We start from the raw sequence: 59,535 nt of genomic DNA, 5'->3' as shown, positions 1-59,535 counted from the left end.
TATCTGTAGACTAAGACTCCAAGCAGCTAGCGTATGAACAAATTTATTTAACGGCCTACGGATACCTTTTAAAAAGGATAAGACCATGTGAGTCAGCCAAGATCCTCGCATCCACCACCAAGTGCCTAAATTACACCCTTAAGCTATGAAAAGTCATAAGTCTAGATTATTGACAACACGTTATTTTAACCAGAGGCCCCATTTGGCATCACTTTCTAGAAAATAATGAATTCTAGATTTTTTTGGTTTTAAAAAATTACTATATAGGTGTTTGGCATAAAGCTTTGCTTCTTATTTCTCATAATTAGAATGCCGTTTGGCATGATTTTTTTTTATTAATTCTCTAATAGCCTAACAAACAATGAATAGACTTCTTTAGTTTTTTTTTTTTATAAGAATAAACTTTGGGGCTTGCTCTTATCCAAAGTTCCAAACTTCTTCACCCATCAACATCAACACTTTCAATTGGTAGGATCCAAGGCAACTGGTAAGTAGTTCAAGTAATACACCATAGAAGACAATTTATGTAAACAATTTACTATCCCAATGATCTCTTAAGCATAGGATCATCACCATCATCACCTCCCTTTCATGTAAACCTGTAAATGGGTTAGTATGGAGTTGAAAGTTGAGTGATAAATGAACTTTTGAAGACAAACTGTGATTGGAGAGTAACAAGGTAGTAGAAAGCCGAGCATCTATAGACAAAGCACTTGAATCATTATCCATAGCATTTGGAAATATTCATCACATACAAAACAAAGTTATAATTCCACTTCGACTGATGATCAATTTAACAGAAAAAAAAAAGTATTAAAATGATTTTTTTAATAACAAAGGGACTACTAAATAAAATTAGGGTTCCATAAAACAAAAATGAACACGATAAAACTGTAAAAGGCAAAGGCTCAGGGATCAAAACTGACTCTACATACCCATTATTAGATGTGCGTTGTACAGCCAAAACTAGACAAGTTGGAAGCGATTGATGCAAAAAATTCACCATATTGCTTCTCATCCTTAGAAGCAATATTATTGGTACGGAGCTTGGTGCTAGGAGTGCGGGAGAAGCTAAAACTGATACTATTAAATTGGAAAAATGAGTGCAGTTGGCCAGAAGACCCAGAACTTGGAGACCGAATATGCTCCTCACACAGGGCGCCTAGGCACATCCCACCGTGAATAATAACATATATAAGTATGGGAGATATTCCCAATGCATGGTGAGATGTGAATGTGAGGTCGGTGTGAGATGCCCTGTATAAAGAGCAGATCCCAATTCCAAAACTTGGTGGTGGCAAGTTGAATGGTTGCCCAAGCAGAGGACAAACATGGTTTTGAGCCATTGAAGGGGAATAGTAGAAGAGAGACATTCAAATGATAGGGGTTTGGCCTTTTTTTTTTTTTCTGTGAATGTTTTAATTTCATGTGAAATTATAATAATACACATCTTATCATATGGAACACAACGAGAATTGGGATTCCAAGAATCCTCATACTTAGAAAAAGAAAACCACTTATGAGAAACACACTCCATGCCCATTTTTTCTCTATAGAATTGAATGAGATTTTGATAAATAAAACGATTAAACACCATTCTCATCCAGAGGATCGTAAGAATCAAAATAATTGATTGAAGTGATGTCAAACTTTGGTCATTGTAAAGCCACATCCAGCTCTCTAAACAAACCTCTTCTAGTAGAGGGTGGCCCCTTTGGGGAGCAGAAGGCTGGATTGGAGATTCAGCTAAACTGGTTCAGCTGCTTTGAGGTGTTTTAAATAAGCCATAAGAGATTTAAAACTTACGGTCATTCTAAGTTTCAAACTACTGACCGATAGCTGATTTGTGTTCTCTAGTTTATAGGCTATTTGTATGGGGAGCACCTCACAAAGGCAAAAGTTGCAACTAGGTTGCAATTGAATCAAACTCTAATTGAATAGCTTGGGTTCGAGTTCAATTAGGCTTAGTTTAAGTTTGATTTTAATCGAGTTTGAATCTTGAAGTAAAATCAATTAGTTATTCGAATATGAGCTTAATTAATAAAATGTTCAGCTTAAAAAGCTCATGAGCCTAGCTCAAATATAGTATATATCTATAAAATATAAAAATGTTTTCATTTTTAGAGCTTTTGAGCCAAATTTAAGCTCATCAAATATTTATTTGAGCCAAACTTGAACCAAGGACTAGAATTCGAATCAAGTTCAAAATCAAATTTGAGCTTAATAGTATTTTAGTCAAACCAAATCAAGACAGAGAGAAATTCGGCTCAGCTTAACTCGATTGCACCCCTAATTGCTGCACTTCAACCCTCCCAAACCGGCACTAATTGCAGCACTTCGACCCTCCCAAATTGGCACTAGTTTGTTCAAACCAGCAGAACCAAATAAGTTAAACCCTCACCTTTAATGGCAGTCAATAATATTATCTAATCTTATATGCTGGAGATCGGCTTCAGTACTTACAAGACCGTATACCATTCACACAACTTTTTTATGTCGTACATTAAGAATATCTCTGTATTAATATACATGAGAATATATTCTCAATACAAGGCTGCAATGAACTGTGCAAACTGTATGAACAAAGTATTGTGAGCACTGTAGCCGATCACCATATGCTGTGACCTTGGTTGCAGTACTTCTTAGTGAGCATTGAAGCCGATCATCATATGGGCAGGCCACTGAACTGATGATTGATGAAAATAAGAGAACACGTGATGTTTTGAGTTTATTTACTTCACCTACGTGTCAGCGTTTCATTGAGAGGTCGCAAGTCGCAGCAGATGGCCTGATCCACATACGGGATTCGGTATCTCTGGCACAGCCGTCGAATAAATTTGGGTCTCTTTCCGAACGATATTGATATTAGATCTAATGATCCTATGGAATCATGCTGCTGCCAACACATTTCTGGTTTAATCAAGTTTCCGGCTCCGACCAAATAAATAGATCAGAGATTATTTTGGTAGACACGTGCGTCAATCGTAGTTTTAACATACAGCCATACAGGCTCAAGTGTTGACTTGTTTACTAGTCGGATCGCGCATCTAGAATTTAGAAAGCTGCCTGGGGAGCAATTATTTATTTATTTTTTACTCAAAGGTGTGACGTACAGCGCAAAAACGTGGCTAATGAATCACTGGTTGCTGAAGTTGTCCCTCCACATGGCTCGTTATATGTCCATTAGATCAGGAAGCCTACACGACTCGTGTAGGAAATGCAGAGTTATTCATTCCTCTCTCTCTCTCTCTCTCATACAATAAGAATTTAAGCATTTGTTCATTCCCAATTTCTTCCCCCCGATCAAATCGGCATCACAGTGGAAAAGGAAAACGAAAAACGGAAATTCCGTCTACAATCAAATTTCCCTCCAAACCCTCGATTTTCCAAAATCCTAACTTTTTTGTTGCTTCGACAACGATTAATTTTTGTTGCTTTGTGGTAAGTTCGATCCTTTTTTTCGTTAATGCATTTTTAACCTTACTGCTTTAGCTTACGTAATTCATCTGCCAATTCATGCGGCTTATTTTCTTCGTTTTGGTCTCAGTTTCCTTGTTTATATGTGATTTAGTGTTGCTACGTTTCATGCGGGGATTTAGCTGTTATTCTATATTTCTGATACTAATCTTCCAGAATCTTAGACTGCTGGTTGTTCATCTGGATCCCTAGCTTTTCCTCATATTGTTTGCGATTTATGTGATCATTCATTTTATATTTATTCATGATTCACGTCAGCACGTAGTTAATTAAAATACTCCGTTAGTGAAGCAGAAAATTGATTTGCATGTATCTATGTCTTTTTGATGTTTATATACATTTGAACTGATTTGTGTACGATCTACATGCTTTTCATGTAGCCATGAAGGAAGTTTCTATCTATTTATTTATTTGAGGTTTTGTATTCATGGGCTTGTTGTTTTCAGGTCCAAGGGAGAAATAAGTCCAGTAGGTACGATACGAACTATAAATAGATGTTCCATTCCCAGATAATAATAATATATTGTGGATCATGGTGAATAATAGTGGCGATTGCCACATCAGAAGAAGTGGAAGAAGAAGAAGTAGTAGAATACTTAATAATGTTTTAAAGCAATTTGTAGATCCTCAGAATTTATTTTCTAATTATTCCTGATTTTCACAGTACGTAATGAATTTCATACATAATTACTGAAGAAAAAAAAGATTGCAATTTTACTTTAGTATACATTTGAACCGATTTTACATGGTTGGCATACTTTGCATGCAGCCATTAAGGAAGTATTATCTATTTATTCTTGGAGGTTTTTTAGTCATTGTTTTATTGTTTTCGGGTTTCAGGAAAATTTGGTATGGGAAAAAAAATTAATTAACACTTTTAAGGTTGCTTTTAGTTTAATGTCAAGAAGTTTGGTTTGAAGGCATGATTGAATGCTTCTTGAAGATGGGTGAAACCTCCCACTAGGGTGCAATTGGCTAAGCTACCCTTGTGACCCAACCAAGCTGGAACTAACCTTGCCTTGTAGAATTTGTATGTTTCCTAAACCGAAGCGCATCTTACACAGGAATGCCAAATCAAATGTAAATATGTTTAAGAGTTCAAACCAATGGAATTTTGTCTTAGGAGATTCAAACCAGTGATTTGGCTAGCCAACTCAGGGACATCATCACTTAAGGTGAAATCCCAAAAGAGAAAAACTAGTCCATAATCAACCTAAGGACATCACTAATGGTGAAAGTCCTAGAGGGAATGATGGAGATAATATGTACAATGGAAGTCTCAAAAGAAAAGTGAAGAAGAGTAGAGACAGCATGGAATATGAATATATGATTTATTTTCCTCAACATTGCATGCTCTTGTACTCGGATCTCACTTCAAAATGGTAGCATTTTGGTAGCATCTCTCACCAAACTCTTCTATATATAGAGGTGAGAAACTTATATCATGAGTAGAAACTAGTGCACAATAGCTTTCAAGCTAGAAGCTCATGGCCCAATTAACTGTGCTCACAAAGTCCCCCGAATCCAAGAAGCCCATACCATGGTACCCGCATATTTACCTTAAGTCGAGGGCACGAGAGGTAACAGGGACCATGCAACTCAAGGAAGGTGGCATTGCATGGAATGCACATGGCCATGAGGTGACATGATATCACTACACCACTCACCATGTGATTTGGGTCATAGAGGCGTACCACCATGGACATGCCACTTTAGTCTACATGGTATGCCATCTGAAGTTTGGTCCAACACACCACATGAATTCATGAGTGAAGTGCAAAGTGTGCCTTAAGTGTCCTTGCACCCAAGGTTCAAAGTATTGCTACACATTAGTGCGATTGTACGATATGTATTGATTTTCAGGGTCACTGATACACTTTGTACATAGAGTTAGGCTATTTCAGTGGTTTTAAACAATAAAGGAGATCATATTAAAACCTCTGACAAAATTGTCAAATTAAAAAAAAAAAATAGTTTTGATTGATCAAAACTCTTGATGTGCAATTTTATCAAGAATATCAGTACTTTGGGCCTTGCTTGAGCCCAAGCCCTTGCTCGCACTTGGCATTCAAGTGCATGTACATGTGCAGGCCTACACTCACATGTACAAGCACAAGCAAAGTTACAAGGTTGGTCTTCTTAATAGCTGGAAAAGCTGTTTCTTTAAGTAGTGTGTAACTCTAGTAAGGCAAGGATATTGTCTCATAGGAATTTATTTCCTTTAAAGCAAGAGGTCAAAGCTTCAACTCTCAAGACCAACAAAACCTTTTAAAAAATTTAAAACATTTGAAATTTGTAATACCTAAACAATGCTTTCCACAATTTCCATCAAATAATGGTATATACTTTCCTTTTCAAAAGACTACACATAAATTGGTTATCATTCTCAGCAAGCTTGTCTAGATTTAAGATTATTTATTGCCTTGATTAAGTAATGCAAGTTGGTGATGATTTGATATGAAAAAAAAAGGTTTTCTCTATAATTAGCTAATGCATGCATGCCCTATATTATTTGCTTACTTTTCTTGTTTGAAAACATCCATCTCTAATAACCAAGATCGAGAATCTTGAATCGGCCATTGTTTTTTGGGTACTTTCCAAGCTACAACCACTTTGTAAGGAAGCTCTCATTGAGCTGGAAGCCCCAAGCTCCCCAAACTTCAATTCCTCATTTGCTTTTGCATCTTAAATCCTATTTGTCCGTTGTCCAACTGCTAATTTTATTACATAGGCATCTAAGTTCTAACTTTTTCTTTTATTAATCCATAGGCTTCTAACTTATAAGGCCACATATCCTTGCAATTTTGTTTATATAGCTACATCAATATGAGACTAGTTGAGGTCAAACTTGTACATCCTAGGGCCATCAGGGGTTGGTGGTGTGTTCAGAACAGAGGCAGGTTCAGTTATAGCTCTTTTTTCTGGACCAATTAGAGTTGGAGACTCGTTGAGAGCAGAGATTCAGGCCCTCCTGGAGGGGCTAAAAAGGGCTAAGGAGTTGAATATGGATAAGTTGATTATTGAAGGTGATTCGCAAGTGGTAATTGGTTGGATAGAGAAGGCAAACGACGGGTTACGGGCTTACATTAATGAAAAAAGACATTTCAAGTGGCTAACCCAAGGAATGGATGTGCGTGTCCAGTGGGTTAAAAGATGTGCTAATTCATTTGCCGATACTTTGGCCAAACAGGGGGTGGGAAGAAGTCATTTGTTTTGGGCTACCATGTAATCTTATTGTTGGGGGGTGGTAAGAGGGTTTACCTCCCCCCACCTTTGTATTTTAATTTTCTTATAATTTAATGAAAGTTTCTTGTTACTGATAAAAAATATTTAATTAGAATTGCTTATTATTTGTGTAGAGAACACTGATGTGGGCCCCACATCAGTGGTCCCCACTGTGTTCGTAGGACAGCATGTGTAGTTATTTGTTTTCAGTTATAGTAGTGTCAGTTTGGGTCAGTTTGTTAATTCAGCTGTTATTTATTTCAGTTTTTTTTTTTTATTTACTTTATTTATCATGTAAGTACTAAGGGCAGATCTGTCCTTTCCATTATGTACTGAACATAACCTATAAATGCTAAGAGAGTGGCGGCGGCAGATGTGTTAGAATCTATCCCTCCTTCCAACTCCTTGTGTTCTCCTGTTTCTCTTCTCTTCCTTCTCCTTTCCTCTCACCTTTCTTCTACTTTTGTAAACCTAAAATCTATTAGGATTCAAGACTGATTATAGTCTTGATCTTCTACTTGGTATCAAAGCCTATGTAGGGCTTCTCATGTGTGTCTAGTCCAGCCGACCACATGAGGACTAGCTAGGGCTGGAAGCCTATGAAGAAGTATTCGACGGCTGATTCTTGGAGATTACCAGGAGAGGTTCGCAGCAGTTGAGGACTTGCCGCATCTTGCAGAGAGTTGGTAATCAGGAAGAAACAGCATAGGTTAGGGTTCAGGTAACCCTGGAAGGCCGTAAACCGAAATCCATAAGTAAGTTTTTTATTTAGTTTCAGAGACTGTAATCAGTTGAGATAGGTTGGACCTATCTAGAAGGAGAGGCCGAACTGTTTTAAGTTTGTTTCTAGGGTTTGACTGTTGGGCCGAACCCCTCTTCTCTCAGAGGTGATCAGTCTTAGGGTTTCATATTGACCCTACGACAGGTCCCACTTGTACGGACTGCTTGGAGAGTGCAACTGAGCACTTATTTCAGGCCTACAGTTGAAACCCTAATTCTGCTCTCGCAGCAGTGGGCCCCACAACAGTGGTTTCAGAAAATAGCATCTCAGATTGCTCTTCTAGAGGATAAAAACTTGACAGACTGCCTGGTACTGTGCTTGCCGATTGATTTCAGAACAAATTTGAGTTGGTTCCTTGCATATACTGTGATAGCCGATTAATTTCAGATCAGATTTGTGTTGGTTTCGGATCAGATCAGATTTCAGACCAGATTTGTGTTGGTTTCAGATCAGATTTTAGACCTGCATTGATTTTACTCTGTTTTCTGGTGTGTAGTGGCTCTAACAGTTTGTAGCCACTGGTTCTTAACCAAAGATGGAGTTTAAAGGTCAGGGAGAAAGTAGTTTTGGAAACAACAGTTATGGTAGTGTATCTGAAATCGGGTTTCAGATTACAACTATGAGATTTGATGGGTCAAATTACTTGGAATGGGCTCAATCAGCCATGATGGCTATTGGAGGAAGGGGAAAACTGGGTTACTTCTTGGGAGATGTGAAAGAACCTTCCAAGGAAGACCCAACATACACCAAGTGGGTTCAAGAGAACTATTTGGTTATGGCATGGCTGTGTAATTCTATGCAGCCACATATCAACCAAAATTACTTGTGGGCAAAGACAGCCAAAGAGATATGGGATGCTGTGAAAGAAACCTATTCCCAACCCCTTAATGTTGCTAGAGCCTATGAACTGAAGTGTGAGGTGAACAGCCTTAAACAAGGAGAGAAGCCAGTTTCTATCTACTTCTCTACCTTGAAATCCTTGTGGCATGAGATTGACCATCTAGAGACCCTTGAGTGGGAGAGTCCCAAAGATGCACAGACTCATAGAAAGCAAGTCGAGACAAATAGGGTATTTGAGTTTCTGGCTGATTTGAATTTAGAATATGACATTGTGCGACAATAGATATTGACAAGAGATAGTGTGACCCTTTCTCAAGCATACTCTCTGGTGCATAGTGAAGAGACCAGGAGGAAGGTCATGATGCAGCCTCAGCCCCCTTTCCCAGCCCTAACAGCTATTAAACCTAAGTCAGGGGGTGATCTAGAAAGGGACCGGAAGAAGGAAGATAAACGGGACCTGGTATGTGAACATTGCAAGAAACCCAAGCACACAAAAGACACTTGTTGGAAGCTACATCCTCACTTGGTCCCAACAGAACTAAGAAATAAGAAGGGTAATGCTCATGTGGCCGTGAACACTGATTCAACATCTTCATCAGGCACATCCCTAGAGACTTTAGCCGTTGTCCGGGCTGCTCTCATACAGTTGGAAAAGGAAGTTGGGAGTTCAGCTCAACCATCTCAGTCACCATTAGCTCCTGCCACATCAGCATTTGCACATTCAGGTACTCGAGCCTCAGTTTACCATGCTTCAGCTCCAGTTAATACTGACCACTGCTGAGTAATAGATTCAGGTGCATCTGACCATATGACCAGCTTGCCATCATTGTTCACTTCTTATCACTTGTCCTCTGGCCGAGATAGAGTATCCATTGCTGATGGCTCTCTTGTTCCCATTTCAGGCAAGGGTGACATCAGGCTATCGGATACTATCTCTTTATTTTCTGTCTTGCATGTCCCTAAGTTTGATACTAACCTGCTTTCAGTCAGTAGTATTACCAAACACATGAACTGTTCAGTAACCTTTTTCCCTGACCGATGTGTTTTTCAGGACTTGGAGAGGAGGAAGGTGATTGGGACTGGCCGTGAAACGAACGGGATCTATCTGCTTGGAGAGAGTTCTCGTCGGAAGGAGTCAGTGGATAAGAAGTCTTTTGTTTCTCAGTCTGTGAGTCCGGTTATGCTTTGGCATAATCGATTAGGTCATTTGTCTTTTAGGTCTTTGAAGAGTTTGTTTCCTACTTTATTTGAGTCTGTTGAGTTGTCAAAGTTGAGGTGTGAGAGTTGTGAGTTTGCCAAACATTGTAGAACCTCTTATTCTTTGAGTAATAAAATGAGTAATTCCTCTTTTGATATTGTGCATACTGATGTTTGGGGGCCATATCATATCTCTTCTATGGGTGGGTACAAATATTTTCTACTGTTTGTTGATGACCATACCCGCTTTTCTTGGGTCTATCTTATGCGTTCTCGGGATGAGGTTCCTGCTCTGACCCAAAACTTTCATCAGATGATTCTCACTCAGTTTGGGGCCAAAATCAAAGTCCTTAGATCTGATAATGCAAAGGAATACTTTGCTAAGCCATTGACCTTCTACCTTCTTAGCCATGGAGTTATTCACTAGAGCACTTGCTGAAGGAATGGTAGGATCCATCTGATGGACGCCAATAAGGTTGCGGAATGGGTGGGCGAATTTCAAAAATTTTCCTACCTTCTTCCAACTGGGAATCATATTCCCTAAATTTAGAATACCATATTCAAGGATCTTACTTGAACCACAATTGAACCAGATCTGAACCAAAAAGGTAAAAGGGAGGAATATACCTGATCCGGAGAAGCAGTATCTCCTAAAGTTGGTGTTCACGCCCAAAGAAGAAACCAAGATCCGCTCCTGCTAAAGATGACACAGCTGTGGATGGAACGGAGCCAGCAGGGTGCGTCCTACACACTGGATCCTTTGCAAGAATCCTCTGGAAACTTTGAACACCGAATCTTTTTCAGTCTTTCCTGCAAGACTGATGTCAAGAACTGATTTCTTGACTTCCTATTGCTGCAAAGATCGAATCTTGCAAGAGGGAATGGTGGCGGCAGGAGGAGAACTCCAGGGACGAAGATGGCTGAACTGCTTCTCTTCTCTCTGGAGTATGAATGAGATCTAATCTCAATTCGCAGGGAGTTTTCTTTCACACCAAACCCTAGTTCGAATTCTGATGTGTTTCTATCTTTTCTCCTCCTTTCTTCTTGATTAAGAAACCTCCTAATTAGGAGTTATCCCAATCCAAATCTGTATTTGGATAGGGGATTATCTTAATCCTTTCTGCAGATTAAGTTAGTTTACTCCTGATCTTATCAGGAGGTTACCAGATTCAAATCTAATTTGAATTTGGTCTCCTGGAGTGGATAAGGTTAAAGGCCCAATCCTTTTACTAACATTAATCTCAGATTCGCCCCATAGATGGGTGATCATATCAGCCCAGCTCAAAATGGGCTTTTGGCCCATTAGATGTTCAGTGTTTAATTAGTTTACAATCTGCTGCCCAGTTGGGCTTCTTTGTATGGCGTGGGACCCAAGCATTGATCTACACACCAACCACATGGGTTCGGCCCAGCCTTTAATACAAGGCCCAGCCGAATTCACTGAAAGACTCAGTAAACCCCTGAGCCCATCATATGGACCCTATGGGCCCAACACTTACATTAAGTGGTCCCTGGGCCAAGCCATCTTATAAAAACCCAGGGACTGTGGGCAGGTGCAAGATTAGCCCATCAGGTACTATCCTAAATGGTCTTACACTTAACCTCTCAACCCTTAATGATCAAGCACTGCCCGACAAGAGAGGACCTCTCCCTCGACTGCAAGGAACAGTGCCGCACTCTCCACTCACATGGATCCCGGGAATTAAAACCATTTGCAAACAATTCGAAACCGTACATATATATATATATAAATATATTAATTTTGCAAAACAAAATTCCAACGATTGAAATCAACTGCCGGCAGTTTGGTTTCCATCAGAGAGAGTGCATTCCCGATCATTACCCTTTGTCCGACAAAGGGGCTGATCCTGTCACTATGATCACCCACTCAGATGAATTCTCAGACTGCCCCAACATACCCAGGTTTTGATCCCCATCTAAGGATCTCACTGATTGGCATATCAAAGACAGCCCGATCCGACACCTAGTGAAATGTCATAATCGAGTCTAGGGGTCAGGTGTAACTTTCCAATTTTGCCCATCTGTCTCCAAGGTCCAGGGCAATACTGGAAATCTGGTCCGATTCAAGGATTCAAGTAATCCCATACTGCATGTGCCTCGAGTCTTACCCTGGTGGCTGAGACAGGCCATCCCAACACTTGGTGGCACACCAGTATCAGCCTTGGCAGGATAAATCTCCCCAGACTTATCCAACGGCTGTGAATATTTAAAACTAACACGAGTCTCTATAAGTGTCCAGTTTTAGGGTCTTACACAGAATTAAACCAAACAACATGAATCAAACATGCACTTTATTTATTTCCACTAAATAACAAAAGTACATCAAATCGGATTGAAGCTAAGGGCATACAAAACTGTTTAACAGCCCTTATACACCACAGCAGAACGGCGTTGTCGAAAGGAAGAATAGGCATATACTGGAGGTGGCTAGAAGCATTATGTTTACCTCCAGTGTACCTATTCGCTTCTGGGGTGATGCTATCCTCACGGCAGTATATCTCATTAATCGGGTTCTTTCCCGGGTTCTTGATATGAAAACCCCTTTTTCCCTTTTATACCCAGACGAGGAGTTGTTCATTGTTCCCCTTAAAACCTTTGGTTGTACCTGTTTCGTTCAGCTTCTCGGGCCTCATCATTCCAAGTTTGAACCTAAGGCCTCCAAATGCATTTTCCTCGGTTATGCACAAACTCAAAAGGGTTATTGCTGCTATGATCCGGTTTCAGGGAAAAGGTTTGTCTCCATGGATGTCACCTTCTTTGAGGAGACACCCTATTATCCTAGGGTTTCTCCTCAGGGGGAGAGCAGTGAAAGTGGGGCTGTTTTGAGTTGCTTTCCTCGGGGGGAGCGGAGTGAGAGTGGGGTTGTTCCTTTACCTATTCCGCTGGGTGATGAAGGCTGTAGTGGTGAGGGTGGTCAGAGGGATCAGGAGTTGAGAGTCTATCACAGGCGATGCAAGCAGGTTGATCCTAGTCATCGACAGTCCCAGCCAGCTCCAATTCCTTCTGCGGCTCCAGATCCAGAGCCTACTGAGACACCTTCCACTGTTGCCACTTCCCCTCCTGTGGATGACCTTGATCTCCCTATTGCCATTCGCAAAGGGAAACGCCATTGCACCACTTCTACAGCTCACAGCATCTCACAGTTCTTATCCTATGATCGCCTATCTCCCTCTTACCGGTCCTATCTCACTTCCATTGTCGATGTCCCTATTCCAAGAATAGTGCAAGAAGCCTTATCAGTTCCAGAATGGAAAGATGCAATGCAAGTCGAAATGGATGCCCTATTGAAGAATAATACTTGGGCACTGGTTGATCCACCGAAAGGAAAGAAACCAGTGGGATGAAGATGGGTGTTCATTGTGAAGCATAATGCTGATGGCTCTATTGAAAGGTACAAAGCCCGACAGGTCGCAAAGGGGTTCACCCAGACTTATGGTATAGACTACTTGGAGACCTTTGCCCCAGTAGCCAAGATGATCACCATCCGAGTTCTGTTATCCCTTGCAGCAAATCATTCTTGGCCCTTGTTCCAGATGGATGTTAAAAATGCCTTTCTGAATGGAGACTTACAGGAAGAGGTCTACATGTAGTTGCCTCCTGGATTCTATGATACAGAGACAGGTAAGAAGGTTTGCCGACTGAACAAGGCATTGTATGGTTTGAAGCAGTCACCTAGAGCCTGGTTTGATAGGTTCAGGTTAGCCCTTGGAAAGTTTGGTTATGTACAGGCCCAGTCAGATCATACACTATTCATCAAGAGGGTGGAGTCCTCTCTGACACTACTTGCAATATATGTTGATGATATTGTGGTGACAAGAAATGATAGCCATGGGATTGAGTCCCTCAAATAGCTCCTTCATCAAGAGTTTGAGGCGAAAGATCTTGGTGCACTACGGTACTTTCTGGGTATTGAGGTTGCTAGATCCAAGCAGGGGATTTTTATCTCTCAGAGAAAATATGTTCTAGATCTGTTGGCGAAAACTGGAAAGTTGGGTGTTAAGCCTGCTGATACACCCATTGAACAAAATCACAAGATTAGTGCAGAGGGCGGGGAGCCCCTTGAAGACAAAGTTATGTTCCAACGGTTGGTTGGAAAGCTCCTATATCTTTGCCTCACTCGGCCAGATATCAGTTATGCAGTGAATGTTGTTAGCCAGTATATGCATTCCCCTAGAACTTCTCATCTTCTTGCGGCAGAGAGAATATTAGCATACTTGAAGAGATGCCCGAGTAGAGGTATACTGCTCAAGAACAATAATCACATGAGGGTGGAGGTCTATACAGATGCCGATTGGGCTGGGAGTATTGATGACAGAAGGTCTACCTCTGGATATTGTGCTCTTGTGGGAGGTAACCTTGTCTCTTGGAGGAGTAAGAAGCAGAGTGTTGTTTCCCGCTCCAGTGCTGAAGCGGAATACAGGTCAATGGCTAACGGAGTGGCTGAAATCTTATGGCTGAGATCACTACTTGAAGAGTTGGGTATTGACTATGAAAAGCCCTTAATGCTGTATTGTGATAATCAGGCAGCTATTAATATAGTCCACAACCCAGTACAGCATGACCGAACTAAACATATCGAAGTTGATCGACATTTTGTGCGAGAGAGGGTCACATCACAAGAAGTGTGTCTTCCGTATATCACATCTAATATGCAGCTTGCGGATATCCTCACCAAGGCTGTACCAAGGAAGAAGTTAGAGACAGACCTATCCAAGTTGGGAATGATAGATATCTACTCCCAACTTGAGGGGGAGTGTAGAGAACACTGATGTGGGCCCCACATTAGTGGTCCCCACTGTGTTCGTAGGACAGCATGTGTAGTTATTTGTTTTCAGTTATAGTAGTGTCAGTTTGTTAATTCAACTGTTATTTATTTTAGTTTTTTTATTTACTTTATTTATCATGTAAGTACTAAGGGCAGATCTGTCCTTTCCATTATGTACTGAACATAACCTATAAATGCTAAGAGAGTGGCGGCGGCAGATGTGTTAGAATCTGTCCCTCCTTTCAACTCCTTGTGTTCTCCTGTTTATTTTCTCTTCCTTCTCCTTTCCTCTCACCTTTCTTCTACTTTTGTAAACCTAAAATCTATTAGGATTCAAGACTGATTATAGTCTTGATCTTCTACTATTTGAGTCTGCAAAATGATTTTATACTCATATAGGGTATATGTTGGAAAAATGATGTAGAATAGGATCATGATGTTGCATTGTAGGCTGATGTGTATGGATAATGCCAAATAAAATCTCAAATAGATTTGTAGAATAAAAAAAGCAAAAGAAATTAAATTGGATAGAATAGCTCAAGTTAACTCAAGTCAACACCTAGGTTTCTCTATGAGTTTGCTGTCAACACATACAGGGTTAAGGGTTTATTAGGAGGCAGCACCTAGAGGGTTTAAAGGATGACATCAACCATTGGGGTCAATGCTAGGGGTGGCAGTTTCAGACCCAGCATGTTGAACCCGCCCAAAACCCGACCCATTTACTTAATGGGTTGGGTTACATGTTGGGTCAACTTAAATGGGTTGGGTTGGGTCGGGCCAGGTTGTTAGTACCTAGTGGGTTAACCACATTGTTTTTGGTAGTAAATAAAAAAGAAAATTTATTGATAGAAAAAAGTACATCTGATAGTGATGAGATATCACTAGAGAGCAAAGCCACAGAGGGGAACAAAACAAGAGAAAGATACATTGAGAAGAAAAACATAGTCCATATGAAAGAAAGGAAAAAAACAATTAGGCCAGCTGCAAAGTGTTCCAAAATCAAATCCAGAACCAAGATCTTCCTTTGTAATTCCTACAGACTTTGGGAGAATGAGGATCCAGCCCATAATTCATTTGCTGCATAGAAGTGTTATATGTTCCCTTAAGCAAGCCTTCTCATCAAATATTCTTCTATTTCTTTTTTTCCAAAGTTCCAAGCAAACTGTGAAAGGAATGCAGCTCCAAGTGATCTTTTCCATGACATTTCCAGATATCTTAGGTCATTTGGAGAAGATTTCCTCCACAAAATTGGGAGACCACCCACCGCCGTTGAAGAGCCTGAAGATAAATCCCCGAATGAACTTGGAGAAGAGGCACTCAACAAGCAAATGAAAAACATTCTCCTCAGGATTCTCACAAAGATGGCATGTCTTAAAGGTGATTTAATGTCAATGTGCTATCCAATGCCACTAGCCAAGCAAAAGCTTCCGCCCTTGGGGGAACAGGGTTTCCCTAGATGCCTTTCGAACTTGAAATTTCTCCACTTGACCTTGGCAAGGACTTGTAGAAGGATTTGACTGAGAATAGACCATTTCTAGATTCTTTCCACCATCTTTAATCTTTCCTTTCCACCTGAGGCTCAGCTGACTGTAACTTTGCCAGTAGATTTACACACACTTGAATTTCCCAATCAAAGAGAGACCTCCTAAATTTTGGACACAAACTTCTCTTCCTTGATTAATCTCAAAATTCTCTGTAATGGAGCTATTCTTCATACCCAACCTATACAGGCGAGGGCAAAGATCACACAACTTTCCAGTACCTAGCCAATCATCTTCCCAAACTTTAATTGTTGAACCATCATCAACTCTGAAGGAAGCAAAATTAAGAGAAGCTGACTGGAAGCACATAATCCCTTTCATACACTTACCCTATAAGATGTCTTCACTTCTCTAGGGTCCTACCTGAATCCAATAACCCCATATTTGCAAGCCACCACCCTTCTCCAAAGCACCTCCCTCTCCAACCCAAATGTCCATAACCATTTCCCTAAAAGGGATTTATTGAACATCTTTAATTTTCTTATCCCCAAACCCCCATTTTTTCCCTTGCAAACTTTATCCCACTTAATTAAGTGGAATTTCTTCTCAATCCCTTTTAACTCCCCATAAGAACTCCTTTTGTATTTTTTCAATTGAGTTTATCGTAGTAAAGGGAGCCTTTAAAGTGAAAGGTAATAAACCGGGAGATTGGATAGCACACTCTTAATAAGAGAAATCCTTCTACCAAGAGAAAGATACCTTCCCTTCTAGCCTGCTAGTTTTTGATCAATCCTGCCAAGAACTGGTTGCCAAGTAGAGGAGACCGAAGCTTTTGCCCCTGTAGGGAGGCCCAAATAAGTAATGGGGAACTCCCCCACCAAACAGCCCAGAGATGAAGCACAATCCTCCAATAAAGCATCAAGAACATCATCCACCCCAATCATCACACTCTTCCTCGGATTGATCTTTTGCCCTGCCAACATTTTATACAATTTGAGAATCACTCTTAATTCAGCACTTGCTCAGTTGATGCACCCAGGAATACCAATGTGCCATCCACAAATTGAAGATGAGTGATGGAGATTTCGTGTCTTCCTTCTCTAAACCCTTCAAGCATCCCAACTTCTGCTCCTTTACAAAGTAAGTGACTTAGGATTTCTGCTACCAAGACAAACAACAATGGTGATAGCGGATCTCCTTGTCTTATGCCCCTATGAGCTTGGAAAAAAAGTGTATTCCATTAACAAGAACTGAAAAGGAGACCGAAGAAATATACACAAGCATCCAACTTCTCCACCTCTCCCCAAAACCCATCCTAGCCAAGATATCCTCCAAAAAATCCTAATCCACATGATCATAAGCCTTCTCAATGTCAAGCTTACAAACTAATCCTTGATGATCACTTCTCAGCCTTAAGTCAACACATTCACTTGTAATCATCACCCCATCAAGAATTTGCCTTCCTTCTACAAAAGCCATTTGGGTTGGGCCCACAACATCATGCAAGACTGATCTTAGTCTCCTAGAGAGAACTTTATCAATGATTTTGTAGGGCCTTGAGATCAAGCTATTTGGTCTAAAGTCTTTGGTTTTAGAGGCCCCTTCCACTTTTGTGATTAGATATGTGAAGGTTGCATTAGCACTTCTCTCAATGATCTTTTGATGCCAAAATTCATTAAACATCCTCAATAAATCCTCTTTTAGCACTTTCCAACAATTTTTGTAGAAAGATACATTAAACCCATCAGGACTTGGAGCCTTGTCACCTTTCATAGTATTTACTGCATCCCAAATTTCTTTTTCATCAAGCTCCCTTTCCAACCAATCCCTTAAGCCCTCCCCAATCCTTCCCAGTTCTAGGAAAACCTTTCTACTTGGGGTAGCCTTATACAAGTTGATATAGAATTTTCTAATTTCCTCCATCACTTCTTTTAGATCATCAATGATTCTAGAACCCTCTTCCAATCTAGAAATGAAACTATTTTTCCTCCTACCCCTTGTTTATGCATGAAATTCGTATCTCCTTTCAACCAAATTGTTCTTGACTTCTGCCTCCACATAACTTCTTCCATATGAATCACTTCCAATAATTCCCCTATCACACTCTCTTTCTCCCCTTTACCTTCCCTTGATAATATATCCCTTTCCTCTAATCTCTCCAGGTCTGCCATCTTTCTTAGCAATTCAGCTTTTTTATTTGAAATGTTCCCCTAAACCTCCTTGTTCCAAACTTTTAGGTCCTCCCATAGAGCCATCAATTTCCTCATCAAAATGAAACCTGTCCTCCCTTCAAAGTGATAACTCCTTCGACTCTCTATTAAAAAGAAATCTAGCCAGCCTCCTTAAAATAGGGGGATCTTGACCATTTGACCACGTGTAGCTTGACCCCAGTTTGTTGCAAGCAATCAGCTCATTTCTTCTTACAAACTCCCTAATACTCCTCGTAGCCCTGGTCACCCTATTATCCCTTCTGCCTTTTCTGTCACTTAACTTTAAACAAACATTGAAATTGCCCCCCAACAGCCAAGGAAAAGCCCCCCTACTATGAACTCCCTCCAACTCCTCGTTATCCCCTTCCCCTGTTGGACCATAAACATTTGACACCAACACCCTACAATTCAGGCCCACATGATCTAAAAGCACTGAAACAGAGAACACACCCTTGAAGAAACCCACCTTTGCCCACACCCAGTGGGTTAACCACATATGAATGATACAAGTTTAAGAAGCCATTTTCTCATTATTTCTCATTGTCCATTGTCCTTTAATTTAAATTCAAATAAGTGAATAACTCATTTGATAAAAAAATTCAAATAACTCATTGACATAATTCATAATCAACTCATTTTATTATTTCTCAATCCATAATTAATGTATTAACTTTTGATTAATTGCTGGAAATAATTATTAATTCAACCACTAATACCTAGCATTAACTCAGCTTGTAATCAATTGCTGTAATTAATTCAAAGTAGAGCATGGGTGGTAACAGTTGGGTTTGACACAAATATGCTTCAAATCATACAGGACTGGATTTAGCCCAAGCTTGACCAGTTAGAATGTTTCAGCTGTATGGACTGGTTCAACCAATCAATTTACTAAGGTATCGTCAAAGTCAACCAGTCCAGTTAAGGTTGGTTTTTCCAAACAGCTAACAGGTTCGAACCGGTCCAAACTCAGTTGAATGGTTTTGTAGTTTGAATCGGTTCAACAACCAATTTATATAGGTGTTGGCAGCGTCAACTGGTCCGATCTGGTCGGTTTTGTAGACCACTAACAGATCTGGTTAGCCAATTCAACCATGGGGCTGAAAATGCACCTCAACATACTATTTGTTTAGTTGAAAATTACACCTACAGTAATTTAGATAATGCAAGAAAAGAAGAAAAAAGAGAAAGAGAAAGAAGAAAAGAAGTTTCAGCAATAGGTTGTGGAAGAAGAAAAGAAGGGAAGAGAGAAAAGAAGAATTCAAACCTCTCTCTCTAGCCTCCTTTCATCACTTTTATTAATAATTCTAAGTCTGAATACAATTACTTGGATGCCCTTAGAAGAAAAACAGCCTTTTGAAATGAGGACTGTTCAAAATGTTGTAGAAAATTGATTGAGATCAGTAGAAATCAGGTTTCAAGAAGAGAGAAGAGGAAGAAGAAGGTGGCAGCAATAAGGGTTCAGAGAGATTTTTGAACATAATCTCCTCTTACACCCCTAATCCTATTTCATTAACTTAATTTTAGTAATTTACAGAGAGGCCCTTAGTTGGGCAGATAATTAAAAGACATAACATAAGAGAAAAGACCCAAGTTGAGGCCCATTACAACAAAGAACATAAAGAAACAAAATAAGACAAACAGTCTATGGGCCATTCGGCCCATCTTCTCTACACTCCCCGTCAAGCTGAGCATAGATGTCAATCATGCCAAGCTTGCCAGTATCATGCTGAAGTTTAGTCTTGGGGATGCCTTTGGTAAGGAAATCAACTAACTGTCCTTCAGAAGTGATGGAAGGTAGACAAACTTCTCCAGAAGCCACTCTTTCTCGAATGAAATGTCTGTCAACTTCAATATGTTCGGTTCTGTAATGTTGCACTGGATTGTGAGCATTGTTGATGGCAACCTGATTATCACAGTATAGCATCAATGGCTTATCATGCTTAATACCCAGTTCTTCCATCAAGGATCGAAGCCACAACAACTCAGAAACTCCATGAGCCATGGCTCTATATTTAGCTTTAGCTGAAGATCTGGCAACAACTGATTGTTTCTTGCTTCTCCAAGAAACAATAATACCTGCCACCAAGCTATAGTACCCAGAGGTAAATCTTCTGTCATCGATATTTCTAGCCCAATCAACATTTGTGTAGGCTTCAAGTTTCATATGACCATGCTTAGCAAATAGAATTCCCTTTCTAGGAGAACCCTTCAAATAACACAGAATTCGTTTTGCTACTGCCATGTGAGTGTCCCTGGGAGCATGCATGAACTGACTAATGCAACTGACAGCATATGCAATGTCTGGCTGAGTCATGCACAGGTCGAGCAGTTTTCCAAGTAGCCTCTAGAAGACTCCCTTATCTTTCAACAATACTCCATCTAAGGCAGAGAGTTTACGACTCATATTAATAGGAGTAGCAACTGGTGTAGTACTCATTTTCCCTGTTTCAGTGAGCAAGTTAAGTACATATTTTCATTGAGAGATAATGATCCCATCCTTAGATCAAGCAGCTTCTATGCCAAGAAAATATCTCAATTCCCCCAGATCTTTGATCTCAAACTCTATATGAAGGAAAGATTTAAGATCATTAATCCCTAATACATCATTACCAGTCACAACTATATCATTAACATACACAATCAAATATATTTCCAAAGTTCCGCTCCTCTTCACAAAGAGGGTATGATCAGACTGAGTCTGTACATAGCCAAAGTTAACAAGGACAGCCCTAAACCTTTCAAACCATGCTCTAGGGGACTGTTTAAGTCCATAAAGAGATTTCTTCAGCTTGCAGACTTTCCCTTCCTATCTGTTTCATACATCCCTGGAAGAAGAGACATATAGACCTCCTCATGTAACTCTCCATTCAAAAATGCATTCTTTACATCCAGCTGGTAAAGTGGCCAATCTGAGTGTGCAACCAGAGATAGCAGAGCTCTTACAGAAGTCATCTTTGCAACAGGAGCAAAGGTCTCCAGATAGTCAAGCCCATATGTCTATGTATAACCTTTTGCAACCAGCCTAGCTTTGTACCTTTCAATGGTGCCATCAACATGATATTTGATGGTAAAAACCCACTTACAACCTATTGGTTCCTTCCCTTTAGGCAAATCAACCACTTCCCAAGTGTCATTCTTATGCAGGGCATCAATTTCTATTCTCATAGCATCCCTTCATTCTGGAATAATAAGAGCTTCTGGCACAGACCTGGGTATTGGGTTAGAAGCAACAGAAGAAAGATAGCCAAAATATGAAGGAGAGAGCAAACTATAAGAAAGGTGTTTGGAAATGCAATGTGTAGTACACTTCCTTTTACCTTTCCTAATAGCAATAGGAACATTAAAGTCTGGGAAGGATGGCTCTAAAGGGGCTGTATCAATACCTATTGTCTTTTTTGTGACTGGAAGTGCAAGAGGCTCATGTGATGTAGAGGAAACAATCTGCTCACTTCTAGTTCTTTGCTGTTGGTACAACCTGGGATTAAAAAGAGGACGAGGAGGTAATGGAAGAGGAATAGGAACACTGGAATGAGAATGAGATGACTGATCCTCCCTTGACTCATTTGAAGGAGGAAGAGGCTCAAAAGAAGACTCAATTGAGACAGGAAGGGGGAGAGCAAACAACTGTGACAAATTCTCCCCCTTTGGACAATGCCTCTCTTGAGAAGGATCATAAAAAGAAGAAAGCTTATCAAAGGTGACATCCATTGAGACATACTGAGTTCCAATCTTTGGACCAAAACAACAATAACCCTTTTGTGTGGGGGAATAACCAAGGAAAATGCACTTGTGGGCTTTTGGTTCAAATTTATGTCTCTGGATACTTGGAATATGTACATAGCAAGTGCAGCCAAAGACACGGAGTGGAATAGGAAAAAGGTCCTTGCCCAGATGAAGAAGACTGAAAGGAGACTTAAACCCCAACACCCTGGATGGCATATGATTGATTAGGTAGGTTGTAGTGAGAACAATATCACCCTAAAATCTTGTAGGGACAGATGAGGCAAATAGGATACTTCTTGCAACTTCAACAATATGCCGGTTTTTTCTTTCAGTAACTACATTCTGTTCTAGGGTCCTAACGCAGGAGCTTTGGTGAATAACCCCCAAATCAGTGAGATAACGGGTTAGGTTTTTCTCAAAATATTCTTTTGCATTGTCAGATCTAAAAATTTTAATTCTGGTATCAAATTGGGTTAGAACAAATTCATGGAATTGCCTCACTAGTCTAGGAACTTTATCACGGGACTTCATAAAAAATATCCAAGTATATCGTGAAAAATCATCAATGAACAAGATAAAATATTTGTAGCCACCCATAGAGGGTAAGTGGCAAGGCCCCCACACATCAGAGTGCACAATATAGAATGGAGAAAAAGATCTTTTATTACTCAAAGGGTAACTGCTTCTACAATGTTTTGACAACTCACAAGATTCACAATGAAGACTTGACAAACTAATTCCCTTAAATAGTTCTGGGAATAAATGACTCAATGAAGTAAAAGAAAGATGACCCAAACGAAAATGACATAACATGACACGACTGACAAACTCTAAAGATGTAGATCCAAAGGCGGCTTTCCCAGGTTGTCCATGGCCCTGTCCAGGAGTGTCTAGTAGATATATTCCATTCGCCTCATGGCCATTCCCAACCACTTTCTAAGACTCCAGATCCTGAAAAACACAGTAGGAAGGAAAAAAAAAGGTTACACAGCAGTTCAAAGACTTAGTTAGGCTACTTACAGATAACAAATTTGTATTTAGTTTGGGTACATGAAGAGTAGGAGGAAGTACTAAAGAGTCTGTAGCCTTGATGGTTCCCTTGCCAGAGATAGGAGCAAGAGAGCCATCAGCTAGGGTGATTTTGTCACGGCTAGGAAGCAAATCATAAGAAATAAACAAGGTAGAAAGATTGGTCATATGATCAGAAGCACCGGAATCAATAATCGAAGGGGTCCTACGATTACCTGAGATAGTTGCATGGTTGGCAGAAGCCCGTATACTTGAATGAGCAAATGCAGAAGAGGTTGAATTTCTCGGAGGGTTGGAAAAAGAGGCCACACCCTCTAGGTGACTGATCATCCTTCCAAACTTCTCATACTCTGCCTTCATAGTTGCTAACTGTTCATTAGCAGTTCTCTCTTCAGTTAGGCATCTGTCACTATCTGGACCAGTAGCAATATTGGCACTCCCTGCCTTCATATTATCGAACTTCTTTTGAAAACAAAGGGGAAGAAGCTCCGGATGCAATTTCCAACACTTGCCTTTTTTGTGTTTTTGTTTCTTACAATACTCCCAAATAATTTTTTTCTTCCTTGAGCCAATTGGATTTCCTGTAATTCCCTTAGGTTTCACCCCCATATTAGCAAAGTGATCATTTAGACCAACCCCTTGAACCTAGATTGCTTTCCTGCTTTTTTCACTGCTTACTAAGGCATAGGCTTGAGACAATGAAACACTATCCTTGGATAAGATATTCTGCTTTGTGATGTCATATTCGGGATTCAGCCCTGTCAAAAACTCAAACACCCTGTTTCTCTCAACAAGTTTCCTGTAGGTCTCAGCATCATTAGTGCTTTCTTAGACTATAGTTTCCATCAAGTCAATTTCTTTCCATAGAGATTTCAGTATTGGGAAATAAACAACCAAAGGTTTCTCCCCCTGCCTTAAAATTTTCACATCACTCCTCAGCTTGCATGCTCTGGCTACATTTAATTTCTGGGAATAGGTTTCAGCAACACTGTCCCATATTTCCTTTGCTGAATTCATCAACAAATAGTGTTGACTAATTTGAGGTTGCATTGAGTTCACTAACCATCCGATTACAGTATAATTTTCTTGCATCCATTTTTCATAGGATGGATCATCTTTCGAGGGAGCCTTCTTCCTCCAGGAGATATAACCCCATTTGCCTCTACTGCAGATATGATTTTTTACTGATTGTGACCATGCCAAATAATTAGTTCCATCTAGCTTGACTGTGGTCATAGCCAGTAGAGAGTCAATAGAGGCTCCCGGAACCTGTTCGGATTCAACAACATGCTTGTTTTCAACTTCTAAATGGTCCATCTTCTTAAAACATTTCAAAAATAACCTCTAATAACTTCAAATCACAATCAACGAAGACAAAAAAAATATTGTGCTATGAATCAACCTCTATGCAATCGTACCTGTTAACTGCGTCACACCCGGAACCCAAGAGAAACAGAAAAAACTCAGCCGCACATTATAGACTTCACAGAACACCAAGCAACTTGAATCGATCTTCAGGATGAAGAACAAGAAGTCTTTCAATCACTGAGCGCCTAGGTCAAACTCCTTGTGGGGCCTGTAATAAGATTTCTCCAGTTAATTAGGGTTTCGGGCAACACACTTGATGCTGTCAAGAGGACGACAAAGACAATCTCCTCTCCAGAAACCACTAACAACTGGGCTGAAGAAAGTTTCTTTAACTATTCATCCGATTCAGTTCTCCATACACACTGTGTATGGGAAGAAAGAGGAGAAAAAGAGAAGAAGAGCCCACTCTGATACCAAGAAGAAAAACAACCTTTTGAAACGAGAACTGTTCAAAATGTTGCAGAAAATTGATTGAGAATAGCAGAAATCAGGTTTCAAGAAGAGAGAAGGGGAAGAAGAAGGTGGCGGCAATAAGGGTTCAGAGAGAGATTTTCAAACATAATCTCCTCTTACACCCCTAATCCTATTTCATTAACTTAATTTTAGTAATTTACAAAGAGGCCCTTAGTTGGGCAGATAATTAAAAGACATAGCATAAGAGAAAAGGCCCAAGTTGAGGCCCATTACAACAAAGAAAATAAAGAAACAAAATAAGACAAACAGTCTATGGGCCATTCGGCCCATCTTCTCTACACCCTTAATGGGGTGGCCAGCACTAAAGAAATAATTAAAGAAAATAAAAGAAGGCCATAAGGCCCATAACTAAGAAACATAACTTTTAAACACTACTTAAAAGAAATAAAGAACACTAGGGCCCATTCGGCCCATTCTCACTACATGTTTTATTGTCAATCTTCTCTCTTTGAATTTAATGATTTCTCATTCATTCCCATTGTCCCATAATTTAAATTCAAATGCATTAACTATGACCATTAACTTTCTTTAATTACTAATCCAAATGATCAACTCAATTCAAATTCCCCTTGTAAAAACTATGTGCAAGTGATGTCATTTGAACCTAGAAAACCTACGTGAAGGACAGGCATTCTTACCATTAGACCATGACTAACCATGCCATTATAAAAAGTTGGTTTTAACTCTTAAGTCATTTCATAAAATTAAAGTTGTTACAAGGTTAATGGGTTAGGTGGGTTGGGTTGAACCCAACCCATTTATTTTTATTTAAATGGGTCATTAATGGGTTGGCAGGTTAGATGGTTCGGGTGGAAGCTCAACTCAAATCCAAGTCGCCCAATTGCCACCTCTAGTTAATACCCTCTCAATGAGGTTCAAGTTGGTGGTTTATATAGAAGGTGTATATAAACTTGGTGGTTGAAAAAGAGGTTCAAGCTGGCAAGGTATTGGGGATTTTCTTTTTAGGTGGTCATTGGTGAAGAGCATGCAAGAAAAGTGTGTTTTTAGAATTGAAAAAGAGAGAAAGAACTGTATAATAAAACTATTAGGAAAGATTAAATTGAAGATGCTGCTGGAAATGTTCTTAATATTTCTTGGGTATATGGGTTGAAGTTGGAGGATTTGTTTTGAGTTTAGAATGGTTTTGCATGGACACAAAAGTGGAATCAGGATTCAACATGTATTTGGCTATTTGATTCACCAAGAAGAAAAAACAAGTACTTGTGGACAGTGTTTTAAAAGGCGTGCGCGCCTCCAGGTGAGGTGCTCCCAAAACGCTCTAAGGCGTATGCTAGAGGCGCTGACACCTCTAAGGCGTACGCCTCATGTGCTTTTTTCATGAGGTGTGCTAGAGGCGTACGCCTCATGCACATCTTATCCGCTGCCCCTTCGGCTGGGGGGCGAATTTCGATGCAAGCCCAATTTGTTTTTTTTTTTTTTTTGAGTTAGGGGGGGTCTTGCTTCGCTTCGACAAGATCCCCCCTTTCAACTAATCCTATGCATCTTTATTCTTCTTAATATAAAAGGTTTTTATTAAAAATAAAGAAAAAATGAGATCCCCCCTTCCTTTTCATCCTCCTCCCCTTCCTTCTCCTAACCCCCCTCCTCTTAAGGAGGCTTACGCCTCTTGCGTTCTGAACTACGCCTCACGCCTCTAGGTAGTGGAACGCCTCGCATCACGCCTCCGCGTTTTAAAACATTGCTTGTGGACACATCTATAGAGGATGATGAACTATTAAAATATTCCATACTTTTTTTTTGAATTCTAACATTATATTACCTATTTAAAAGGTCTAGAACTTTATCTTTGTTATTTAAAAATGATTTCTAAAGAAATAGCATTCATTGTGCATATTAGCTATTCATATGTCAAATAAGCAAGTAGATAGTGGGAAATTTGGCTATAGAGGATGCCAAAAGACAGGGACAAGTTGTAGGCAAAGGTGGTGGTAAGCATACATGGGCTGTTGGTCAATGGATGGGATGCTAGAGTGTTGGCTAGGGCAACCCGAGCTTCTGCTTGGAAAGTGATTGATGCAGTTCTACCATTATTCCTTCCTTTTGTAAGCTATCATCTTTAGTGTGGGACCATATGAAATTCTAGGAACATGTCTAGTTAGGAACCTCCTCTCTCAAGGACTAATATCCTTCTTTATTTGCACTGTCAAAAATGAGCTTATCTCCAATTTTCTTGTTCCAAACTCAAGGAAATGGATTTGATTGGGACTTTGGCTTTAGGGGGAATATAAGTGATTTTGAACTTTCCAGTGTACTAGCTTTACTTCAAACCCTTGAAGAAATTTATTCTGATCCCTCTAAGTTTGATGGCTGGATATGGACCCTCTCTTCTTTTGGATCATTTTCATGTGCTTCCTTTTTCAAGGTTCTAACCCAACCATCTTTTAGCTATATTCAACTCTTACCTGTGAAGGAGGTATGGTGCAAGCCTATCCCTCCTAGGATTGGAGCTTTTTGTTGGAAAGTTGTTCAGGAAAGAATTGTACTTCTGACCTACTCCAAAAGAAGAGACCAAAGTGGTGCTTATCTCCTCACCAGTAGTGTATCCTGTGTAAAGCCAATGGTGAGATTTGCTATCATTTAACAGCTGATCCCTGTGTAAAGCCAATGAGATTTGCTATGTGTCGAAGCGGATCTGGGAAAGTTCTTCAGTTGATCTTTGTAATGATGCTCATTGTGTTAGGGACCTTGTTGATTGGCTCTCTTTTTGGGTTAGGCTCCAATAGGCTGTCTTTATTAGTCCAACACTCTCTTATTCTCTAGCATCTTTGGAAGGCACATTGCAAGTTGGTTATGGTGGCATTTGACCCAGTTCAGGTGCTTCACTCCATTTCTGCTCATGTCATTGACATCCAAGCAGGTTTAGATGCTTAGACATCAGATGGGGGACCCCTCCCCCATGGATCCTCTACTCCCCAAACTCTTCATTGGTCCAGACTCCCACCTAACTAGTTAAAGCTCATTTTGGATGGATCTTCAAATGAGTACTCATCTGGAGCTGGAATAGTTCTTAGAGATCATAGGGGAGAATTCTTACTGGCTCAAGCCATCAAGTTACGCCCCTGCCCACCTGCTGAGTGTGAGGCTCTTGCTCTTTTGGAATCTTTGAGGCTTATTGTGAATCTCAACCCCTCTAATATACAGATTGAAGGGGACACACTCACCATCATCCAAACCCTGTTGGGAGAGAACTCCTCTCCTCCTTGGCAAGTCTATACCTTGGTGGCTGATTGCAGGGCATTTTTTTTATTCTATTGCCCACTGCTCCCTTAAGTTTGTACAGCATTCTTGCAATAGAGTTGCACGTATCTTAGCTAGGCATGCACTTTCTCTGCCTCACCACTTCACCTAGTCTTGTGCGCCTCGTGTCATTGTGCAAGCTTTACAAGCTGATCTTGCTTCAAGCAGTTAATGAATTTTGCCTTTTTGGCGTAAAAAAAGGTTTAATTGAGCATAATGAAATCAAGCCAAGCAGAGAAGGAGCATTTTGTGAAGGTCTAAAGGTCTAAAGATCTTTACCTTTAGAAAAGGTCCAAGGTTTTGTGTTATGTATTCAAGGTGTATGTAAAGGTGTTTAGTTTTGCTCATAGATGCTGTTAAATTGATTGAAGATGTTTTCTACAAGCAATCTTTGCTGGTATGTAAGGTCACATGGTCTTGCCATATATGGAGTATCTATAGCTTCATCAAGTTCTTATGTTGTCCTCCTTCCCCCACAAAAAGAAAAAGGAAAAGCCAAAAGAGAGGAACTAATACTACTATTTTTTCTAATTACATTTTTGGCTAGCACTGAAAAAATCCTATGCCATAGCCTTTGAGTAAAGAAGTTTTTTAAACCTATTTTAATTTTACCAGCTGAACCAACACTTCATCTCCATGAGTAGAATCTTGTCTTCTCATATAAATACATTTCGGATGATCCTTATTCTAATTACTGAAAAAAGAAGGTTCTCCTTTAGGAATCGCAAGACTGTTTCTTACATTTGCTCTTGTTTGTGTCCTATTTCTTCTATTCGGTATTTCTAATTCTTTCATGGACATTGAAGAGTTGCCTTCTAAATACCAATAGTGATTTGTTTGGTCAGCTTTCAGTTTTCGTTTGATTTTAGTCTCCAGTCATTCATTTATAATTCCTTGCAGGCAAGCCCCTTGCAGTTTGTGCTATCATTGTCATTAGGCTTCTAAATTTGACCATCATGTGCAGTTGCTCAATACTTTTGTCATCTATTGCTTTGTTTTCTGCTTGTGTAACTCAGAAAGCTTGGAGAAATTAATGCAATGGCATCCAATAGCAAATTTGATCTTTCTTCTATTAGCCCAGATAAGACAGCATATCCTTCTGGGCAGCGTGGAGCGTACAGTGCTTCTTCTTCATTGGATAGATCAGGAAGCTTCCATGAGGGCATGGATAATAATAGAATCCTGTCAGCACTTCCTAGCATGTCAAGAAGTGGTTCATCAGTCGCTCAAGTTGATGTGATGAAAAATTTCCAGTCCTTGCATTTTGATACAAAATTGATGGCTGTAGACCATAGGTTCCCTCGACAATTTGAACTAAAAAGAATCCTAGTTGCTGCTACTGCTGGTGATGATTCTTCATCTCTCTCAAGTAGCAAGCTCACTGCACTGGAGGATCTTAAACGGGCTAAGGTCATTTTACAGGAGAGCTTTGTGAGGGCAAGGTATTTGTTCCTTCCATTTGCACTGCAGTTTGGAGATATGATTGGTTTAACAAAGTATCTTTCTATGCAGAGATCGGGGGAGAAACCTGCATGAAGCCATGTTGAAACTAGGGAAAATTTTCCCTAGTGCTTTGGTGAGGAAGCGAACACGTGCAGATGCCTCATCAAGTGACCGGTCAAATGCCTCAGTACCAGTTCTTGGAGGAAACACTACTAAGTTGGGTCATCATGGTCATGCAATCTCAAATGCTATAGATATGGAGCCACACAAATTTGAAGAGAAGACTAAAAGTGGTATTCCCAACAAACGTGTTCGAACATCTATGGTGGATGTAAGGGTTTGTATCATGCATGTCTCATCTCAGCTTTCCAGCTATCTTTTCGGCTTTTGTTTGTGGCTCTTTATTGTCTTGCTACAACTGTATAATTATCTTAATTAAGTTGCTCGTTTCAGACAAAGCAGTTTCATTTAAACAATGAACAAGAAAGTTGTTTGGTTAACAATGATTTTAGTAGTCATAAATGTTCACAGATTTGGAATATGTTTTATGATGTTCATGATCTTCAACTTGCAGTGCAGTAGTGCATTTAGCTATTTATCTCTCTTCCCCGTTCCAACCATTTTCTGGCATTTAAATTCATAACTTTTGCTACCTTTCTAATATAAACTGATCAGTTTATAATTAAAAATAAATGATAATTGAATTGTTTTCTAATCTTAGCTTTATTGTTATGTGGTTTTGAACCATTTATATGTTTTCCATATAGATAATCTTACTTCTCTAGATTTTTCTGTACTTTCTCATTTAATTTTCAGGTGATCATTGAATCATATATATATATATTTATTTTAATTCATTTTCAATAAAAGAAAACTTCTGAGGCCTATAACACATCACTCCAAGGTTTATTCCTTGCAAATATAGAGGACACCTTAACTCACACCCTTCGCCTTTTAAATTACCTCCATGTGTGTTTCAGTTTTTTTTTTTTTTTTTTATAATTTTTTTATGACGTTTGTGTGTATGAATATATTAATGTTTCTCTTCCTAATTGTATCAACATCTCTAAATGCTGTTATTATTTGGACCCTTGCATGTTGGTTTTTTCTGGCATACCAAAGTTGATCCTTTTGTTCACTTGGAAATCCATCCCAGGTGTTCCTGATGCCATAATCATGTTTCTTTTCTTATTATATTTATTTTGGTTCTCCATTTCTGGTAATTTGACATTTCTTTCCCTCTCATTTAGTTCTATCCTTTTCTGTTGTTGACTACAATGTTAGACCAGTTTCAACTTTTTCATTTAAGACTGTTTCTGACTGATTTAGATGGATGCACAGGCTAATGCTCTTTCAGTGCCATCTGGAGTCATGGATAGGGACAGAGAAATGGTCAGAGTTGCAAATAGTGGTGCAGTTCAATCCGAGGAAAAGGATAGGGCATTATCCATTGGTATGGATGGTTGGGAAAGGTCAAAAATGAAGAAGAAGCGGTCTGGAATAAAGTCAGATGTTTCTTCTAGCACAATGTCGACAAGACCTCTTGAAGGTGATCGTGAATCTAAACGGGCTATGCAGCAAAGGCATGGGACTGATGCCCGATCAAGGATGAATATCGCTCATGGCTTCAGGTGTGAACTTCTACAATGCTACAATCATGCATCTGCATTTAGTGATTGATCTGGATTTTCATCTGAAGATAATTTATCAGTTCTATGTGGCATGGTGAATACAATAATCTGTGATTTTTTATGATGCCAAAGACACGAAAGGAATACAATAATCTGGATAGTCTGTTTTTTATTTGTATTTGAGTTGCTTTATTTGGAGTAGCTGGCATATAGGTGTTGCCTTAACACCTGGATATGTTGTAATATTTTATTTTTTAATAAATTTTATTTTTACTATAAAAAAACTCCAGCATTGTTAATCTAATTGATTTTCTTTTTAGGGAAAAACCTGATCTGTTTTAGTATGACTGGTACTACTGGTTGTTTAGTTACATTTCATTCTGCTAAGTTTTATTTTTTATTTAATTTGAATATTTTATTAAGCTCTTATAAAAGAAGGGTGTGCATTGTATTCCTAGAACCCCTTAGAGAATTTAAGCCAACTTCACTGTTCACTTTCTTTACATTCAATAGTCAGCTCTAGCGGAATTCCCCCAATAGAATTGATCCCTTTGCCCCCTTGTTTGGCTAATGCATCAGCTAGATTCTTAGCTGATGTTTGTACTCAACAAAATGCCATTCTCAATTGTCTAGCAAGTACTTGTTTTAGAATGTGCCCATACCTCCACGACTCGGAACTATTGTTTTGGAGCCATTCCACAAGGCCACAACTACACTGGAATATCTTTCACCATAAGGTTCTTGTGACTGTGATGTGAACAGAAAAACAAATCACATGCAACACTTAAAGTCAGCAATAATCGCAAGAAATACCAAGCTGAAAACAACAAAACAAGTTGGATTTTTAGGGATTTCAGACCTAAACCTAAAGTAGAACTCCTCCTGGAACAGTTCCGCCATAGTAACAATGGCATCAATCTGGCCTCCCACACAGACACGTAGCAATAGAGGGATTGGAAGGTGCCAAAATGGGTTGAGTCTTCAAAACCCAAGATCCCAATACTTGAAAACCCTAGCTGGGGCTGAGCTACAACTCAAACAAGAGAGAAAGAACCAAAAAAAGCCCTTTACAGAAACAACTTCCTTCTCTTTTATAAGACTCAATGGCTTACTGGAGAAGCCAATTAAAATATTTACAAATGAGCCCCTAGAATGTTACCCTTTCACAAACAACTCCTTAAAAACAAAGCTAACTTCAAACAAACCCCCAAAAGACAACTTTTGTTACAAAAAGACCCAAGAGACCAAAACCCAACAGATGTGCACCCAACTGCCCTTAACCAGAATCTGAATTATAAAATGATGAAAATACTCCTGGACCCAAAATATCAACAAAGCTACCCAAAAACAACAATTTGGGATCCTACTAAAAAATGCAAAACAGAATACACTCACAAATTCCCTATGTTGAGTTTCCATGCAGTATGGCCAATAATTCTGCCCTTGTTGAGTTTCCAAATCCAATGGGTCCAGGAAAGATTGTTTGGATATTTCCTTGGCTGTTACTGAAAACTCCGCCAATTCCTGAATTTCACAAAGTGCCTATGTTGCAACTTGTAAACATCAAAATTCAGTTTCATGGTATCAGGAGGATGGGGAAGGGATCATAGACAGTTCCTTACTGTTGATGAATTTGCAATGCATTGCCAACCTCTGATAATGTCACCAGTTGAGAAGGGAGAAAATATATTTAGTATCTTAGACCAATGGGCCAATTTAATATAAATGTTTTGCCAACCTCTGATAATGTCACCAGTTGAGAAGGGGGAAAATATATTTAGTGATCTTAGATCAATGGGTCAGTTTAATATAAATGTTTTTAATCACCTCCTCCCTGGAACGGGTTGTTTCTTTGAATATTCTTGCATTACCCTTTTCTCAGATTGGCCAAAGGATTGTTGCTCTGTTGCATCTCCAAAGGACATTCCCTCTCTTCATTGGTGGGGAAAAAAGAATTGTTTAATATAGCCTTGTTCTCAAAGATCCTAGTATTTCTTTCGCCTCATATACTTACTAAAAATGGATGCTCTAATTTGTTCTCTGCATTCTACTAAGCTTTATTGGAAGTTTTGTAGCTGACAGCATACATATTAAATAAGGCTGTTTATTTGAAGCCTTCTCAGACATTCCCCAAACTGTCTGAGGTTTAGGACTACAACTCGGTTGGGTTGACCCAGGCATTAAAACCTTAGTATAATCATAAACCAACCTGATCTTTAACCCAAGGTTTTTGATCCTAATCCAACTTGACCATGAAATCAGGTAGGTAAGGTTGGGTTTGGGTTGGAACTTTGCCTACCAAATTTACATTCACATGAACAAATAGAAACTATCATACTCATGCAAGCAGGGTAGGAGCCATGGGCTAGGAGGTGGGCCCTATCTTAATGGGGTATCCTCTCCAGATGTAGGAATCCCAACTTCACCCCCACATTCACACATTATTATATATGCAAATGATATGAAGGCATCATAGTTTATTAATATTTTACAGTGAAAAAACCCATCATTATCATTCCACCTTTCCTTCCCTCACATAAACATATTGTATACATAAATTTATACATGTATCCTAATTCATACATAATATAAAGAAATGATATGAAGGTATCATAGTATATTATTTATACATGCAGTTACAAGCGTGTAATATATGGGTTGGGCTGCCTAAGGTATCAAACCCTAACCTAGCGTGGCTCTATATGAGATTAGCATTTTCCAACCCTAATCTTCAACCTAGCCTAAAACCTAATTTTCAATCCAACCCAACCCTCACATATTGAAAATATTTGAATTTATAACTCAATACATATATCATAATTATTTTTGAAAAGTAACATAAATAACATAAAGAATTTACAACTACAAGGGTAATACATTAGGTTAAACTCAATCTTCAGCCTGACTCAAGTTGTACCCCTGCTAAGGTTGTACAATCGGCCCTCTTCCTGGTCACATGTCAAGCTATAATACCTGGATACCTGCATAACAATGAAACATACAAGCAGTGGTGAAGGTGGAGATGATGACAAGTAAATGTAGGCATACAACTTAAGGTACTGTCTTTAAGATAGTGAACTCCCTCATTACTGGAAATTTTCTCCATTATATGCAGGTGGCTCAGGAAAGTCTGTCCCTTGTAATACAATGCTCACATAACTTGTTCTGTGGAAACAAAGGCTATCCTTCTTAGATCTACATTGAATTGGATATCCAAAAAATTAGTATAATAATAAATAAATACTATTATAATGATGATGATGATGATAGTTTTTCTTTAGGGTTCTTCTCTAGTGTCCATCTCTACTCCCAATCTAATGGGAGCCTTTCTCTTAGTCTATTTATAGACGGTAAGTTGCCTTTATGCAATCTACTTCTGCCTCTTCTGTGCTCACTAATTTTAATAGCTATCTCTTAATTGTATCTTCAAAAAAAAAATGGTATTTCTTATGTCTTAATTGGACACTTGCATGGACATACTCTTGCTTGCTGTTATGAAAGGGGTACAGATTGTAGGCGAACTGGGTTTGATAAATTTGGAGGTTGATGGGGATTCAAAATTGGTGACTGGTTGGCTGAAAGATCCAGAGTTGATAATTTTTTTGGTAAGTAAAATAAAAGTTTCATTAAAAAGAAAAAACAAGTTACAAATGGGGTGACAAGTCATCACCCGAGTACAAAGACCAATTTTCAGATTAAAGAACAAGCTCCACATTATGTATCTGATAATCCAGGACCTCTCCTAACCTAAAACCAAAATCCTCCTTTTCTAGATGACTGAATTCTGGAAGAATCAGCAACCATTCTACCACTGATCTGCCCACAGCCGCAACCATCTTGTCCATGCTGCATGCTTTGTCTTCGAAGTCCTTCTGTTCCTCTCCTTCCAAATGTTCCAGGAAATTGCAAATGGTGTTTTAGGGATGAGATGAAGAGGTTTAAATGGCTAACTAGGAACATGAACCTGGGAATACTCTGGGTTAGGAGAATGGCTAATGCTATAGCAGATGGGTTAGCTAAACAAGGGGTAAACAGGGATAGTTTGTATTGGGCTTAGTTGTAAATGATTTTTTTATTTTGATGTTTGAGTGAGAGGTAATCCACTACTACTTCCAAAGCTATGATACAGGAAGTTTGGTCCCCACCGGCACAACAAAGGGTGAAACTGAACTTTGATGGAAGCTCTATAGGTAATCCAGGCCCATCTGGTATAGGTGTTTTCAGAGATAATGAAGGCAAGATAATGGCTTTGTTTTCAGGTCCAATAGGAGTTGGAGATTCCTTAAGAGCAGAAACCTTGGCACTACATCAAGGTGTAAAACTGGCCATACAATTGGGGCTACAGCAGATTGAGATAGAGGGAGACTCCAAGTTGGTAATTGGGTGGATGCAATCAGGGCAGCTGGGAATTTGGCAATATAGACAGCTGATAAGGGAAATTCTTAGCATAACAAGGAAGGTGGGTGTTTGGTTCAAGTGGGTAAGGAGATCAGCAAATGGTTTTGCTGACGCCCTAGCAAAACAAGGGACTGTAAGGGAGAGTCTTTATTGGGCAGTGCTGTAATGTTTGATGTTTATTGGATCAACCTTTTCTAATAAGGGTTGAATTCTGTATTTCAGTTTAATTTATCTCTAATGAAAGTTATCGTTTCTGATAAAAAAAAATGTTTGAGTGAGAGGTAGCATCTCGTGCCTCTCTGTTGGATGCTTGTAATGCTTACTTTTTTTTTGATCTTTAATATACAACCATTTTACTTATAAAAAAATTTAAATTTTAATCATTATTACAGTTCAGTGGTTGCCATGGTGACAGGTCATCAAATCAGTTAATTTTGGAAAATTCTCAAAAACGCTCTCTACAAGATTTGAATCCCTAACCTATTACTTGAAAACAACATTACTTAGCCACTGTTCTAGGAGGGATTAGTTGGTACCTTTTGCGAACAAATAGATATAATCAAGAAGAGATAGCAATGATCTTTGTTGAACACTTTAAATCATGCTTCAAGAAGGCTCCAAAAGGTAGGTTGGAAGTGGAAGGATTAGAGTGGCCCTCATTAGATGAACACAACAGAGTTGTTTTGGGGAGGAGATTTGAATTGGAAGAAATCAAGAGGGCAGTATTCTCCATGGATAGATGCAAATCTCCAGGGCTGGATGGATTTACACTAGCTTTTTATCAAGATTGTTGGGAGATAATCAAGCATGACCTACTTGAGGTTTTTTCAGAATTCTTTGATAGAGGTGTCATAAACCGAGGTCTTAATGCCACATTCTTGGTGTTGATTCCAAAAAAATCTTATGCCCTAACTCCTAGAGATTTCAGGCCAATTAGTTTGGTGACAAGTGTCTATACAATAGTGGCCAAAGTTTTATCCTTGAGACTAAAAGAGGTACTTCCCTTTATCATTACTCCTAACCAAGGAACATTTGTGCAGGATAGGCAGATTTTGGACCAGATCTTGATAGCCAATGAGTGTGTAATGGAGAAGAGAAGAGAAGGAAGTAAAGGATTTGTATGTAAATTGGATGTGGAGAAGGCCTATGACTTGGTGGACTGGGCTTTTCTACTCGAGGTATTAAAGAAATGTGGATTTGGGGGAAAATGGTGTAAATAGATCAACGACTGCTTATTAAAAAATCACTTCTCAGTGTTGGTTAACGGGTGGTTAGGGATTTTTTCCCAGTTTCTAGAGGCCTAAGACAAGGTGATCCACTTTCACCCTTCCTGTTCACCTTAATTGCAGATGTCCTCAGTAGATTAATATCCAAAGCTGATCGGGAAGGTCTTTTGAGGGGATGGAGAATGGGAAGGAATCCTGTGGTGGTCTCTCATCTACAGTTTGCAGATGATACAATGATTTTTTGCGAAGATTTTAATCTCCAACAGGTGAGAAGGTTAAGATTGGTGCTAAACCTCTTTGAAAAGATTTCCAGCTTGAAGATCAATCTTGAGAAAAGCTGTGTAGCAGGGATAAATCTATATGAGGGGGAGGTAGAAGCAATCATGGAGACCCTAGGTTGTCATACTAGTGAATGGCCGTTGAAGTACCTAGGTTTTCCTTTGGGGGGAAATCCAAGTAGTGTGAACTTTTGGACGCTGGTGGTAGAAAGGTTTGAAAAAAGATTAGCTGCATGGAAGCAGAACTACATCTCCTAGGTGGTAGGTTAACTTTGATTAAGTCCAACCTAGCAAACCTTCCGGTGTACTACCTCTCTGTCTTTAAAATCCCCAAAAAAGTGGTCATCTAGCTGGAAAAGATAATGAGGAACTTTCTTTGGGAACCTGGAGAGGAAAGAGGGATCATCTGGTAAAGTGGGAAGTAGTGTGTAGGAGCAAGGAAAAAGGTGGGCTAGGGGTGGGAAACGTGATTTGCAAGAATCAAGCACTTCTAGGTAAATGGTTGTGGAGATTCCCATTGGAGAGTGAGAAATTGTTGCACAAAGTAATTGCTAGCCTTCATGGACTGTTGCAAAGCGGCTGGGATGCTGGAGTTTCAAACAGAGCTACTCTCCTATTGGAAAGCAATTCATGCAATTCTTCCATGTTTCCTCAAGCAAGTCAGGTATGATTCCTATTCAGTGTCTAAAATCCGGTTTTGGGAGGACCTTTGGGTGGGTGACTCAACTCTTATGGATGCTTTCCCCTCCCTTTATTCACTGTCTTTATTTAAAAATGAGTGTCTTGGAATTTGGGTTTTAGAAGAGGTCTAAGAGAAGCTGAATGTGAATCAGTCTCTGCTTTGCTGCTCATTCTTGACTCAGTTGCAGTGTCCCCTTCTATTCCAGATGAAAGAATTTGGATTCCGAACCCTAAAGGCTCCTTCTCATGTGCTTCCTTCTTCCGTTCTCTGATTGATCAAGAGTCTTTAGGGTCTGCCTTTCCAGTAAGTGAGGTTTGGTGCAAACCAATTCCTTTAAAAGTAGAGGCTTTTTGTTGGGAGGTTTGTCATGGTAAAATCAACACTCTAGGCAGAATTTTATGGAGATGCACTAGGGCTGCTATTGTTGGATAGTTTGGGAAGAAAGAAATGCAAAACTCTTCAAAGATGAGGATAGAAATCTGGAGGTAATTTTAGACTATTTTCTTCTAAGGGTGATCCATTGGGTTAAGTCCCTGGAAGTGTTCTCTCTATTTTCCTTTGATGACATCAAAAGGAATTGGAGGGAAGTGGCCTAGTCCTCTACAAGAAAGAATAGAATAGTTCAGGTCTGGGAGCCACAACTGGAAAGCTTCATAAAACTCAATTTTGATGGGACCTGCTTCAGTAACCCAGGCTCTTCAGGCATAGGAGGGGTTTTCAGGGATAAAGAGGGGACTATCTTAGCTCTATTTTTGGACCCTATTGCCCAAGGATATTCAACCAGGGCTGAATTGTCTGCTGTACTGTTTGGGGTCCAACTAGCAGAAAAAAATAAATTTCAGAAGGCTTTTAATAGAAGGAGATTCCCAAGTAGTAGTAAGCTGGCTAAAGAACGACAAGAAGGCAGCTTGGATCTACCGAGACTTGGTAAAGAAAATCAGATGGCACCTGAGAGGAGTGACAGTATTCTTTCAATGGGTTCCAAGGGTGGCTAATGGGATGGAAGACTCTCTAGCAAGGCAAGGGGTTGCAAGGGAGCAGGTATTTTGGGCTCAACTGTTTTAAGGAGAAAAGATTAATCTGATCCTGAGGGTAAGGGTTGGGTAGGGACTGATTGTATAGGACTCAATTGTTACACATGCTTTAAGGGGTACTCACTCCCTGGTTGTATTATCTCCTGTACATTCCTGTTTATATTTTGAAATATTTTCTATTACCTATAAAAAAACAAATAGATATAGTATAGAATTTTGAAAATTTCCCTCAACAGATACAGCACCGGATATTCCATTGGTGCTAATAGGATACCAGTACCCATCCAGGATCTTAGGAAATGGAGTCATGTTCCTGTTTCTTGTAGTCTGTGTTATATCTGTATCTGGCATTCTAGATGCTAAAACAATGTTTAGTTGTGATAGGATGCAAATTTGTTTTGTTGAGACTTTCTCAGGCATCTGATACTGGTCTGTGTTTTATGTGTGACCTTTCTAGGTCAATTGTTATAGAGACTCAAGACTTCTAAGCAGAGCCTTTGCTTTTACCATATCCTATTGTTGGAATTTCTTGCTTGGGTTGTTGAATAATATCTTCATTTCATTAAATGTCAATGGAGTAAGTCTCAGCAAGTACCATTTCAACAACAAAATATCCAGGCCTAGGCAATTTTGGATGACTATCACCTAGGCAACCAACTAAGCAGGTGGCATTGGATGGGAACATTTTAGTGGGGAACTAATTACCCCCTACCCCTTTTATATGTAGATATCTATGTATGTAACTTGGGAAGATAAAAAATTAAAGAGTGTATATTAAAGTAAAAATTAAGGCTCTTGATCCCTGTATTTTTATGTATGTTCAGGGATGTTATCTTGTGATTTTCTTTTTTCTGAAAATCAGGATTAACCTGGCATTTAATGATTTAATTTCTAGTTTAATAGTCCATATTAACATGTAACTTCATAATAATTGCATAAAGTTATATCTATACATTATATAACACATCTTTATTTGTTTATTTTTGTCCTACATGCAACAATGTTGCCCATGCATTAGTTTGCTGCCTTAACCATACTGGTTATTACTAAATGCATCTTACTGTGGATAGTTAGGTCCTTGTTTTATCTGATTTATGCATCTCATTTCCTGAGTTTTTTTCTTTTTCTTTTTTTGACTACCAACTTATTTTCTTTAGAGTGACCTGCCTTCTCAATTTCTCCTATTTGTTGTATTCTATTTACGTGAACACCTTAATACAGACCGGGCCCTTCTGGAGTTGGAAAAGCAGATGTGATATCTCAACAAAATGGCCTTGGCATGCGCTTTTCCACCCCTAGGACTGACCAAGACAATGGCTCTGTTCTTAGTGATAGAAGAGATCGCCCTGTTGGTTCAGATAAGGAATGTGTCAATCTGAAGGCTGTTAATAGGTATGAAAAAATATCCTTAACTAGGCTTCTCTTTCCTTCGATTCTTCATTTCTTTTTCCCTTTCTTTGTGTTACAAAATTTTATTTATATAGATCTCATATTCTGCAGCAGGTAGTTAACTCTTCTGTAACTTCTCTTTCTTTTATGAAACTCCATTTTCCTCATTCTTTCATGATTCAATTCTTTACTTATAAAAATTCTCATAAAAAAATATCCAGGCCAAATAGCCGTGAAGATGCCTTTAGCTTAGCAAGTACTACTTCAACAACAAAAATAAATGCATCTGCTCGGGCACCAAGATCGAGTTCATCAATAGTACCCAAATCATCTCCAAGTGCTAATAGGGCAGGGCCTTCTGATGATTGGGAGCTTTCTCAATGCACAAACAAGGTCCAGCCTATTGCTGGGACTAACAATCGCAAGCGTATGCCATCAATACGGTCTTCATCACCACCAATGGCACAATGGGCTGGTCAAAGGCCACAAAAGATATCCCGTATGGCGAGAAGGACAAATTTTGTTCCTCCCATGTTAAGCCAGGATGAAGCTCCGGCCTCAGATACAGTATCTCATGTTGCAGGAAATGAAAATGGATCAGGCTTGCCAAGACGCTTGTCCAGTAATGCTCTGCAGCAGGTTAAATTAAAAAGTGACCATTTTTCTTCAGCTGCATTGTCAGAAAGTGAGGAGTCAGGAGCTGCAGAAATCAAGTCTAAAGACAAAGGAAAGAAGTCTGGTGATATAGATGAGAAAGGTGGACAGAGTATTCAAAAGGTTGCCACTCTAGTATTGCCTTTGAGAAAGAACAAAATGTCTACTGATGAAGATCTTGGAGATGGTGTTCGGAGACCAGGAAGGTCTGGACGTGGTTTCACTACCACAAGGTCTGGAATGCCAACAACTGTTCAGAAGATCAACAATGTTATTACAGCAAAACAGCTCAGAAGTGCAAGACTTGGTTTAGATAAGGGTGAAAGGTGAAATGTTTTAGCCTACATTATGCAATACATCTATTTTATCATTCTGGTTAACACTTGAAGTCCTCTTAAGTCTTAACTTCTTACTGGATTTATTTCTTCTACTCAGCAAAGCTGGTCGTCCACCAAGTAGGAAGCTATCTGACCGTAAGGCTTATACGCGTCCTAGACATGCAGCAAGTAGTGTGACTCCAGATTTTCTTGGTATATGGCTGCCTTGCAATTGGGAATCTACAGAGTACTGTGCTTATTTGCTCATTTAATTATATAACTTGCATTGTTTCATTTTCTTCCCTAGGAGAACCAGATGATGGTCATGAAGAGCTATTGTCTGCTGCAAAAGCTGCTATTAATCCCGGTATAATTCTGACTTAAACCATATTATTTGTTTCTTTCTCAAAAACAAAAAAAAGTCTACAATGGACTAATTGATGCAAGTGTTTTTGCAGCTCATGCATGTTCTGGCTTGTTCTGGAGGCAAATAGAACCACTCTTTGGTTTTGTTTCAGCTGAAGACATAGCCTATTTGAAGCAACAGGTAATTGCCTTTTATTTTACTATTTCCTTTGCAGGAATCCTTTATTGCGCATGCATGTGCCAGTGCACATGCACACGCATACACATATATAGTCCATAAGGTCTATTTTACCCACTTAACGTTTTTCCTTTGTACTGAAAATGATGTAGCAGATCTGTCTTGTGGATGAATCTGTGGAGAATATTCAACTTATATGTGGCAGTGGTCCTGTTCTGGAGGTATGAACATATTGCTATGGCCTTTTTTGTTTTGATAAATTATTGCTATGGCCTAGAAAAACATTACCACTGGGTGTCAAACTGGTTGGCTGTTTCATATGATTTAGTCTGAGAGCCATTTACTCTTATGGATCACTTTTCTCATGGATATGACTTGATGTTTTTTTGTTCCCTTCAGGGAAATTTTGGCTTAACTTCATCAGCACCAATGGTAGATGCTGTTTGCAGAGATAGTTGCAACACTGTGCTTGTTGAAACTGGGTTGAATGATTGTGATGGAAATGTGGAAATTTCCAGTAAAACAAAACCCGTAGACCTTTTCTCTGAGAATTTGGTACCAGGATCAAGGTTTAATTATGTAGTGCCATTATCCCAAACACTTATTGCAGCTATAATTTCAGTGGATGAGTGTGAAGATTACTTGTCTGAAGGAGATGAAGACATGAAGTTTGATATTTGTAAAACTGGTTTTGACCTGGATTCAGGATTGAAGTCCAACAGTTTGAATCACCTCAGAGTTGGACAAGCTGCTTCAAATGGCTATAGGACAATTCCCTGTCAGAGACTCATTGATGGGATGGAACATTATGAGTTGGAAAATGATGATCTAGTAACAGATATAAATACTGGGGCAAATTTGAACTTTGGATGTTCCCTAAATGGATTTCAGCCAGACCAAGCAGTGGTTACTAAGATGGCTTGCACCGAGTTTCAATATGATAAGATGTCCTTAGAGGAAAGGGTTCTCCTGGAGATTCAGAGTATTGGGATTTTCCCAGAACAAGTGGTAGGTTACCTTTTGTAAAAGTTCAAAGTAGATGGTATGCTGTTTTCCAGAGTATACTTCCTTGTCTAATTGGAAAATCTTTCCTCTTAGATGCAAATTATGGATTGTACAAATGTACTTCCTTTGGTTTACTTCAATGTTGCAGCTTGACAAATGCAAAGTGATTTTTCTTCTTTCTTTTTTTTTTTTTCTCTTGAAAGTGCATCTCTTGATTGGAGATGCTTCATTTCAAATATTTTACTTCATGTCTTGCTTCCTATCTTTTTTTTGTAATGAATGTCTTGCATACTATCTTGAGATTATGTGTCCTCGTTTTTTTGGGGTCTGAGTTTACATTTCTCCTTAACCCATGCCTAAAACTCACGCTTTCTTTTCAGCCTGACTTGGCACAGAGAGAAGATGAAGAAATCAGTGGAGAAATTAGCAGACTCAAGGAGAAGCTTTGTGAACAGGTCATTTATAATTGATCATTATGAATGACTTCTTATGTCAAATCAAGAAGTTTCTCATACCTCCATTAACTAGATATTTACTCTTATTATTCACTGAAAACAACATTATAGTTCAGGAATCATGTAACGCTGATTTGTATAAAAATATCTGGTTCATCAAGCATGACTTGGTAGTGGCACACAAATACAATTAGTTGTGTTGTTACCAGTGTGTTAATGGACCCTTGACAATTGTTCCAACACATCAGTGCAAGAGTTCCTTTAGTAAGGAAAACTACAATTTTGCCCTTTCTTTTTCTGGATTTGGTTTATGTTATTTGCCCATGTCTCCAGCTCTCTCTGTCTTTGTGCAAGATGGAACTATGCCTTGATATGCTACGCATGCATGTACCATAGGCATGTTGATTTGCTAGTGCATGCATAGACTTATTTATCATGTCCTTATGAAAATGCCTCTGTTTTTGTTCTCTTTCTATCACGGATATGATATCTAAGTTCCAGTAAGTCTATGCTAGTAACAAGAATAGGGTGCAACTTGGGCAGGCCCAACTTGAGCCATGACTGACCCAAACTGAAATTGTAGTTGGAATTGGATTTTCAGTCCTTAGGAACCCCAGGGTTTTCCATTTTTCAGGCTTGGCCTGGCCCTAGCTGTTGGGTAACTCAATCCTGGCCTGATCCTAGCTCAAACTTGACCCTACATGAAGCTGGCCTGACTATACCTATCCCGACTGACCTACCTGAGTCTGTCTGGGACTGGACCCCAAGCCCATCCTGAGTGTGTCAGATTTTAGTTTGGGTTGGGAAGTTTGGGCTTGACATTTTTTTTTGATAAAAAGGTGACTATTATATTCAGAAGAGGGAGAGCAAATACAAGAGAGGATATACAAAAAAGGGGGGCTTGGGTACCAAAAAAAAGGCTAAAAGCCTGCTCAAGACAAATTTAAGCTGTTAGCACTATAGAAAAAAATTTCTCTTCCAACCTGAATTAGTTGAGTGGTCAACTATTTGATTCAGAGATCTTGGAATTTCTCTCCCGACCAGCTTGGGCTTGTTATTAGGCTCAGGCCTTAGGCTCAAGTATTAGGTCTGGACCTAGGTTGACCTTAAACCCAGCCCAACGCACCCAAGTTGCACCCTAAACAAGAAAATGATCTTTCTCTCAATATGACAGTTTGTCTTGAATACAACTATAGACTACTCTTGATGAACCAGGCTCACATTTGGTCTCATTTGTTCATAGGTTCTTAAGAAGAGGAGCTTGTTATGTAAACTGGAGAAGTCTATCACAGAGGCAAGAGAGTCTCAAGAAAGGTAATATATTTTATATCTCGTGGTAAAATTAGTTACAAGTTGAAGGGGTTAGAAGGGCTAAGGGCAGACTAAAAAGGGCATAGGTCAAAGTGGTAAGAAATGATTTAAGTGCTTATAATTTAACAATGGAATGAATAGATATGGCATTAAACCACAAGGAGTGGCAAAATAGGATTCATGTAGCCAACCCCATAGAGTTGAGATAAGGCTTAGAGTAAAAAAAAAAAAAAAAAAATTAGGGGGATGTGCTAGACCCATTTTCTTGTGAGCTGATTTTCTTTAGTTCATGCTTTGGGTAAGAATTTAATTGCATGCCATCTTTTCAAAAGCAGAATCTCATCCGTTCAGATATGTCCCTTGTTCTTTATTTCCACGATTCATATCATATTATTAATAGTATGATATGGTTTAGGGAAAGAGGAAAATCCATTGTGGAGGAGGGTGCTGGTTGGAAGTACGGGGTGGTGAGGTTCAGCTGGGAATCTAGAGAGGTGAGGGATATATATAGAGTGAGTGTGTGGAAGGGGATTATGAGTTTTAACAGGGAGTTCAGAAGTCTAATAAGCTTTGCAGTAGGGGAGGGATCAAGAACAAGGTTTTGGGAGGACGATTGGTGTGGAATAGGCAAGCTGAGTGATTATGTCCAAGATTATATAAGCTGACTGAGGCTGAGGTATCCATCAATCAATGTTATAAAGAAGGGGGGACCAATTGGTATGGGGCCCAAAATTTAGGAGGCCTCTGCTGGATAGAGAAGTGGAAGAATGTATCTCCCTGCTAGGAGAACTGGAAAAAGTGAAAATCTCAGGGCAACAGAGGGATGGAAAGAATGGGAATTTTTCAGTCAAATCATGCTATTTGGCACTCAGCAGGTCCAACACAGACTCAGGACAAATCAAAGGCATTTGGGGAAACCCGGTGCCCCTGAGAGTTGAAGCTTTGGCATGGTTGGTGGCAATGGATAGCATCTTGACAGTGGATCACCTGAAATCAAGAGGATTCTATTTGGCTAACAGGTGCTGTCTATGCGAAGAGCAGGAGGAAAATGCCAGGCACCTATTTATCACCTGCAAGTTTGCTAGTTTCATGTGGAGATTATTCACTACCATGTTCAGGGTCCATGGTTTCCACCCAGTTTTAGCTGCAGAAATCTTTTCTTTGTTTGTGGCCTAAACTGGGAGGGAGCAAGAAAGTGAATCTGATTTGGAGCTGCATCCCTTTTGCTATAGTCTGGAACATACGGAAGGAGAGGAGCAGAACTTTCGAGGACAGAGGTTGCAGTATGGATAGGTTGATAGCTGCTGTTAGCAGATCTGCGGCAGACTGGGTCTTGGTTCTCCCAGAGTTCAGGCAATTAGATAAGGAGGACCTGAGGAGTAAGTTAGGGGAGGTTCTGGGTATTCAAATCTGTAATGTGGAAAACTCTTTCTGATTTTCAGATGTATTGTATTCGGGTGATGACTTGTCACCCATCAGATTGTACTACTCCTTTTTTGTTTTTAATGAAATTTTACTTATAAAAAATCATATTATTAATTTTGTACTACTTAAAAAATGGCTCTATGTCCATATTTTATTATGTCCATTTTATATGCATATTTAAATGCAAAGTTGTGCTACTATGCAGGGAAATCAACATCAATGCACTTGACAAACTTGTTGGAATGGCTTATGAAAAATATATGGTAACTCAATATCAAACACCTGATTCTTCTCATCTTACTCTACTGCGTAGAATATTTTACTAGTCATTTTGATTTTATATCCCCTTTTTGAAATGTTCAAGGTTTCAATTGAATAATCGAACCCATTTGCAGATGTATATTACATTCTTTTCCACAATTGATTTTTTGGAAATAATAATATGGGTGTTGGGTTTTTTTTATAAGAAATAAAACATTTATTGCTCATTTTACAATGACATATATAAGGGGAACAGTATGACAGAAAAGCAGATATGTCAGCTCTGTAACTTCATTATCCACAACTTCATAATCCTCCAAACAACTACTATAACAAACAGGAAAAATTTCATGGTTCTCAAAAGCGTTGTGAATCAAATTCCAATCCAAAACCAATGTTCTGATGTCACAACATAGCTATTACTGTGACCAGCACTTTCTGTATTTTTTTTTTTAAGTAACTGAAAATCTTTATTAGTATTATTGGTGTAAAGAGATTAGGCCGAATGGGCCCTAGTATCTTTTCTTGTAGTATGTTTTTTTATTCATCTGTTAGCTAATGGCTAATGGGCCTGTTATTTCTTTTTTGCTAGTTCTCTGTATGTTACTGCCTAGCTGGCCGCCCACTTAAGGGTATACTTGTAATTATGCTAAGATTGAAGTTTAGTAAAAGGATTTGAGAAGGGAGGGAAGAGATATTCGAACTCTTCTTCTTCTTCCTCTTCTTTTCTCCATCTTCTTTCTTTTGTGCTGCTGTTCTCTTCTTTTCTTCCTCTTTTCTCTCTAATTTTTCCAAGTTTACATCAGTTTTAGAGGACTGATTTACATCTATTTGACTGTAGATTGTGTATTTACACAATAGTGTATATATGCTGTATATGGTACAAAACTACACATTGAGCAAGTCCATGCTACTCCCTGGCTGCTCTTAGTAGAGCCCCTCAAAGTACGAATGCAGATTGTTCTTACTGCAGAGGATATTCACCCCACACTGCTGTGCTACGTGTCTGCTAGTTCCTCCATGGGATAATGAGTCAGCAAATGTGACCAAGGTACCATGAGAAAGATGCATCTTAGCCCAACTGCTAATATCTTGCTTCCTTGATTGGGTGTCTAAAGCTCCATGGCCCAACCCTTTCACCTTTCAGCTATGATATAATAGTCATTGAGTCACCCTCTACGATCACTCCCAGGAACCCAGAAGAGTGATTTGGTGTCTAAGACTCCGTAACCCAATTGCCAATATCTTGCTTCCCTGATTTTTCAATTTCAATCCCTGAAGTGCACCTTGTAGCTTTACTTATATGGAATTGTCTTTTCCATCTTAGTTTTGAAAATTGAAAAAAAAAACTGAATATTCCTGTTGGTTTCTCTGAAAGCACCACCTATTCCTGATTCATGAAGATTCCCCATCCCTAAATTCCTAATAAACTGAATATAGCCCAGGGAATCCCTGCATCAGTTGCGACTATCACCAATGGTCCTCCCAGAATCTGAAGAAGCTACCTTTCCCTGGTTATATTTAATGAATTTATGAATGGGTCTAGACTCCAAAGTGGAGTGAATAGCTTTCCACAATGATGCCAAAGTGGCTTTGGGTGTCAGATTTGCATCACATTCATTAGGATGAGAGTCATGAATTATACTGCATCTAGTTTTGTCTCTATCACTACCCTCCAGTTGTCCACCTTGAAAAAGGTAATACTTCTTCAACTGAACCAGCATAACCTATATCCAATTAGATGATTAAGCAACATTTGTTAATACTCTGCCGGAATGTTTCTAATATTCCTGGAAGCAAAAGAACAGTTTTGTTTTTTTGTTCCCAGAACATCAGAAACATTTCATTGGAACATTACCAAATGCCACCCAACTTTTCATTTTAATGTGAAAAACAATTTGTTCTATTCTATAAAACAAATATTTTTTAATCAGTAACACATGAAAATATTATTAATCATTAAAATGGAAGTTCAGTAAATAGCAATTATTATTCCCAATATAGCATCTTACTACTCCCCCTCCCCCAACAATACCAAACCCCAATACAACTGGTTTCTAGAGCCCCTTGTTTAACATGTAGCATGCAGTGTTTTAAAAGGCGTATGTTAGAGGCGCTGACACCTCTGAGGCGTACGCCTCAGGTGCAAGAGGTGTACACCTCATGCGCTTTTTTCATGAGGCATGCTAGAGGCGTACGCCTCATGCACATCTTATATAAAAAGACAAAAAAAAAGAAAAAAGAAAAAAAAAGGAAGGGAAAAGAAAGGAAAAGAAAGGGAAGGGAAAGAAAAAGAAAGAGAAGCAAAAAAGAGAAAAGCAAAGGGAAGGGAAGAAAAGATAAGGGGAAAGAAAGTGGTTTGACCCCTGTCCCTTCGGTTGGGGGGCGAACAGACCCCCCGCCCCCTTTTCGATGCATCCCAATTTGTTTTTTTGAGTTAGGGGGGTCTTGCTCTGCTTCGACAAGATCCCCCCTTTCAACTAATGGTATGCATCTTTATTTTTCTTAATATAAAAGTTTTTTATTAAGAATAAAGAAAAAATGAGATCCCCCCTTCCTCTTCATCCTCCTCCTAACCCCCCTTCTCTTAAGGAGGCTTATGGCATCCTTGTGTTCGAGAGGCTTATGCCTCTTGCGTTATGAACTATGCCTCACGCCTCTAGGTAGTGGAATGCCTCGCATCATGCCTCCGCGTTTTAAAACATTGGTAACATGCTTACCAAGAATATTAATTACAGGTGTTGTCTATATGCCTTTATCCTCTCTTCCATAGCTCTATTGATGTCAATTCTATGCTATTTCATATTTCCTTATATTGTCTTGTATGCTTGACTACATCTTCTATATATAGTTCTTCACAACTATCAATTAAAATGCATCATTTTACTGTTAACAGTAAAACACCCATAGTGTTCATGTTATCTTGTTTACCTGAATTGTTACACCATAAAGATGCTATTGTGAGTGTGGGACTTCTGTTTTAGTGATTCTTCTTGTTTTATAGCACAGGGTGGATATAATGATATTAAATTGATACTTGACAGACATACTACGGTCCTAATACATCTGGTGGAAAAAGTGCAAACAGCAAATTGGCCAAGCATAATACCTTAGCTTTTGTAGAGCGAACACTAGAACGGTGTCATAGGTTTGAAGATACAGGAGAGAGCTGCTTTAATGAGCCAGTGTTCAGGGATTTGTTTCTTTCCGTCTCTTCCCGCCTCAATGATGCAGAATGTATGGATACTGCAACCCTTACTGAGGGGGAATCAGCCAATCCATGTGCTGATACTCCCACCCATTCTTCAGAAGTTAAGGTTTCAGGTACTTTCTATATTGTCCTTTGTGAAAATTATTTTTCGACTGCATATACAGTATAATTCATTTGTTTTTAATTTACATTTAAATCTCATATAGTTTATTGGTTTTAAAGTGTTCTACTGCTTGTTTTATGAATTTGTTTCTTTCTGGCTGTAGTGACATGTTTTATTTTTTGGTGGCTGTCTGGTTAAAAATTGTCATTTTGTCTTGGTTACAGCTTCCATTGGTTCACAACAAACTGCCTCTATAACTTCATTCTTGGGGAAGAGCTTGGACACACAAGAGAAGCATTCGTCCGATGCTGTTCAGTTGGTAAATCACTTATCTGAGCCAACTAATGGTAAAGAGGAGACTTGGTTTAATAGAGTAAAAAGGAAGGAGTTGTTGCTCGACGATGTTGGTGGTACAGTTGGTACATTGAGAAACCCATCAGGATTTGGAAGTTCTCTTGTAAGTGGTACAAAAGGAAAGAGGAGTGAAAGAGATCGAGAAGGAAAAGGGCACAGCAGAGATGTACTTTCTAGAAATAGCAATGCTAAAATTGGTCGGCCAGCTTTAGGCAATGTCAAGGGTGAAAGGAAATCTAAAACAAAGCCTAAGCAGAAGACAACACAGTTATCTGCTTCTGTGAATAGCCTCCTTGGTAAGGTTTCAGAGCTACCAAAAGCAGTGCTGCCTCCAGTTCCCAAGCCACACAAAGTGGCTAGTGATAGTAATATCAATGAGAAAGATGTATTGAATTTGGAGATGTTGAATGATCCTGAGGCCATTGACTTGTCCAACCTGCCACTACCTGGAATGGATGTACTAGGTGTTCCAGATGATCTTGATGCACAAGGCCAAGACCTTGGTTCATGGTTGAACATTGATGACGATGGATTGCAAGACCATGATTTTGTGGGCCTTGGAATTCCAATGGATGACCTTTCCTTTTTAACATGATGGTTTAAGATTGCCGTCTATGTATATTTGTGCATTATACAAGTTAAACTATGCAAAGCAAAGTGTAGATGCTTTTTTCATGAAAAACTGATTGCATGGATTAGTAGGTTATGGATCTGAGGACTCGGTGGAAGTTCATTTTGGAGCAAAAGTTTTTGGTCTGTGGATGTGCTCCTCCTGTAACTAGTTGACAACTTTGGTTGTAAAGATCTTTTTTTATCTGTGTACAAGCTAGTTAAGTCCTAGCTCCAACATTTTTAGGTACTGTCTCCCAATGTAGTATTGAACAATTTGGGAACAGTCAATTGTACATATATTTTATATCTCTAATAATAGAGCATCAATTTGATGCATTAATTTCTTGCAGGTGAAATCTCATATTGTGGTTATTTGTTTTCCATTCCTTATGGAAATGTTTTCCCAACTATTTATTTGTTACCATTAGGAGGTCTTCCTTACTTGATGATACAAGAAGGGCAAAATTCTATAAAGAATTATGGTTTGAGTTCCATTATTTCAGAATTTCACAGTATACCAAGGAGCATTCACTTAGATTTTTTTGGGAGGCATTTTTTAAGTAGCTGATTTAGGGTTTAGGGTGTTGCCCAAAAGCAACATGTCAAAACTCAGAACAATGCCCGGTTGTGGTGTTAAAACAAGATTCATGTAATCAACCCCATACAGTTGGGACAAGGCTTAGATGATGATTTTTCAAGTAGCTGATTTAATACTTTTTTGGTGGGGTTAATGTTATGCCCCTTAACCCTGAGTACTTTATATCCTGTGGTTGCAGGTGCAATATTTTCATTGGCTTTTACTGTGATGTTAATGTTTCTTTTTACAGATACCAGGTAAAAATCCATCATGATTCCCAGAAACAAAATAAGGTAAAGCAATAGATAAAAATGCTCCAGGTAATGTTCCATTATTGAATTCCCATGCTTCTGGTATTGAGCCTTGGTGCTGAGGTGTTTTTGCAGGATGAACATTGAACTTCTACCATAGCTTTTCAAGGGATGTCTCATATTCTTAATGGATTGCTCCATGGAATAAAATCCTATCCTCCCGTTCCCTGAAGGTCAATAACTAACCTAAATTTTGAATGGATGTGGTAAAGTGCTTGACACCCTTCATTTGATCCTGATTTTCAAGTATTAACCTGATGGTTCAAACTTCAGCATTTTCGTTGCCCATTTTCTGATTATAATTTTGCAATTAAAGTAACAGTATTTGTGATAGTTAGAGCGGTTATCTTTTAGTTATTGTCTGGAAGTAACTGTAGAAGCAAATGACCTAGATGAGATATTTTCACTTGGTGTCCTTGCTGGGCTTAAAGGAAAGATGCTTCTATTACACAACTTGACTGGTAAGAGGAGCTTCAACAAGAACTGAAGATTCTTATATTTATTTGCAACCTTTTCTTCTCCCAGTTGACTGTTGTACAGGGAGAGAACAGTGGCAATTTTCTTTAGAATTCTCAAGTGGTTAGTTTCGGCTAGTGGTTCACAGACAGGCAAGAAAGTTTATTATTTGTGGGGTAATATTTAGAGCCTAATCAATTAAGTGGTTAACTTCGGAAATGGAATGGAAGCTGCTGTTTGGCAATAGATGCTGTGTGACAGCACCGTTGATGATGAGACTTGGTGGATGCTTGAGAATTAGCTTAGCCTTGCATAATAGGCTCTTGGTGAAAATTTTACTATTATGCAAATGTGGCTTCCTAATTTTTGAATTCACCCACAGGGTTTGGCTTTCAAACCTTGTTTTGGAGGGTGAGTGTATGAACCCTGAATGGTAATTCTTGACAGTAAATCTGATTGAAGGTTACATCAAAAGAGAAGAGAAGGAAGAAAGAAGAAGTGTCGAGGCAATGGAACAGTGCTGGCGGCGCCAACTTCATTATAATATATAGGGCGAAAAAAATAAGAAGGGAAATGACCCTTGTGCCCCTACTAAGTGATGGTACAATAATTGATTAAAATAAAAAGGCTGATTAAAAACATAAATCAATTATTTCAACACTCCCCCTCAAGTTGGAACATAGATGTCAATCATGCCCAACTTGTCACACAAATCATTATGCTGCACATGATGAAGACCTTTGGTAAAGATATCTGCAAGTTGTTCTTCTGAGCGGACATATGGGGTGCACACTTCTCCACTTACAAGTTTCTCTCTAATAAAATGATTGTCCACTTCAATGTGTTCCGTCCTATCATGGGGGACTAGATTAGCTGCAATGTTGATAGCAGCCTTATTGTCGCAATAAAGTGATATAGGGTTGCTAACTGTAAAACCCAGTTCTCCTAACAGATTTCTTATCCACATGATTTCAGCAACCCCATGAGACATAGCTCTATATTCTGCTTCAACACTAGACCTAGCCACCACACTTTACTTCTTACTTCTCCATGTGACTAGGTTTCCCCCTACAAAGGCACAATATCCACTGGTAGACTTTCGGTCATCAACTGCCCCTACCCAATTAGCATCAGTATATACCTCCACCTTTAAATGTCCATGTTTCTGGAACAGCAAATCAGCTCTAGGAAACTTCTTGAGGTATCTGAGGATCTTCTCTACAGTTTCAAGGTGAGTTGGGATTGTGCATGAACTGACTAAGGACACCCACTGCATAAACAATATCAGGCCTGGTCATAGACAAATACAAGAGTCTCCCTACAAGTCTCTAAAACTTCTTCACATCTTTCAAGAACTCTCCCTGACTGTCTCCCAAGATGATGGTTAGGTTCAATTGTGAGTCAATTGGTCTCACCCCCAGTTTGCCTATATCTTCTAGTAGATCTAGTACATATTTCCGTTGGGAAATAAAGATGCCCTTGTAAGAGCGGACAACTTCAATTCCAAGGAAATAACGTAAGGGGCCTAGATCTTTCAACTCAAATTGAGTGGCTAAGAACTTTTTTAGTCTTTGTATTTCAGCCTTCCAATCTCCTGTGATCACTATATCATCCACATACACAATTAGAGCTGCAATTTTCCTTTTACCTTTCTTTACAAATAATGTGTGATCTGACTGGCATTGTTTGAACCCCATCTGTTGAATTGCTAAGTGGAACTTACTAAACCAGGCCCGGGGAGATTGTTTCAACACATATAAAGATTTTTTTAACTTGCACACTTTCTATTCATTGCCTTTAGCACAAAAACCTAGAGGTTGGGTCATGTACACTTCCTCTTCTAAGTCACCGTTCAAGAAAGCATTTTTTATGTCCAATTGGTGAAGTTCCCAGTCAAGATTTGCCGCCAGTGAAAGGAGATTTCTGATAGAGTTCATATTGGCTATTGGGGCAAAAGTCTCTGCATAGTCCACTCCATATACTTGTGTAAAACCTTTTGCCACCAGTCTGGCCTTGTACCTTTCAACAGTTCCATTAGCCTTGTGTTTCACTATGAACACCCACTTGCACCCCACTGGTTCCTTCCCTTCAGGAAGATCCACCAACTCCCAAGTGCTATTTTTGTGTAATGCATCAACCTCTCCCTTCATTGCATCTGTCCATTCAGGTTTGGATAAAGTTTCTGCCACATTCTTAGGAACAGGGATACTGTCAACAGAGGAGAGGAATGTACGATATGAAGATGAAATATGATCGTATAACACAAAGTGAGATAGGATGGTTGGTGGTACAAGATATAACACCCTTTCTCTTAGCAATAGGAACATCAAGATCATTAATGATAGGGGAATCAACATTGAGAGGAGCAGGCATATAAATAGAAGCAAGTGTACCTGGCTGATGGGAAGGATCAACCTCCGGTGAAGCCGATGATGTTGGTTGCATAGTGTCAGGTTCCACGGCTCTTGAACTTTGCTGACTTTTGTGGCGGCGAAGAAAGACACGAAATGGAGGAGGGTCAGGTAGAGGAGGTAGTTGAGTCTGAGCCTGAGCCTGTTTCTCCTCAACCCTACTCTCCCCTTGAGGAGAAACCGAGAAGAAATGTTGATTCTCAAAGGACACATCTATTGAGACATAGTACTTATGAGAGACGGGATCATAGCAACGGTACCCCTTTTGAGATAGAGGGTAACCAAGGAAGACACAAGGAATAGCACGAGGATCAAGTTTACCCCAAGTAGGTGGCAAGTTATGAACAAAGCAACGACACCCAAAAACATGCATTGGAATGGGAACAATGGAGTTGTAGGAAACAAAAGCTGATGTGGGGCCTTATACTCTAGTAGCCGCGAAGGCATACGGTTGATGATGTACGTAGCACACAGAACAACATCCATCCAAAAGTGTTTCAGAACATTCATATGGATTAACAAGCCACAAGCTACTTCAAGAAGATGATGGTTTTTTCTTTCAACAACACCGTTTTGTTGAGGTGTCCTAGCACAAGAGCTTCGTTGAAGAGATCCACTCGAAGCAAAGAATTCCGTGAGATCACTGTGGAAGTATTCCTTTGCATTGTCCAACTGGAAAATATGGATTTCAGTTCGGAACTGAGTGAACACCATGCATTGAAAGTCTTTCACAACTTTAGGCACTTCCTCTCTAGATCGCATAGGGTAAACTCAGGTGTATCTAGAGTAATCATCGATCAAGGTAATGAAGTCCTTATATCCAGACTCATTAGGTAGAGTAATAGGGCCCCAAACATCAAAATAAACAATATGAAACAGAAATTCAGATCTTTTATTTCTCAAAGGAAAAGTGCTCCTACAATGTTTACTCAATTGACATGTCTGACACTGCAACTGACTCACTGACAAAGACTCAAACAACTTTGGAAACATAACTTTTAACGACTCAAAAGAAAGATGACCAAGATGATTATGCCATAATAGGCTTGATTCTCACTGGACGAACTCAAGGACTCTGTAGCCACAACACTAGCTTTATTCTCTAACACGTAGAGGCCATCCACCATGCTTCCTCTACCCATCGTCTTCCCCGAGGCCAAATCCTGAAACACACATGAAGACGGATAGAAAGTAACTGAACAGTTCAAGGAGTGAGTAATACTACTAATAGAAAGCAAATTTATAGGTAATTTAGGAGCATGTAGTACGTTAGAAAGGGTAAGGCCGAGTGGGAGAGATATGGTTCCTTGGTTGGCTATGGTGGAGAAAGAACCATCAGCTAGTCTCACCTTATCTCTCCCAGAGAGAAGATTGTATGCCTGAAATAAATTTGACTTACCGGTCATGTAGTTTGAGGCTCCGGAGTCGGTTACCCAAGGGGAATCAGAGGTACGAGATGACACATGGAAGGCAGTGGCAGTGTTACCTGAAGCAGATGCAAAAGAGGTAGAAGGATTAGGACCAGTATCCATCTGGCGAAGAGTCCTACCATATAACTCCAAATGGTCACTGAAGGAGTTGATGATCTCTTCCTTAGGGTCAGAACTGGGATGCCTTTCCTGAGTTACCATGGAACCAGTATCTTGAGATGCCATATTAACTGAGTTATACCTTTTCTGATTCTGATGACTTGGTTTCTTGCCTTGATCAATTGTTGACTTCTTATCCAAATCCTGTGCCCATTTAGGTTTTCCATGGAGATCCTAACAGGTATCTCTGGTCTGTTTTGCCTTTTGGCAGCGAGTGCACCAAAGCTTACTCTTATCATCTGTTCTCTTCTGAGAGTCACCCTTCTTAGAACCACCTCCGACATTAGTATTTGAACTTCCTCGGACAGCTAGAGCAATTAGCTCCCCCTCTGTAGAATTCATCACATTTCTTCTACTTTCTTCTGACTGAACCAAGGCATAAACCTCCTGAACTGATGGCAAGTCTTTACTTCCCAAGACCTGCACCCTGATGGACTCGTTTGAAGGATTCAGCCCCAAGAGGAAGGCAAATACCCATTGCTGAAATACAAGTGATTTGTATGCCTTTGCATCCTCATCACACTTCCAGTTAACATTCTGATAGTGATCAAGTTCTTTCCATATTGATATCAGATCTGAATAGTACACCGAGAGACTCCTTTCTCCCTGTTTGCAAGTGGACGATTAAGCTTGCAGTTGGTATATCTTGGCATAGTGTCTCTGCTCTGAATAGGTGGACTTTGCTTGTTCCCATATTTCACAAGCAGTTTCAGCCCCCACAAAAGTTTTTCTCACCTGTGGCAGCATGGAAACCAAGAGCCAAGACATCACCATACTATTTTCTTGGTTCCATCTATCATATTCAGCACTTCCGCTCTTCAGTTCCTTCACTTTCCCATTAGATGTATCATATTTTTCCCCTAGCAATGATGTAGAGTTTTATTCCCCTAGACCATTTAAGGTAATTCAGACCATCAAAGGGAATAACAGCCATGGGGAAACTCATATCCATTCCCCCACTTACCCCATTTTGATTTCCAGAAATCCCTAAAGTAGCAGAATTCTCAGAGGACATGGTCAACACAATTTTTTTATCAAAAAACTTCAACTTAGTATCCCTCCTTATATCAGAACAAAAAACTCCACACACAACAAGTGATTAGTCCACCCACATTGCAGTTTTTGGACTTAATCTGAGCATAAGACCAGCACCAATTTCCAGAAAAAACAAGATGACAGATCTGATTTTCAGACCTGTTCGGAGTAGCAGTCCCAGCCTACTTTCTCAGCAGGTCTACAAGCAATAATCACAAGGGGAGATCCTTACACACAAGGCATCAAGCCAACAAGTAGAGAAAACAGGTCATACATGACCTACAGCAACCTTTCACAGGTACAGGATCACACGATCCAAAACAAATAGAGGAAAAACCTTACAATGGTGTGCCGACATTCAGTGGTTCAGGTCCATTTGTTTTTCTCTTGGTACACAACCAAGGGAAGAGAAAAGGAAAAAAATGGGGCGGTAGGTCTGATCCGATCAATCCAGATGTACTCCTCTGTTCCGCCCAGATTCAGCAGCTTGGAGAAGACACTTGATCGCCCAGATTCAATGGCCACGCTCTGATACCATCTTGACACTAAATCTGATTGAAGGTTACAGCAAAAGAGAACAGAAGAGAAGGAAGAAAGAAGTGTTGAGGCAATGGAACAGTGCTGGCGGCGCCAGCTTCATTATAATATATAGGGCGAAAAAATAAGAAGGGAAATGACCCTTATGCCCCTACTAAGTGATGGTACAATAATAGATTAAAATAAAAAGGCTTTAATCAGCCAAACAGACCCTAACAAACATAAAATCAATTATTTCAACAGTATTCAAGTGCTTCGACTTTTGAAATCGAAAAATAACTTGGGATCACAATCTGGAAACTGGTTTTTCTGGTGACATTTCCAATTGCTCATTAAATGTGTTTTTTTTTTTTTTATGGATCATTTAATGAATTGATTTTCCTAGAAGATTGTTTTATTGTCTTTAGTTATCTGGTTTGGCCTTCTGAGATTTCAGGGAGGAATTGTTTTAGGAAATAAAGCTATTACTTTTAGAGGGACAATCCTATTTCCATCCCACCTTTTGCTATTGCCCTGCCTTTCTTCACATTCATGTGGAATGGATCTTGTTCAATGAGAATTCATGGCCAATAGTGGAATGGCAATAACCTGTCTGACCCTTTCGTATTCAATTTTGTTTTACTTCTTGTTAACATTCTCTTTTTTGCTTGTCTTATGCAGCGTTGACAGGCATTTGCATTGGGAGTCCATGTACGGATGGCTTGGGTCCAGCACGGTTGCATGATGTTTTGCTTGGCACCAAGATTAAAATATTTAGAGGGTTCGCATGGGAAAATGATGATTTGCTTGGTACACTGATTAAAATGAGAGATGATTGAATAGTAATGAAGTCATGCCACCTTTGTATAGTCATCCTTCGCTGATAAGAGCAACTCTTGCTATGCAGGCTATCTCCAAGCAGACATGGCTGTGCGCATTGCAGCCAATCCAGCATAATGTTTTTGGTGCTCCTCGCTGGTATGCCTTCCAGATTGATAGAGTGGAATGAAGATACATAGTCAAAGCCTGTAGCCTCTGAGCATCAAGATAAATGACTCCAATTCAATGCTTCCTGCATGGAAGATACGGAGAGCACCGGGTATCTGGCATAACCATTGTCATTAGTTTCTGATCCAACAGCAGCTGGAATATGATTTGACTAGGGTCGAGTGTGAGAGCACTGCACTTATAGACGGTGCAGAGCAGAGTGCACGTGAGGCCCACTGGCCATACTATGGAGATCCTGCGTATTCATGATTTTGATCCTGTGCCTCCTGAATGGATGGGGTGCCATGGACCATCTCAACTGGTCATCAGCAGTTGAGCCTGCTATAATGGACTGGTACTGATCTATTATTCCACTAGTCATTTCACTAATTGCTCGAAGTTGAAATGTCTTGATATCTTATAGAAAAAAAATGATAAAAATACTTTAGGAGCTTCCTTTGTGGTTGGAAGATTAGAAAAGATATTTTAAATTGTTTGGTGAGACGTATCAAGGAGACTTCACGAATTGAAAGCTGCGACTGTCAAAAGCAAGTGGGGGGGGGGGGGGAAATACCCACAATCTCTTTTTTTTTTTTTCAGACCCAGAAAAAATTGTTTTTCCCAACAATATATATGTATATATGGACAGAATTCAAATAACCCTTACCCAGATTGAATTTGAATTATAATTTGGATGAATGGATACCATTTGCAGTCAATCTCTCCCATTTCAGCCCTTTGGTTAGAACTTTCTGTTGTCCGTTTTTAGAGGAACTGCATATCATGAAGGCTTGAACATAATTCGGTTTATGTAGAAATGATGTTTTATTTTGATTAAATTTATTCGAATGGATGTTAGGGTTAAAATTATTTTTTACTTTCATATAATGAAAGGTTGATTAAATAAATCGATTGTAAATTATAGGGGGTGTTTTATTAAAACGAAAACCACAAGTCAGGTTTTAGTACATAATGACCAAAATGTACATCTGAAGATATTGGATATATCGCTAGAGATTACCACACAGATCATATCCCCACCAAAACATGTTACTGCAACCCACTATTGCGACCAAAAATTGAATTAGGACTCGAAGTGCTGCGTGGAGAGGAGACTCTAAGCTTGTGATTAACTGCGTTGATGAAAAAGTTTTACTTTGTTCCATCAAAAGCATAATTTAATATACTTTTAGTTAAAATGCCATCATTACTTGGATGTTTCATTCAATCATACTTTATAAAAAGGGCAAAAGAGGTTGCAAAATTGGGTTACATTGTCACAATATTAAAGGATGGCTATTGGGGTGCACCCCCTAACTGCCTTGTGGCTGAGTCCTTTGTTTGAGGACGCTTAGGGTGTTTCTACTTCTTGTGGTTTCCTTTTTTTTTAAGGGACTAGCCATTCCCCTAACCCAGGAGCTCTGTATCTCCTACTCAAATTCTATCCACATCCCTGCGTGATGGGATCTGC

The 59,535-nt window shown here is 39.4% G+C and overlaps 1 protein-coding gene across 11 annotated transcripts; it reads left to right on the top strand.

Annotated features, from left to right (window-relative positions):
• Positions 1-3,231: 3,231 nt before the first annotated feature.
• On the top strand, positions 3,232-58,801 carry LOC104600644 (uncharacterized). Of its 11 annotated transcripts, XM_088892818.1 has the most exons (17): positions 3,235-3,441; positions 28,866-29,291; positions 29,362-29,629; positions 30,634-30,923; positions 39,763-39,933; positions 40,152-40,910; positions 41,020-41,114; positions 41,209-41,268; positions 41,360-41,448; positions 41,601-41,666; positions 41,845-42,453; positions 42,831-42,905; positions 44,149-44,219; positions 45,847-45,904; positions 48,947-49,226; positions 57,759-57,887; positions 57,985-58,801. In XM_088892818.1, exons 2-17 carry the CDS (start codon positions 28,888-28,890, stop codon positions 58,032-58,034), a joined length of 3,474 nt encoding a protein of 1,157 aa, XP_088748944.1. In that variant the 5' UTR covers positions 3,235-3,441; positions 28,866-28,887; the 3' UTR covers positions 58,035-58,801. The 11 variants fall into 11 exon arrangements, 10 of the variants coding, with proteins under 10 accessions (XP_088748945.1, XP_088748944.1, XP_010262016.1 ...); XR_016079374.1 differs by lacking the exons at positions 57,759-57,887; positions 57,985-58,801 and adding an exon at positions 46,744-46,953 and having other exon boundaries at positions 3,232-3,441; positions 48,947-49,085; XM_010263714.3 differs by lacking the exons at positions 57,759-57,887; positions 57,985-58,801 and adding an exon at positions 49,441-50,531 and having other exon boundaries at positions 3,246-3,441; positions 29,362-29,623.
• Positions 58,802-59,535: the final 734 nt, after the last annotated feature.

Source organism: Nelumbo nucifera, chromosome 8, assembly GCF_055504915.1.
Source record: "Nelumbo nucifera cultivar China Antique chromosome 8, China Antique-T2T, whole genome shotgun sequence".
NCBI classification, from domain to species: domain Eukaryota; kingdom Viridiplantae; phylum Streptophyta; class Magnoliopsida; order Proteales; family Nelumbonaceae; genus Nelumbo; species Nelumbo nucifera.
This window is presented reverse-complemented; position numbering and strand designations above follow the sequence as displayed.

What these genes read in the sequence shown, in the direction of transcription:
- LOC104600644 (XM_088892815.1), top strand. Translation starts at nt 28,888, where the DNA reads ATGGCATCCAATAGCAAATTTGATCTTTCTTCTATTAGCCCAGATAAG. An exon ending in TGTGACTCCAGATTTTCTTG is followed by an intron (nt 41,115 to 41,208) that starts GTATATGGCTGC and finishes TTTCTTCCCTAG; the next exon opens with GAGAACCAGATGATGGTCAT. An exon ending in TAGCCTATTTGAAGCAACAG is followed by an intron (nt 41,449 to 41,600) that starts GTAATTGCCTTT and finishes ATGATGTAGCAG; the next exon opens with ATCTGTCTTGTGGATGAATC.